The sequence below is a fragment of the Coregonus lavaretus genome (genome assembly GCF_964263955.1).
Source record: "Coregonus lavaretus genome assembly, contig: HAP1_SCAFFOLD_55, whole genome shotgun sequence".
In the NCBI taxonomy this organism is placed as follows: Eukaryota; Metazoa; Chordata; class Actinopteri; order Salmoniformes; family Salmonidae; genus Coregonus; species Coregonus lavaretus.
The window spans coordinates 3,013,025-3,078,884 of NW_028161934.1; the positions used below are offsets into that span (position 1 = coordinate 3,013,025).

The window sequence follows — 65,860 nt, forward strand, 5'->3', positions numbered from 1 at the left end:
CGGGATGTCACGTGTCCTACTTTTACATATACATTCCTAACAACCTAATTCGATCAAATAAGGCAGAAGCCAGATTTTGGGCCCAGTTATCCCTCTCGCTTCGCCTCTTCCTCGCTGTTTGATAGGAAATGACCGGTATAAGAAATATGGTGGAAACTAGCCCATGCCTCCACCAATCCAATGCTCTTAGATTTGTGGGTTGTAGTGAACGATTGAACATTTCAAGTAAAATGAGATATTCGAGGGATGCACCCAAATCAATCCGAGGTTTAGACTAAATTAATAAAATATTTGGTTTAATGTTAATCTATGTAGAATACTTCTTGCCGCCAACAGGACAAATCTAGCCTGTCCCCCTCCACCCTCCCGGAGTCCCCAAGTTGACCGTCTACCGGTACTTTACTGCTGGGTCTAGTCGACTGCAGGAAAACACCGGGGCAGAGTGGAACTGAGAGAGGAGAAGAGGAACATGGATATTTGATTTCATTAAGTATGAAGCATGGTGTGTGGATTAGACTAGAGTCTGCTTCTGTAACAATTCATTGATTCATTATACACTGCTCAAAAAAATAAAGGGAACACTAAAATAACACATCCTAGATCTGAATGAATGAAATAATCTTATGAAATACTTTTTTCTTTACATAGTTGAATGTGCTGACAACAAAATCACACAAAAATTATCAATGGAAATCAAATGTATCAACCCATGGAGGTCTGGATTTGGAGTCACCCTCAAAATTAAAGTGGAAAACCACACTATTGGCTGATCCAACTTTGATGTAATGTCTTTAAAACAAGTCAAAATGAGGCTCAGTAGTGTGTGTGGCCTCCACGTGCCTGTATGACGTCCCTACAACACCTGGGCATGCTCCTGATGAGGTGGCGGATAGTCTCCTGAGGGATCTCCTCCCAGACCTGGACTAAAGCATCCGCCAACTCCTGGACAGTCTGTGGTGCACGTGGCGTTGGTGGATGGAGCGAGACATGATGTCCCAGATGTGCTCAATTGGATTCAGGTCTGGGGAACGGGCGGGCCAGTCCATAGCATCAATGCCTTCCTCTTGCAGGAACTGCTGACACACTCCAGCCACATGAGGTCTAGCATTGTCTTGCATTAGGAGGAACCCAGGGCCAACCGCACCAGCATATGGTCTCACAAGGGGTCTGAGGATCTCATCTCGGTACCTAATGGCAGTCAGGCTACCTCTGGCAAGCACATGGAGGGCTGTGCGGCCCCCCAAAGAAATGCCACCCCACACCATGACTGACCCACCGCCAAACCGGTCATGCTGGAGGATGTTGCAGGCAGCAGAACGTTCTCCACGGCGTCTCCAGACTGTCACGTCTGTCACATGTGCTCAGTGTGAACCTGCTTGTGAAGAGCACAGGGCGCCAGTGGCGAATTTGCCAATCTTGGTGTTCTCTGGCAAATGCCAAACGTCCTGCACGGTGTTGGGCTGTAAGCACAACCCCCACCTGTGGACGTCGGGCCCTCATACCACCCTCATGGAGTCTGTTTCTGACCGTTTGAGCAGACACATGCACATTTGTGGCCTGCTGGAGGTCATTTTGCAGGGCTCTGTTTGTGCTCCTCCTGCTCCTCCTTGCACAAAGGCGGAAGTAGCGGTCCTGCTGCTGGGTTGTTGCCCTCCTACGGCCTCCTCCACGTCTCCTGATGTACTGGCCTGTCTCCTGGTAGCGCCTCCATGCTCTGGACACTACGCTGACAGACACAGCAAACCTTCTTCTTGCCACAGCTCGCATTAATGTGCCATCCTGGATGAGCTGCACTACCTGAGCCACTTGTGTGGGTTGTAGACTCCGTCTCATGCTACCACTAGAGTGAAAGCACCGCCAGCATTCAAAAGTGACCAAAACATCAGCCAGGAAGCATAGGAACTGAGAAGTGGTCTGTGGTCACCACCTGCAAAACCAGTCCTTTATTGGGGGGTGTCTTGCTAATTGCCTATAATTTCCACCTGTTGTCTATTCCATTTGCACAACAGCATGTGAAATGTATTGTCAATCAGTGTTGCTTCCTAAGTGGACAGTTTGATTTCAAAGAAGTGTGATTGACTTGGAGTTACATTGTGTTGTTTAAGTGTTCCCTTTATTTTTTTGAGCAGTATACAGTGGGGAGAACAAGTATTTGATACACTGCCGATTTTGTAGGTTTTCCTACTTACAAAGCATGTAGAGGTCTGTAATTTTTATCATAGGTACGCTTCACAAAAATCCAGAAAATCACATTGTATGATTTTTAAGTAATTAATTTGCATTTTATTGCATGACATAAGTATTTGATACATCAGAAAAGCAGAACTTAATATTTGGTACAGAAACCTTTGTTTGCAATTACAGAGATCATATGTTTCCTGTAGGTCTTGACCAGGTTTGCACACACTGCAGCAGGGATTTTGGCCCACTCCTCCATACAGACCTTCTCCAGATCCTTCAGGTTAAGGGGCTGTCGCTGGGCAATACGGACTTTCAGCTACCTCCAAAGATTTTCTATTGGGTTCAGGTCTGGAGACTGGCTAGGCCACTCCAGGACCTTGAGATGCTTCTTATGGAGCCACTCCTTAGTTGCACTGGCTGTGTATTTCGGGTCGTTGTCATGCTGGAAGACCCCGCCACGACCCATCTTCAATGCTCTTACTGAGGGAAGGAGGTTGTTGGCCAAGATCTCACGATACATGGCCCCATCCATCCTCCCCTCAATACGGTGCAGTTGTCCTGTCCCCTTTGCAGAAAAGCATCCCCAAGAATGATGTTTCCAACTCCATGCTTCACGGTTGGGATGGTGTTCTTGGGGTTGTTCTCATCCTTCTTCTTCCTCCAAACACGGCGAGTGGAGTTTAGACCAAAAAGCTGTATTTTTGTCTCATCAGACCACATGACCTTCTCCCATTCCTCCTCTGGATCATCCAGATGGTCATTGGCAAACTTCAGACGGGCTTGGACATGCGCTGGCTTGAGCAGGGGGACCTTGCGTGTGCTGCAGGATTTTAATCCATGACGGCGTAGTGTGTTACTAATGGTTTTCTTTGAGACTGTGGTCCCAGCTCTCTTCAGGTCATTGACCAGGTCCTGCTGTGTAGTTCTGGGCTGATCCCTCACCTTCCTCATGATCATTGATGCCCCACGAGGTGAGATCTTGCATGGAGCCCCAGACCGAGGGTGATTGACCGTCATCTTGAACTTCTTCCATTTTCTAATAATTGCGCCAAAAGTTGTTGCCTTCTCACCAAGCTGCTTGCCTATTGTCCTGTAGCCCATCCCAGCCTTGTGCAGGTCTACAATTTTATCCCTGATGTCCTTACACAGCTCTCTGGTCTTGGCCATTGTGGAGAGGTTGGAGTCTGTTTGATTGAGTGTGTGGACAGGTGTCTTTTATACAGGTAACGAGTTCAAACAGGTGCAGTTAATACAGGTAATGAGTGGAGAACAGGAGGGCTTCTTATAGAAAAACTAACAGGTCTGTGAGAGCCGGAATTCTTACTGGTTGGTAGGTGATCAAATACTTATGTCATGCAATAAAATGCAAATCAATTACTTAAAAATCATACAATGTGATTTTCCGGATTTTTGTTTTAGATTCCGTCTCTCACAGTTGAAGTGTACCTATGATAAAAATGACAGACCTCTACATTCTTTGTAAGTAGGAAAACCTGCAAAATCGGCAGTGTATCAAATACTTGTTCTCCCCACTGTATATTGATGAACATATCTGGTCGTTCCACCCAATTTTGAGAAGTGTAACTTGGTCATCAACTTTGGATTTCACCTAATTTTAACATTCTGTCATAAAGAGCTCGTGTACAACTTCATTAAAAAATGTTTTCCCATCTCGAGGTTAAATAAAATAGAAATGATATAGTAAGTGCCTATGTGCCAAATAAAGTAACAGGGTTGACCTTAACAGCAGACGACTGAAAACAACAAAACCAGTACATTACATTGGGAAAATAGTCCTTTAAATCAGCCACAAATGTGCTTATGACCGGGGTAATGGAAGCTAGTTTTGTGCAACAAGGACTGGCAATTGAATGCAAGCTTCACAAAAAAATGTAATTGTTAAAAAATGTCTACCATATCAATTTAAGGATAAAAGGGTTTACTTGCTCAGTTTTCCACCACAAAACACCAGAAAATTGGCAAAAAGATTAGAACCAGCTCACCTGCTTTTACTCTATGATTTAACTATTTGATGTTCAATGTTACTTTTGCAAAAAGAATGTAAGGAACAGTTTCACCATATTTAAACAAGGGTTGACCTTAAAATGCCCTCCTGTAGCTCAGTTGGTAGAGCATGGTGCTTGCAATGCCAGGGTTGTGGGTTCGATTCCCACGGGGGGCCAGTATGAAAAATGTATGCACTCACTAACTGTAAGTCGCTCTGGATAAGAGCGTCTGCTAAATGACTAAAATGTAATGTAAAATGAGGGACAGACGTAAATGAATCACATAAAATAAATAATCTTCAGAAATGACTGTCAAAGTAACCAAATAACTAGGGCTTTACATGCACACACATAATTTAATATTAAACTGATTATGGCAGTAGGCCGAGTATGGCATTAGTCATGTAAACACCTCACTCTGGTTATCTTAATTGGTGCAAGCTCATAACCAAAGTAAGCATACGCCTTTAAAAACAACTGGTTTTCAGAGCAATGTTTAGAATTATTAGGACATGTAAACGCTTCAATCAGAGTTACAGTGGTGTATTTAATCTGTACATGTGCAACACAAGCAGCCCATGCTAACTTATTTTGCGCAAGTGCAGTGAATTCGGACAAACTGAAAGTATGCAGCTTAGAAATAGTTTTCACATACAAACTTTATTTGTCCGAACTCAGAATTAAATATGCTTCTCAAAAATAACATGGTAGCTGTGGTAGAACGTTTATTTTGATTGCCAATATTCGGCATTTATCAAAGTCCCATCAGGTACTCTGATTTCAGATGTGTCCATGTAAACAGGATTATTAGAGAAATTATTCTTCTTTCAAAGCATGTCAGCGTTTAAATCAAACTCTTATACTAATTGACTATTCATAATAATCATATTATTCTGCGCATGTAACCGTACTCAATGATGGTAAAACTTTGAGAAATTATTGTATTAGGTGGGTTAAAATCTTTCTAAAAGTTACACAGGGTTGACGGAGGGACTTGTCAAAATGCAGAATTATTTTTCAATTTAGCAAGTCTTTATTCATATAAAAATCGGATCAATCGAATTCTCCATGTGTTCTGTTTTAATGGGCACTTTATTTAATATAACAGAGATTTTATAATAATAATAATAATAATAATAATAATAATATGCCATTTAGCAGACGCTTTTATCCAAAGCGACTTACAGTCATGTGTGCATACATTTTTACGTATGGGTGGTCCCGGGGATCGAACCCACTACCCTGGCGTTACAAGCGCCATGCTCTACCAATTGAGCTACAGAGGACCACATTTAAAATGTTACATTGGTGCACAATTTCTACTGAACAAATATAAAAGGGACGTAAAAGACATTCATTTCATGGAACGACCCATCTGTTTATGGGCCCATGTTTGCAAAACCTAACAATTCAATGTCTTTGATTCACAGGGGACAGCCCTAATCATTGCTCTCTCAGTGGGAGGAGCTTATCATCTGGGAAGCCTCAACAACATCATGATGCTCACAAGACAGAGAAAAGTCTATCCGGATCAGAACACCTCAAGAAACACCAGCAGAGAGGTATAGGAAAGAAACTTCATCATTGCTGCTCTCAGTGTGGGAATAGTTTCAATGCATCCAAAACCTTAAAATCTCATCAGAGAATTCATACGGGGAGAGGCCTTACCCCTTCTTTGATTGTGGGAAATGCTTCAATCAATCAGGAACCCTGACTACACACCAGCACATACACACAGAAGAGAAGCCTTATAGCTGTGATCAGTGTGGGAAGAGCTTTAATAATTCAGGAGCCCTGATTAGACACCAACGCATACACACAGGAGAGAAGCTTTATAGCTGTGATCAATGTGGGAAGAGCTTCAGTCAATCAGGATCCCTGATTATACACCAACGCATACACACAGGAGAGAAGCCTTACAGCTGTGATCAGTGTGGGAAGAGTTAGTTTTGCTCAAGATTTCACCCTGACTACACACCAGCTCAAACACACTGGAGAGAAACCTTACTCCTGTCTATGTGGAAAGAGCTTTGCTCATTCAGGGTCACTGATAAAACACCAGAAAGAACAAACATGTCATCCTTTATCTCCCTCCTCTCCGGCACCGGTTCCAGATCCCTAAATAATGTTTCAATAGAAAACATTGTGAAGAGTCATCCATCTCCCATTCTCTAACAGTATACTAAGTCTGAATACCATGATAACCTGTGTAGCATAATGTCAAGCTCTGGATCCATATCGATCATTCGTCTCGGAGTAGGAGTGCTGTGTGTGTTGTGGGGTGGGGGTGTTCAGAGCTGTAGCTTATTTCATTAACTCCTGTTATCCATTAATTACTTGTATCATGTATAATAATGTTTCAACAGTACGAGTTGTGTATTCTTGTATTCAATAGATCAATAAATTAGATCCATTATCTGCTTAACAACGTCTGCTTATCACATTACAGTGGCTTGCGAAAGTATTCACCCCCCTTGGCATGCTTCCTATTTTGTTGCCTTACAACCTCGTATTAAAATTGATTTTTGGGGTGTTTGTATCATTTGATTTACACAACATGCCAACCACTTTGAAGATGCAAAATATGTTTTATTGTGAAACAAACAAGACAAACTGAAAACTTGAGTTTTCATAACTATTCACCCCCCAATGTCAATACTTTGTATAGCCACCTTTTGCAGCAATTACAGCTGCAAGTATCTTTGGGTATGTCTCTATAAGCTTGGCACATCTAGCCACTGGGATTTTTGCCCATTCTTCAAGGCAAAACTGCTCCAGCTCCTTCAAGTTGGATGGGTTCCGCTGGTGTACAGAAATCTTTAAGTCATACCACAGATTCTCAATTGGATTGAGGTCTAGGCCATTCCAAGACATTTAAATGTTTCTCCTTAAACCACTCAAGTGTTGCTTTAGCAGTATGCTTAGGGTCATTGTCCTGCTGGAAGGTGAACCTCTGTTCAGTCTCAAATCTCTGGAAGACTGAAACGTGCTTCTTGGGGTAATAAGAGCTGTTGGGTTTGCGCCAGACATAGCGTTTTCCTTCATAGCCAAATAGCTCAATTTTAGTCTCATCTGACCAGAGTACCTTCTTCCATATGTTTGGGGAGTCTCTCACATGCCTTTTGGCGAACACCAAACTTGTTTGCTTATTCTTTCTTTAAGCAATGGCTTTTTTTTGGCCACTCTTCCGTAAAGCCCAGCTCTGTGGAGTGTACGGCTTAAAGTGGTCCTATGAACAGATACTCCAATCTCCGCTGTGGAGCTTTGCAGCTCCTTCAGGGTTATCTTTGGTCTCTTTGTTGCCTCTCTAATTAATGCCCTCCTTGCCTGGTCCGTGAGTTTTGGTGGGCGGCCCTCTCTTGGCAGGTTTGTTGTGGTGCCATATTCTTTCCATTTCTTAATAATGTATTTAATGGTGCTCCGTGGGATGTTCAAAGTTTCAGATCTTTTTTTTATAACCCAACCCTGATCTGTACTTCTCCACAACTTTGTCCCTGACTTGTTTGGAGAGCTCCTTGGTCTTCATGTTGCTGCTTGCTTGGTGGTGCCCCTTGCTTATTGGTGTTGCAGACTCTGAGGCCTTTCAGAACAGGTGTATATATGGTATATATACAGTATATATACTGAGATCATGTGACAGATCATGTGACGCTTAGATTGCACACACGTGGTCCTCTGTAGCTCAATTGGTAGAGCATGGCGCTTGTAACGCCAGGGTAGTGGGTTTGATCCCCGGGACCACCCAGACGTAAAAATGTATTGCACACATGACTGTAAGTCGCTTTGGATAAAAGCATCTGCTAAATGGCATATTATTATTATTATTATTATTATTATTATTATTATTATTATTTAACTAATTATGTGACTTCTGAAGGTAATTGGTTGCACCAGATCTTATTTAGGGGCGTGAATACATATGCACGCACCACTTTTTCGTTATTTATTTATTATAATTTTTTGTAACATTGTTTTTTTTAAATTTCATTTCACCAATTTGGACTATTTTGTGTATGTCCATTACATGAAATCCAAATAAAAATCTATTTAAATTGCAGGTTGTAATGCAACAAAATAGGAAAAACGCCAAGGGGGATGAATTATTTTGCAAGGCACTGTACTTTGTGTACAGTCGTAGTCAAAAGTTTTGAGAATGACACAAATATTAATCTTCACAAAGTCTGCTGCCTCAGTTTTTATGATGGAAATGTGCATATACTCCAGAATGTTATGAAGAGTGATCAGATGAATTGCAATGAATTGCAAAGTCCCTCTTTGCCATGAAAATGTACTTAATCCCCCCAAAACATTTCCACTGCATTTCAGCCCTGCCACAAAAGGACCAGCTGACATGTCACTGATTCTCTCGTTAACACAGGTGAGAGTGTTGACGAGGACAAGGCTGGAGATCACTCTGTCATGCTGATTGAGTTAGAATAACAGACTGGAAGCTTTAAAAGGAGGGTGGTGCTTGAAATCATTGTTCTTCCTCTGTTAACCATGGTTACCTGCAAGGAAACACGTGCCGTCATCATTGCTTTGCAGAAAACGGGCTTCACAGGCAAGGATATTGCTGCTAGTAAGATTGCTCATAAATCAACCATTTATCGGCTCATCAAGAACTTCAAGGAGAGAGGTTCAATTGTTGTGAAGAAGGCTTCAGGGCGCCCAAGAAAGTCCAGCAAGCGCCAGGACCGTCTCCTAACGTTGATTCAGCTGCGGGATCGGGTTACCACCAGTGCAGAGCCTGCTCAGGAATGGCAGCAGGCAGGTGTGAGTACATCTGCACGCACAGTGAGGCGAAGACTATTGGAGGATGGCCTGGTGTCAAGAAGGGCAGCGAGGAAGCAACTTTTCTCCAGGAAAAACATCAGGGACAGACTGATATTCTGCAAAAGGTACAGGGATTGGACTGCTGAGGACTGGGGTAAAGTCATTTTCTCTGAATCTCCTTTCCGATTGTTTGGGGCATCCGGAAAAAGGCTTGTCCGGAGAAGACAAGGTGAGCGCTACCATCAGTCCTGTGTCATGCCAACAGTAAAGCATCCTGAGACCATTCATGTGTGGGGTTGCTTCTCAGCCAAGGGAGTGGGCTCACCTAAGAACACAGCCATGAATAAAGAATGGACCAACACATCCTCCGAGAGCAACTTCTCCCAACCATCCAAGAACAGTTTGGTGACGAACAATGCCTTTTCCAGCATGATGGAGCACCTTGCCATAAGGGAAAAGTGATAACTAAGTGGCTCGGGGAACAAAACATCGACATTTTGGGTCCATGGTCAGGAAACTCCCCAGACCTTAATCCCATTGAGAAGTTGTGGTCAATCCTCAAGAGGCAGTTGGACAAACAAAAACCCACAAATTCTGACAAACTCCAAGCATTGATTATGTAAGAATGGGCTGCCATCAGTCAGAATGTGGCCCAGAAGTTAATTGACAGCATGCCAGGGCGGATTGCAGAGGTCTTGAAAAAGAAGGGTCAACACTGCAAATATTGCCTCTTTGCATAAACTTAGTATAATTGTCAATAAAAGCCTTTGACACTTATGGAATGCTTGAAATTATACTTCAGTATACCATAGTAACATCTGACAAAAAGATCCCAAAACACTGAAGCAGCAAACTTTGTGAAGACCAATACCTGTGTCATTCTCAAAACTTTTGACCACGACTGTACACTTTTCTGTCATCCTCAACACCAGATGCTCCAAAGAAGCCCTCATCGTCAGTCAGTCCTTCTGGTGAAATAGTAGAGGGCAGTTTAGTTTTGTGTAAGTGCTGCATGATGTCATATCCATTTTTATAGTTCTGTAAAATGACTGATTTGACAGAAGTATTTTCTAACATGTATTAATGATCCTGCAGCAGTGTTTCCCTGGGTTCCTGTGGTGGGGGCTGTTCTGACTGCTGGAGCTCTTCTAATCACCATCTACTGCACACTGAAGAGGTAAGTCTTCCACTAGTGGTCACTAGAGAGCAGAACTCACTCTGTCCCTCTTTACAGGAGATCTACAGGAGGGAGTGATGCCACAGCAGACACAGGTGATTCTATGACCACCTCCACACTGCTGACATCACAATACTGCATCACGACAGTCTCTTTCCTACTAGTTGTAAAAAAGTATTATTATTACTTTGTAATCTCTCTCTACAGAGTGTCCCCCCTGATCCTGAAATTGAAACGTACACAGCTCTGAACATGAGGACCAGATCCCCTGACTACTACACTCTGGCAGTCAGTCTCTTATAATGTATTCATTTGTGTGCTAATTAATTTGTGTGTGTGTGTGTGTGTGTGTGTGTGTGTGCGCAAGTCATGGGTAACTGCATACGTGGAGTGTGCATGAAAGTGGCCGTTGCAAAGTAATTGGGTGGATCAACACCAGTGGGTGTGTCGAAACATAACAGCTAATTGATGGCAGATAGTTACCACTCAAGACTGTTTTGCGTGGCTGCTTCCTGCTTCATTGTAGCGTTTTAGCTAAGCCAGTTAGGCAGGTTAGGATCATTAACGTGGAAGGTAATGAGAACCAACATAGCAGGTTAGGAGAATAAATGTAGCAGGTTAGGAGAATAAATGTAGCAGGTTAGGAGAATAAATGTAGCAGGTTAGGAGAATAAATGTAGCAGGTTAGGAGAATAAATGTAGCAGGTTAGGATAATCAATGTAGCAGGTTAGGAGAATAAATGTAGCAGGTTAGGAGAATTAACGTGGCAGGTTAGGATAACTAACTTAGCAGTTTAGTATAATGAGGTTGAGGTTAGGAAAAGGGCTTAGCTAAAATGCTACAAGGAAGCAGCAAGCAGCCACGCAAAACGGTCTTGGGTGGCAACCAATCTGCCAAATTAGCTGTTAGGTTTCAATACACCACTTGGGTTGAGCCTCCCACTTGTTTCGCAACGCCCACTTCCAGACACACTCCACGTATGCAGTTACCCATGACTCTGTGTGTCTCTCTCCAACAGAGAGTCCACCCGATCCTAACAGTGACACGTACACAGCTCTGAACATGAGGACCAGGTCACCATAGTATGACACTCTGGCAGTAAGTCCATTGTGATGTAGTGAGTGAGTGAGTGAGTGAATGAATGAGTGAGGGACAGAGGAATCTGACACTGGCCTGTAGCACCAAAGACTCTAGGAAACTTGAACATTGTGAGAATTTTGTGCACCTACATCTGGTACAAGAATGGAAAACGTCTTACCGACCCAAAGACTCTACCTGATAACTACCTGTACGATAACTACCTGTACCTAGACCCAGTCAGCAGTGAGGATGCAGGCAGCTACTCCTGTGCTGTAGAAGGACCTGAATATCTCCACTCTCCTAGACAGGTGAGTCTACTGGAATCAGTTGACTGAGAACTGCAGTGGTCTGTGTAGAGATGGACTCAATGACTGTGGTATTACTTTATTTGACTCTCCCATTAGGGAGACTCGAGTCCTGGGTATGATATCTGTGTAGAGATGGACTCAATGACTGTGGTATTACTTTATTTGACTCTCCCATTAGGGAGACTTGAGTCCTGTGTATGACAACATCTGTGTAGCCTGGTGAAAGTAAACCCAGCACAGGACACAAAACTAATTTGGGGTTGTTTATTCTGTCAAAGCTTACATTTAAAAAAGGATGATGTAAGGTGGAAATCACCACAAGGTGAAGTCACCATGAAGTAAAGTTCAGTCTAAATCACCATCAAGTGAAATAAATCTGTTAGTAAAGTGCATAAAAACAATCTGAGTACAGATTAAATAAGTACAAAGTGAAATGCATAAACGGTAGTGGCTGTGCTTTCTACAACGAAAATACAAGAAAATACAAAGACCACAATGTTCACAGTTAGAATAGACTTTCCAATGTTTCAAATGTCTGAGTACAAGATGTCCATCAACAAAATGACGTTGTGCATGAAAAACTAAAATCCATTCTGTCATCAAATACAATATGAATATTTACAAACACACTGTCCACGTGATACCCTAAACCCACATGCAACAGTAGATCCTCATCTCACCCAGACCCCCATCTCTCCACAACGTGGTTCTGAGAGCACTGGTATTCAGCTAGCAAGAAGCTAACATCCTCATGTCAATCTGAAATTATCAACAGGATAACATGACCATCTGGCATAAATATTACAAAACAAACTCTTATACATTGCAGATGATGCAAAATATGATATATTTCAGTACAACAGTAAGATTTAAAAAAAGTATTATTTACCTAAAGTAATACATCTAAAGTAACATTTGACCCATAATGGATTACAACAGCTCTTTAATGTAATTGCTTGCTCTCACTCTTACACAATGTGCAGGCTCAATCCCATAACACCTTCTACACATTATTTACTGATCTCTTAAATGGATATCTAGTGGATAGAAATGAATACAGCAATGTGCATTTACCACCTGGCTACATCAGGCCAGGACCCCTACTGCAGCAAAGAGAGTGGACACAGGCGGACAGGATGATGTTCACTACACCGGCATCCACCACAGAAACCAGGAAGTGCCTGTCTGTTGCAAAATAGACTGTTTTTGAGTCACATTGATGGTTGTTGTGTTGTTGAGATGCCAGTAGAGAGCGCTGTAGTACAGTACACTGGAAACACCAGGTTTTAGTGTAGCTGGTGAGACATACAGAACTACAGAGAAACCATAAGCCTATTGTTACAGTCCAATTATGTTGTTGCATTTATTTTAAAGGATTTTAATATGGATATTTTCCAACTTTCATTCTAGTATAGTACGTGTGCTCCAAAAAGATTGTTTATAAGCACTTCAGTGACGTGTTGTTTGTCAGGAAAAGGCATCATGGGTGCAGGAAGCCAGATCTGCTTCACCTTCTTAGACCCTCAGTACATCTAGTTGGTGTCAACCACAGAACTCACTCTTCTGTTTCACACAGTATAATGTATCCAACCAAACTCCTCTCTTCACTCTGGAAGTACCTTTTACATTACCATTCTACCTTCTCTTGGTGATTTGTTCTGCAGAATGAACACCTTCCTAATATTGAGCTGCACCCCCCCATTTGCCCTCAGAACAGCCTCAATTCATCGGGGCATGGACTCTACAAGGTGTCGAAAGCGTTCCACAGGGATGCTGGTCCATGTTTACTCCAATGCTTACCACAGTTGTGTCAAGTTGGCTAGATGTCCTTTGGGTGGTTGACCATTATTGATACACAAGGGAAACTGTTGAGCGTGAAAAACCTAGTAGCGTTGCAGTTCTTGACACAAACCGGTGCGCCTGACACCTACTACCATACCCCTTTCAAAGGCGCTTAATAGGTATTTTGTCTTGCCCATTCACCCCCTCTGAATGGCACACATACACAGTCCATGTCTCAATGCTTAAACATTCTTCTTTAACCTGTCTCCTCCCCTTCATCTACATTGATTTGAAGTGGATTTAACAAGTGACATCAATAAGGGATCGTAGCTTTCACCTGGTCACCTGAGCAGGTGTTCCTAATGTTTTGTATACTCAGTGTAGACTAATGTCTTAAAGAGGAAGTATAGTTCTGTATCAGCTACTTGTGTCCTGACCAATGTTCCCTCTAATGTTTTGGGGCACTAAGCAAATTTTAGGTCTTGTGAGCGGAAACTTGAACATTGTAAGAATTTTGTGCAACTCCCGGTACTCGTTTACAGTGAACACTGAGGCTTTACCCTTACAGTTTTAGACAGTAGCCAGTAGTGGCTATTTGAGCATAATGTAGGCCTAACAACAAAACCAATGGAGCCAATCCCATAACATTTTTACATGGAAATAGCTTTTGATTTCTATGATATAGCCTACAGTATCCTATATGTGGTGTTCAATGCAGGCCTACATTGCATGAGAATTTAAAAAACGTTTTTACCTTAAAGGCTTGACATTAATTAATGATTTTTTACTTGGTCTGTAACACCATGGGCTAAATAGGTGACTGTAAATTGCATTGTGTTGCATGATGCAAGAAACCACTATACAAAATAAAATGAAGTATTATTACCATACAGAGAATTAGACAACGTAGGCTACCCCTCTGCCTATTGGCGTATTTGCATAGTCAAGCCTGTCTCAATACATTACATTTACATTTTAGTCATTTAGCAGACGCTCTTATCCAGAGCGACTTACAGTTAGCACATACATTATTTTATCGAACCCACAACCCTGGCGTTGCAAACGCCATGCTCTACCAATTGAGCTACATCCCCTGCCGGCCATTCCCTCCCCTACCCTGGACGACGCTGGGCCAATTGTGCGCCGCCCCATGGGTCTCCCGGTCGCGGCCGGCTACGACAGAGCCTGGATTCGAACCAGGATCTCTAGTGGCACAGCTAGCACTGCGATGCAGTGCCTTAGACCACTGCGCCATTCGGGAGACAACACTGCCCCTTTAATTAAGACATAGGCTTTTTACCTAGCTGGCTTTTTAAAGACCTCTTGAAATGTAGCCTACATGTTTTGTGTTCTTGTAGGAAGCAGTAAAATTGCTGACCTACAGTGGGGAGAACAAGTATTTGATACACTGACGATTTTGCAGGTTTTCCTACTTACAAAGCATGTAGAGGTCTGTAATTTTTATCATCGGTACACTTCAACTGTGAGAGACGGAATCTAAAACAAAAATCCAGAAAATCACATTTGTATGATTTTTAAGTAATGAATTTGCATTTTATTGCATGACATAAGTATTTGATCACCTACCAACCAGTAAGAATTCCGGCTCTCACAGACCTGTTAGTTTTTCTTTAAGAAGCCCTCCTGTTCTCCACTCATTACCTGTATTAACTGCACCTGTTTGAACTCGTTACCTGTATAAAAGACACCTGTCCACACACTCAATCAAACAGACTCCAACCTCTCCACAATGGCCAAGACCAGAGAGCTGTGTAAGGACATCAGGGATATAATTGTAGACCTACACAAGGCTGGGATGGGCTACAGGACAATAGGCAAGCAGCTTGGTGAGAAGGCAACAACTGTTGGCGCAATTATTAGAAAATGGAAGAAGTTCAAGATGACGGTCAATCACCCTCGGTCTGGGGCTCCATGCAAGATCTCACCTCGTGGGGCATCAATGATCATGAGGAAGGTGAGGGATCAGCCCAGAACTACACGGCAGGACCTGGTCAATGACCTGAAGAGAACTGGGACCACAGTCTCAAAGAAAACCATTAGTAACACACTACGCCGTCATGGATTAAAATCCTGCAGCGCACACGCAAGGTCCCCCTGCTCAAGCCAGCGCATGTCCAGGCCCGTCTGAAGTTTGCCAATGACCATCTGGATTATCCAGAAGGGGAATGGGAGAAGGGCATGTGGTCTGATGAGACAAAAATAGAGCTTTTTGGTCTAAACTCCACACGCCGTGTTTGGAGGAAGAAGGAGGATGAGTACAACCCCAAGAACACCATCCCAACCGTGAAGCATGGAGGTGGAAACATCATTCTTTGGGGATGCTTTTCTGCAAAGGGGACAGGACGACTGCAACGTATTGAGGGGAGGATGGATGGGGCCATGTATCGTGAGATCTTGGCCAACAACCTCCTTCCCTCAGTAAGAGCATTGAAGATGGGTCGTGGCTGGGTCTTCCAGCATGACAATGACCCGAAACACACAGCCAGGGCAACTAAGGAGTGGCTCCGTAAGAAGCATCTCAAGGTCCTGGAGTGGCCTAGCCAGTCTCCAGACCTGAACCCAATAGAAAATCTTTGGAGGGAGCTGAAAGTCTGTATTGCCCAGCGACAGCCCCGAAACCTGAAGGATCTGGAGAAGGTCTGTATGGAGGAGTGGGCCAAAATCCCTGCTGCAGTGTGTGCAAACCTGGTCAAGACCTACAGGAAACGTATGATCTCTGTAATTGAAAACAAAGGTTTCTGTACCAAATATTAAGTTCTGCTTTTCTGATGTATCAAATACTTATGTCATGCAATAAAATGCAAATTAATGACTTAAAAATGATAATGTGATTTTCTGGATTTTTGTTTTAGATTCCGTCTCTCACAGTTGAAGTGTACCTATGATAAAAATTACAGACCTCTACATGCTTTGTAAGTAGGAAAACCTGCAAAATCGTCAGTCCACCTCTCCACTTCACTTCATAATATAGTGTTTGATAGTATGTTTTTGTCATGAACCATGTTCTTCTGGGTAATGATATTGATAGGGACCCTTGTATCAAAGCTATAGTCAGGGTTGTAATATTAAAACAGATTTGAAGCAATACATGAATCATTATGTGTATACAGTGCTACAGACAGGTCTGTTCAATAAGTGACTGTTGTTCACCCCTTAATTGATGTGTAGGGTGTAGTAATTCACCAGCTATAGAGTGAGTTGTTGTTTATGTTTCTAAGACTGTAGGGTGGGAGATGCAACAATGGCCTTGAGAACAGCAGGAAGTGTGTTTGTGGTCTTTCTCTGGTCTGTGGAAGGTATGGGCTCATTCATCTTACACTCTTTCTCTAGATTGTTTGATGAACATACAATTCTAAAATGTCATAAAACAATTCAGAAAAACATGCTTAAAGGGATAGTTCACCTAAATTACATATTGGTTTTCTTACCCTTTAAGCAGTATATGGACAAGGAATGACAGCAATCCATGCTTTCGTTTTGTTTACCTGGCCACTGTTTCCAGAAAAGTTTTAGCATTTGTGGGAAAAATCCAATGCTATTCAATAGTACCAATATTATCATACTTCGCTTTTCATGTCCAAATCATCCTAAAGTATTTAGAAATGATTATGTAGCTTATGGAAGTTATTTGTAGATGAGGAAACCAATATGTCATTTTGTAATTTAGTTGAAATATCCCTTTAAGTATGAATGCCATAGACTCCGCTTCATTATAAATAGTTGTCTCTCACACTTCACTGAGTGATGCTCATCAAAGGTTTCCATTCACATGCAACTCAGCAACTACGGCAACAAAGTGTGAAGAAAAAAGCCAAGTTATGGTGTCTCCCACCAACGCAGAGAAGGGACAGGAGGTGACACTGACCTGTAGCACCACCAGTGACAACCCCAACCCCACCTACATCTGGTACAGGAACGGACAACGTCTAGATGAAGCCACCTCCCAACAACACTCTGTCAAGATTTACTATTCAGACAGCTACTCCTGTGCTGTCAAAGGCTGTGAGGCTCTCTGCTCTCCTGCAGTGTGTAAGTCTGAATACAACTACCGTTTTTTTAAACGTTTGCAAAGATTATGGCGATTATTACTAAAATTTTATTTTTCAGTCCTGAATCAGCTGATTTAACAATAATTGAATACATTTATTGAAAAAATTAATGAATGGGCCTCCGCTGTTTTAGGTGTTCTGGGTCAGAACTGTTTCAACGTGACTTACACCCTTCAGAGTATCTGTGCTATGAAGGGCTCAACAGTGGAACTGCCCTGCACATATCAACATCCAAGTAGTCATATAGTCTCAGAAGCGAACTGGTATATCCAAGAGAAACGTGATGAAGGGCTTAAAATCCTGACCTCAGAGTGTGCAGATCCTGTGGTGTTTGGTGTGGACAAAGAGAAAGATTGTACCCTGAGATTCAAAGACATGAGAGAGAGTGATTCAGCTGAGTACAAGTTCAGATTTATAACACAGTTTTCAGAATGGGGGTACAGCTTCCCTGGAACAACTCTGACTGTCACAGGTAATATATCATATCTACTACTTCTATAACTACTAACACAGGTAATATTACACCAACAGTTTACGATATGGAGTCTTGGTCTATGGCACAGAGTACTGACAAAGTGATGTTTCTACACCTAATTTCAGGTCTGCAGGTGAAGGTGACTCCTGCCACAGAGAAAGGGATTCTGACACTGACCTGTAGCACCACCTGTACTCTGACTGACAACCCCAACCCCACCTACATCTGGTACAAGAACGGACAACGTCTCACCAACTCAAAGACTCAAGATAACTACCTCTCCCTAGACCCAGTCAGCAGTGAGGATGCAGGCAGCTACTCCTGGACTATAGAAGGCTACAAGAATCTCCACTCTCCTGTATTGTCTGTGGGGGAACAATCGTCTTTGAAGGAAGCAGCTGTAGGAATCATAGTGGTTGTTCTGATTCTCATCCTCTGTCTCTCTGGCTTCATGTGGTTCAGGTGAGTGAGAGGAATTTACCCTTTTTCACATTTAGTTTTTTATCATTGATCTAAATATTTAACATTATTTTAATTTATTTATTAATTCATCCGTTCATTTGTTTATTAATTCCTTCATTCACAAAAACAGGAAGAAGGCCTCCATATCCACCTCTGACATAAGAGACAGAAGAGACACAGCAGAGCATGGACAGGTGAGTCTGTTGGAATCAGCTGACTGAGAATGGTATGTGTGCATCACCCTTAGCAGCGTTTCTATTTGTCAGGGATAGAGTATTTTGAACCTAACTTTCCTTTCCCCTGAACAACAGAAGTGGGCACTTTCTCTGCCAATGACTGTGGTATTCATTTATTTTTCAATCCTCATGTTGTCTGTCCTTTCTCTCCATCAGAGAGACTCTAGTCCAGTGTATGACAACGTCTCAGGCATGGCCATGGCTCCTACTGCAGCACAGAGAGCGGACACAGGCGAGCATGATGACGTTCACTACGCCAGTGTCCACCACAAAAAACAGGAAGTGCCTCTGCACTCCACCGTTCAACTGCCTCAGCCACAGAAACAGGACGAGGATGTCCAGTATGCTGCTGTGAAATTCAACCGCCCCAGTGCTACTCAATAGACTGTCTTTGTCATATTGATGGTTGTTGTGTTGAGATGCCAGTAGAAAGCACTGTAGTACAGTACACTGGAAACACCAGGTTTTAGTGTAGCTGGTGAGACATACAGAATACACAGAGAAACCATAAGCCTATTGTTATGGGCACAAAAATGCATTTCTTGTAAAGACCTTCACTGACGTGTTGTTAGGAAGAGGCATCATGAAGACAAGACGCCAGCTCTGCATCCCCATTTTAGCCCCTCAGTACATCTAGTTGGTGTCAACCACAGACATCACATTATTCTGTTTTCACAAAGCCAGTAATGTCTCCTACCAAACCTCTCTCTCTTCACCCTGTAACTTGATAACAGCTTATACTGAACCTTACCATTCTAATTAATTTGATTTTTTTGCAATATGAATGCTTGCATGTGAATAATATAGTAAAATGATGGAGTGTGGTTTCATATATTTTGTTTTGTTTAGCATTGCTGATTCCATATAAATGTTTTAATAAAGACTGTATTTCAAATATATATAATTGACTATGTAGAGGAGACCAGGATATGTTGTTGGCCTGGGTCCCAACACTCAATGTTATAGTCATGGTCCTTAGAATAAAACAGGTTTAAATCAATCGACAGAAACATGTGTCTTACAGTGCTACACATCTGTTATAATAAGTGCTTTTTCCTGCTTAATTGAAGTATCAGTTGTAGTTTTTCACCAGTTATAAAGTGTGTTTGTTGTCTATCTTTATGTTTCTAAGACTGCAGGGTGGGAGATGCAACAAAAGGCTTGAGAACAGAAGGAAGTGTGTTGGTGGTCTTTCTCTGGTCTGTGTCAGGTATCGTAGCGGGTGATTTTGGAAGGAGTCAGGCGCAGGAGGGTAAATCACAGAATTTATGGTTTATTCAGGAACACAGTGGTACGCAGCAATGCGTAAAACACTCCAGTGCGGTAAATACGGCGCACTGGAGAAAACAAGGCACACGGGTGAATATCCCGGCGATACAAAGTAGCTCCACCACAATAACTAAACACACACAAAGACAGGGGGGGGGGGGGGGGGGGGCAGAGGGAATACTTATACAGGTACTAATGAGGGGATATGAACCAGGTGTGTGTAATAAACAAGACAAAACAAATGGAATGATGAGATGAGGAGAGGCAGTGTCTAGAAGGCCGGTGACGACGAACGCCGAAGCCTGCCCGAACAAGGAGAGGAGGCAGCTTCGGAGGAAGTCGTGACAGTACCCCCCTCCCCTTGACGCGCAGCTCAAGCAGCGCGCCGATACCGGCCTCGGGGACGGCCAGGAGGACGCGGAGAGGGGCGATTCAGATGGTGACGGTGGAAATCCCACAACAGGGAGGGATTGAGGACATCCCTCACCGGGACCCAGCACCGCTCCTCCGGACCGTACCCCTCCCACTCCACGAGGTACTAAAGGCCCCCCACCCGACACCTCAAATCCAGGATGGAATGGACGGAGTACGCCGGGGCCCCCTCGATGTCCAGAGGGGGCGGAGGGACCACCCACACCTCAGACTCCTGGAGTGGACCAGCCACCACCGGCCTGAGGAGAGACACATGAAACGAGGGGTTAATACGGTAATCAGGAGGGAGTAGTAACCTATACTTAACCTCGTTTATTCTCCTCAGGACTTTGAACGGCCCCACAAACCGCGGGCTCAGCTTCCGGTAGGGCAGGCGGAGGGGCAGGTTCCGGGTCGAGAGCCAGACCCGATCACCCGGTACAAAGACCGGGGCCTCACTGCGGTGGCGATAAGCATTGGCCTTCTGGCGACGCACGGCACGCTGGAGGTGGACGTGGGCAGTGTTCCACGTCTCCTCCGCGTGCCGAAACCAGTCATCCACCGCAGGAGTTTCGGTCTGGCTCTGATGCCACGGTGCCAGGACCGGCTGATAACCTAAAACACATTGAAAGGGAGATTGGTTAGTGGAGGAGAGCGGAGAGAGTTCTGGGCATATTCGTCCCATGGCAAGAACCACCGACCACTCCCCCGGCTGGTCCTGGAAGTAGGACTGCAGGAGCCTACCCACATCTTGATTCACCCGTTCCACCTGCCCTTTAGCCTCGGGGTGGAACCCAGAGGTCAGGCTGACCGAGACCCCCAGACGTTCCATGAACGCCTTCCAGACTCTGGACGTAAACTGGGGACCCCGGTCAGACACTATGCCCTCTGGCACCCCGTAGTGCCGGAAGACGTGAGTAAACAGGGCTTCTGCTGTTTGCAGGGCCGTGGGGAGACCGGGCAGAGGAAGGAGGCGGCAGGCTTTAGAAAAGCGGTCCACAACGACCAGGATGGTGGTATTACCCTGAGAGAGGGGAAGATCAGTGAGGAAGTCAATTGACAAGTGGGACCATGGCCGTTGTGGAACTGGCAAGGGATGTTACTTACCCACTGGGAGGTGCCTTGGTGCCTTACTCTGGGCGCACACCGAGAAGGAGGAGACATATACCCTCACGTCCTTAGCCAAGGTAGGCCACCAGTACTTCCCGGTCAGGCAGCGCACTGTACGACCGATACCTGGTTGACCAGAGGAGAGGGACGTGTGTGCCCAATAGATAAGACGATCACGGACAAGAGACGGCACGTACCGCAGCCCAGCTGAGCACTGAGGTGGAGATGGCTCTGTGCGTAACGCCCGCTCTATGCCCAATTCCATTCCATTGCCCACACTACCGGCGCCACAATGCAGGAGGTTGGGGGTGTTGTCTATGGGCCTCTCCTCTGTGTCATACAGCCGTGACAGTGCGTCTGCCTTCACGTTCTTTGTGCCTGGTATGTATGACAGCGTGAAATCAAACCGGCTGAAGAACAAGGCCCACCTGGCCTGGCGAGGGTTTAGTCTCCTCGCTGCCCGGATGTACTCCAGGTTACAGTGGTCCGTCCAGACAAGGAAAGGGTGTTTCGCCCACTCGAGCCAGTGCCTCCACGCGGTCAGGGCTCTGACAACAGCCAACAGCTCCCGATCACCAACGTCGTAGTTCTGCTCCGCCGGGCTGAGCTTCTTCAAGAAGAAGGCACAGGGGCGGAGCTTGGGTGGCGTGCTCGAGTGTTGGGAAAGGACAGCGCCTATCCCTACCTCGGACACATCTACCTCCACTACGAACAGTAATGATGGATTGGGATGGGCCAGTACCGGGACTGAGGTGAACAGAGCCCTCAGGTTACTGAAAGCCCTGTCAGCCTCAGCAGACCAGCGGAGCCGGGACGGCCCACCCTTCAACAGGGAGGTGAAAGGAGCTGCGACCTTGCCAAAGCCCCGGATAAAACTCAGATAGTAGTTGGCAAAGCCAATAAAGCGCTGCACCTCCTTTACTGGGGTTGGAGTCTGCCAATTACACACGGCTGAAATGCGGTCTCCCTCCATCTCCACACCTGAGGTGGTGATGTGGTATCCGAGGAAGGAGAGGGACTGTTGGAAGAACAGACACTTTTCTGCCTTGGCATATAGGTAATTCTCCAACAGTCGGCCCAGCACTTTGCGATAACAGGGACACATGCTCGGCGCGCGTAGCGGAATACACCAGAATGTCATCAATGTAGACCACCACACCGTGACCCAGCATGTCCCGAAACACCTCGTTCACAAAGGACTGGAAGACTGAGGGAGCATTCATCCACCCGTACGGCATCACCAGGTATTCATAATGCCCCGAGGTTGTGCTGAATGCTGTCTTTCACTCCTCCCCTTCCCGAACACGCACCAGGTTGTACGCACTCCGGAGATCTAATTTCATGAAGAAGCGCGCTCCATGCATTGATTCGATAACAGAGGAGATGAGGGGTAGAGGATAACTATAGCGAATGGTTGTTTGATTAAGTGCCCGGTAATCAATGCAAGGGTGCAGACCTCCGTCTTTCTTCTTCATGAAAAATAAACTCGATGAGGCGGGCGAAGCGGAGGGATGGATGAACCCCTGGCGCAGGGACTCGGAGACGTATGTCTCCATAGCCTCCGCTTCAGCCTGCGACAAGGGATATACATGACTCCTGGGAGGCACAGCGTCTACCCGGAGGTTTATCGCGCAATTTGGAGAACGCGTGCGCCAAATCGAGGTATTCGGGGGGAATGCGCACGGTGGAGGTAGTGTCTGGTCTCCACCGTGCGCATTCGGAAACAGCTAGACACCTAACCTGACACTCTCATGACCACCCGGTGAGAACCCTCTGCGGCCATGAAAAGGTGGGGTCGCGTAGTGTGAGCCAGGGAAGACCCAACACAACAGGGAACTCAATAATATAGAAGGTGACTTGCTCCCTATGGGTCTCCTGCATAATCATTGTGACTGGTGCTGTAACTTCCCTAACAAACCCTGATCCTAATGGTCGACTGTCAAGTGCTTTGATGGGCAATGGAATGAGTAGGGGAACCAATGTAATATAGAGACTATTAGCTAAAGATCTGTCCATAAAGTTCCCAGCTGCGCCTGAATCGACCAGTGCCTTACACTGGGGAACTACCGGGTAATCAGGGAAGTTGACGTGTATGGTGTAGTGCACAGCAGAGGGCTCTGAACGAGTGTGGGTTTGCACTACCTGGGGGAGAATGAGTGCCCTGCCTGCCACCTCCAGACCCGGAAGAACCCTGACGACAGCATAGAGCAGAATGTCCTCTCTTGCCACAAGAGTGACACTGGCACTGTCGTCCTCAGTTCTCCCGGATCGCTGCACCACCCAGCTCCATCGGAACGTAATCGGGGTTGAGGGGGGGTGAAACAGGCAGGCCTCTTCCAGGACATCCTTTTGAAGTTAGCAGGTTGTCCAACCGGATGGCCATGTCCACCAGCAGTTCTAAACTCCAGGGCAAAGTCCTGCGCGGTCCTCGTCCCCTGCCTCAGTTGGACCAGCCGCTCGCACGCCTCTCTTCCTTCGGGGGGGTGATCGAATACTGCCCGGAAGAGACGAGCAAACGCCCCGTAGTTGTCCAACGCGTCTCCTCCTTCACTCCAGACCGCGTTGGCCCACTCCAGGGCTTTCCCCGAGAGGCAGGAGACGAGGGCGGACACCTTCTCCCGATCCGATGGAGCAGGGCTGATGGTCGAAAAATAGAGGTCCAGCTGCAGGAGGAAACCCTGGCAACGGGCCGCTGTCCTGTCGTACTCCCTCGGTCGTGATAGGTGAATAGCTCTGGTCGCTGGGGTGTGGGTGGCTGGATCCGGTCGCTCAGCTGGTCCCGAAGGGTCGGGTCCTCTCCTCTCCAGGCGTTGGACGACCTGGAAAACCCGATCCATCGCTTCTCCCAAGCTGGCTAACATGTTGGAATGCTCCCGGACCCGCTCCACAACTCCAGGCATGTTCTCTGCTCCTGCTGACTCAACGATTCAGGTGTGTGATTCTGTAGCGGGTGATTTTGGATGGAGTCAGGGGCAGGAGGGTAAATCACAGAATATATGGTTTATTCAGGAACACAGCGGTACGCAGCAATGCATAAAACACTCCAGTGCGGTAAATACGGAGCACTGGAGAAAACTAGGCACACGGGTGAATATCCCGGCGATACAAAATACAAAGTAGCTCCACCACAATAACTAGAGGGAATACTTATACAGGTACTAATGAGGGGATATGAACCATGTGTGTGTAATAAACAAGACAAAACAAATGGAATGATGAGCTGAGGAGCGGCAGTGTCTAGATACCGGTGACGACGAACGCCGAATCCTGCCCGAACAAGGAGAGGAGGCAGCTTCGGCGGAGGTCGTGACCCGTATGGCCATATTCATAATCTTTCAGTAACCATTTTTCTCCTATTCTTTGCTATTCAATCTATATACTTTTTTAATTGTTACCAAAAAAATGACTGAATGTTTTTCTAGTGTGCATTGTTAATTTCTTTGTTCATATTTAGGAGCTGTTCTTCACACATGCACTTGTGATTTACATAACTCTCTGTGAAACAAACTGCGTCAGAGGGATCAGAGGGAGACTTGTCTGTGGTTGCTCTTCTCACTCAACTCCGCAACTACGCTAAACAAGTGTGGACAAACTCTACTGTCAGCGTGAGCCAACAGGTTTGGGCTTAATTTAATGTCATTGTGATGTGTGACTGTGTTGCAGTGGTACTGGGTGTGACTTACCCCACTCAGAGTATCTGTACCTTGAAGGGGTCAACAATGGACCTGTCCTGCTCTTACACATATCCCAGAGGTCATACAGTCATAAAAGCATCATGGTCCTATAGATGGTCCGGTGTGAAACCTGAGATGGTGGTCATTCAGAGTACAGTCGTGGTCAAAAGTTTTGAGAATGACACAAATACTAATTTTCACAAAGTCTGCTGCCTCAGTTTTGATGATGGCAATTTGCATATACTCCAGAATGTCATGAAGAGTGATCAGATGAATTGCAAAGTCCCTCTTTGCCATGAAAATGAACTTAATCCCAAAAAAACATTTCCACTGCATTTCAGCCCTGCCACAAAAGGACCAGCTGCCATCATGTCAGTGATTATCTCGTTAACACAGGTGAGATTGTTGATGAGGACAAGGCTGGAGATCACTCTGTCATGCTGATTGAGTTAGAATAACAGACTGGAAGCTTTAAAAGGGTGGTGCTTGAAATCCTTGTTCTTCCTCTGTTAACCATGGTTACCTGCAAGGAAACACGTGCCGTCATCATTGCTTTGCACAAAAAGGGCTTCACAGGCAAGGATATTGCTGCTAGTAAGATTGCACCTAAATCAACCATTTATCGGATCATCAAGAACTTCAAGGAGAGAGGTTCAATTGTTGTGAAGAAGGCGTCAGGGCGCCCAAGAAAGTCCAGCAAGCGCCAGGACCGTCTCCTAAAGTTGATTCAGCTGCGGGATCGGGGCACCACCAGTGGAGAGCTTGCTCAGGAATGGCAGCAGGCAGGTGTGAGTGTATCTGCACGCACAGTGAGGCGAAGACTTTTGGAGGATGGCCTGGTGTCAAGAAGGGCAGCAAAGAAGCCACTTCTCTCCAGGACAAACATCAGGGACAGACTGATATTCTGCAAAAGGTACAGGGATTGGACTGCTGAGGACTGGGGTAAAGTCATTTTCTCTGATGAATCCACTTTCCGATTGTTTGGGGCATCCGGAAAACACTTTGTCCGGAGAAGACAAGGTGAGCGCTAACATCAGTCCTGTGTCATGCCAACAGTAAAGCATCTTGAGACCATTCATGTGTGGGGTTGCTTCTCAGCCAAGGGAGTGGGCTCACTCACAATTTTGCCTAAGAACACAGCCATGAATAAAGAATGGTACCAACACATCCTCCGAGAGCAACTTCTCCCAGCCATCCAAGAACAGTTTGGTGACGACCAATGCCTTTTCCAGCATGATGGAGAACCTTGCCATAAGGCAAAAGTGATAACTAAGTGGCTCGGGGAACAGAACATCGACATTTTGAGTCCATGGCCAGGAAACTCCCCAGACCTTAATCCCATTGGGAACATGTGGTCGATCCTCAAGAGGAGGATGGACAAACAAAAACCCACAAATTCTGACAAACTCCAAGCATTGATTATGCAAGAATGGGCTGCCATCAATCAGGATGTGGCCCAGAATTTAATTGACAGCATGCCAGGGCGGATTGCAGAGGTCTTGAAAAAGAAGGGTCAACACTGCAAATATTGACTCTTTGCATAACTTAATGTAATTGTCAATAAAAGCCTTTGACACTTATGGAATGCTTGTAATTATACTTCAGTATACCATAGTAACATCTGACAAAAATATCTTATAACACTGAAGCAGCAAACTTTGTGAAGACCAATATTTGTGTCATTCTCAAAACATTTGACCACGGCTGTACTATGGGGACAGAGTGAGTCACTCCACCCTGATAATCACAGACCTGAGAGAAATGTGAGATTCAAATACAAGGATTTTTAATTTCAAGCTACACTATATGATAACATGTGTCCTCAAACCATCCACCTTTTGTTTAACCTTTAGGGAAACACACCGCCCGGGCAACGAAGGAGTGGCTTCGTAAGAAGCATTTCAAGGTCCTGGAGTGGCCTAGCCAGTCTCCAGATCTCAACCCCATAGAAAATCTTTGGAGGGAGTTGAAAGTCCGTGTTGCCCAGCAACAGCCCCAAAACATCACTGCTCTAGAGGAGATCTGCATGGAGGAATGGGCCAAAATACCAGCAACAGTGTTTGAAAACCTTGTGAAGACTTACAGAAAACGTTTGACCTGTGTCATTGCCAACAAAGGGTATATAACAAAGTTATTGACCAAATACTTATTTTCCACCATAATTTGCAAATAAAATTCATTAAAAATCCTACAATGTGATTTTCTGGATTTTTTTTTCTCATTTTGTCTGTCATAGTTGACGTGTACCTATGATGAAAATTACAGGCCTCTCTCATCTTTTTAAATGAGAGAACTTGCACAATTGGTGGCTGACTAAATACTTTTTTCCCCCACTGTATAGTGTGTAAAGTATTCATTCCGTGTGTCTTCTTTCAGAGTGTGAGGGACTCCCGCAGCGACACAGCCACTCAGAGACGCTCAGCCCTCCCATTATGAGAACTGGAGAAAACCACCACAGAACCTGGACTAAAGAAAACCACCACTGAACCTGGACTGAAGAGAACCCCCACAGAACATGGACTGAAGAGAACCACCACAGAACATGGACTGAAGAGCTATGGCACCAAAACCTAAGCTAGGCCTTACACCTCTGTTCTCTTAACAATCATATTGCTACCACATCTAGAAGTTTTCCAGACCATGAACTTCAACTTTTGAGTGAATGCTGCATTTGAATGATATGTCCTTGTTATGATAGTAATCTACAGTATATTGACAGTATATATCAAGATTTTACTTCTGCTCTTTATGGGCCCCGTGTAGCTCAGTTGGTAGAGCATGGCGCTTGCAACGCCACGGTTGTGGGTTCGTTTCCCACGGGGGGCCAGTATGAAAAATGTATGCACTCACTAACGGTAAGTCGCTCTGGATAAGAGTGTCTGCTAAATGACTAAAGATGTAAAATGTAAAATCATTGGGATTTTGCATTTCTATATTTTTGATTACACAAAAACTTCTCAGCGACTAACATCGATAATATTGATAACACCGTATAATATTTTTTGCTCTAGGACCGAGTGCTCCTGATATGTTTAATGATTTACTTTGTATTGCTATCAGTCATTATTGCGCAATTGCCTTTTATGAAAATGTTATATTACGCAATACCATATTGTTCAGTGTAATAATATTCTATGTTTGATTATCAAATTATTCTTTACTACCTTTTTTAGACACATTGTGGTTCAGGATCAATAAACTACAGTGAGTGTACAAAACATTAGGAACACCTGCTCTGTCCATGTCATAGACTGACCAGGTGAAAGCAATGATCCCTTATTGATGTCACTTGTTAAATCCACTTCAGTCAATGTAGATGAAGGGGAGGAAACAGGTTAAAGAAGGATTTTTAAGCCTTGAGATAATTGAGAATGTGTGCCATTCAGAGGGTGAACGTGTAAGACAAAATATTTAAGTGCCTTTGAACGGGGTATGGTAGTAGGTGCCAGGTGCACCGGTTTGTGTCAAGAACTGCAACACTGCTGGGTTTTTCATGTTCAACAGTTTCCTGTGTGTATAAAGAATGGTCCACCACCCAAAGGACATCCAGCCAACTTGACACAACTGTGGTAATCATTGGAGTCAACATGGGCCAGCATCGCTGTGGAACACTTTCGACACCTTGTAGAGTCCATGCCCTGACGAATTAATGCTGATACAAGGATCCTATATTAGGTACTACTACAGTGCTAGCTAGCTACATATGGTTTTACAGTACTAATCATATTTCATGAATGTACAAAGTCCACTTTGACCCAAGAGAACAAGTCAGACTAAGAATAGACTAAAGATCATTATGAATACTAGTATTATATGGACATAGTTGACCTGATCCTAGATCAGCACTCCCAGGCAACTTTCAGGCATTTTGGTGCCACAACAGCCCTTCCATGGGAGAGCATCCTCACCTGGCGGACAGTGGCCCGTTTCTAAAAGACAGGAAGAGGTCTGCTGGAGCTGCTGGAGTTAACCACACACAGCAATGGTGTTGGTCAGGTGACCCACTCCCTTCTCATGGTCTCCTGAGGGTTAGAAAACAAAATAGATTAGTTGAAAGCCACACTGTCAGGTCAGGATTAGATGAACCCCGAACTAATATAGAAAATAATGTATTCCAAACTTCTAAACATGCAACAGCCCCCTTACAATGTCTGGCACTGTCCCCTGAGGGAATATAATCATTCTCTATTGCAAGTATTCTGACCATGATAACATTTAATTTAATTGAGAAAGGTCAAGTCAAATGTGAGTGTGCGTGTCTGCCTGCCTCTCAGTCAGTCAGTTGTTACTCAAAGCATAGTCTACCTCGATCAGTAGAGCGTTGCATGGTGATGAACTTGGCAGACTTCTTCCTGGCCTCAGCGATGGTCAGAAGACTGCACTGAGGGGTGAAGGACAGCAGGGGGATCTGATAGGTGCTCACCTCTCCTGTAATAGATTGAGGGTGTCGTAGAAATATTTGACTCAAAAAGTAGTCAACTTAAAAATATTTCTCAAGAGACTGGAACTTGTGAATTTAGACTTTTATTATTTGCATAACAAAGCCGAGCTTGCTCCATGGAGCAACTGCTTGCCCTGAACCGGAGCGCTCCTTTTATACAGACACATGCATAGTCACACTGATACAACTCCTCCCTATGTGAATGAATAACATATTTCAGTATCACATGTTGGCTACTCACGAGGGCTACTTGCGCTTCTCTAAGTGGGGCCACTGTTTCTTATTAGTGGCATGACTCAAAAAAGTATGTACATACGTACGTTAAAGAACAATCACACTCTGTTTTGACTATATTCACTATCCAGGCATGCATCTGGAGTACAAAGTATCAATCATGTTCATTCTGTTTTACCTTTATCATTTCATAACACATTATAAAACATATCAATTAATCCTTAAACATGGTTTAAACATGTCATCCATAACCACATACATTTAAGCATTTATCATTTACCATCCTCCCTGGCCCTTGAGATTATGTGCATGTGGCTATGTGTCAGGTCATAAGGACATAAGCACAAACAAATGATAACACTAGTTCCATTGTTACTCCAATCTCCACACAGCCATCACGAGGAGTTGTATCTCCATCACATGTCATTGACATACCCAGACCAGCTGCAGGGAGTTTATGAAAAACACATAAATGTCTCTGCTCTGTATTAACGCTTCAACTGGTTCTCAATCCATAAACATTTTAAGGCATATAGGTGTTTAATTCTACAACATATGTACTTGAAAATCATCTATAAGGGGAGACCACAATAGAAGTGTTGAATGCAGAATAAAGCATCTCTCATGGTGATTGGATGTCAAATAAATCCTTGCCAACAGCTGAGAAGAGTTGCTGTTTTTATGCTAGTCCCAGATCTGTATGTCCACTCACCCACATCTACTAATCATAGACCAGGGGGTCAATCTGAAATTATAGAAAGGATGATCAGAGAGAGAGAATTCGCCATCAGAGTAGGAGTGCTGATCTAGGATCAGGTCGACTCTGTCCATGTAATACTAGTATTCATTATGATCTGACCTTTGGTACATTCTTAGTCTGGATTGTTGTCTTGGGTCAAAATGGACCCTGTACATTCATGAAATATGATTAGTAAAGGAGGGCTCTCCTGCTAGCACTGTAGTAGTACCTAATACATATAGAATACTTGTATCGGCTGTTATAGATTCATTTTATGAAGATGAGCTCCTACATTTGCTCCAGTATTAAAGTTGCCTTCCAGTGGCCACCACCACTCCTCCAGCCACATCTGGAACTCCAAGAGACAGACAGAGAGAGAGAGAGAGACAGTCTGAGAGCTGGGAAAATAGACAAATGTAAAACAAATGTTGCTTATTCATAGGTTGCACCTCAGTCAGTGTGTCGCGTCATGTCATTGTTATGAATATTCTCCAAGCCTCCCTCTGCCGTCGGCGCATAGACATGCACAAAAGTCAGGATGGATGGAGGCTAATGAGTCAAAGTAACACTATAGCGGCCTGGAAATATGATGACATTGCTAAAGTAGACAAACGTTTAGTATGAAACAACTTTGACATCATTATCATGTCGTCAAATGGATGGCAATGTTGTCATTAGCTAACAAGTTCATCAAAAATAGCTAGCAATGCTACGGCAACTAGCAAAAATGTGGTGGTATCCCCTCAATTGTAGCTAGCTAACATTATGCTGCACATCAAAAGTCAATCTGGCGACATCAAAATGATGACAAACGGTTTAACTAATTAGTTGCCTCCTTTTGCAATGTCATTGTATTTCCAAACCACTGTAATTAACTTTTTGAAGAAATCAGCACTCATTGACGACGCATTGAGTAGAATGCTCGATCAATCGGACATGCTTCTCAGACAGGGGCTTGCTTGTTCGTTCTTGTCTGAGAATAGCCATAGCTAGCTACCACAGTGATCCCCTTGAGAGTAGCTAATTTCAGTGCATCATTCATAAGGCTAGCTAGCTAGTGTAGGAGCTCCCTAGGTGAGTCCTCTTTACCTTTACTGGACTCAGGCTGAGATATGCTGTCCATGTTCACTTCATGGATCTCCTTTCTTGCCACAGTGTGACTGAAAAAAAATACAAAAACATCTAAATACATGTACATACAACTTTTACCAATTGTGAGAAGACTGTATTAGCAAAAGGACATGTATATTTACATTGCCCTTGGCTGGAACATGTATGACAAGGCAAAAATCAAGACATATTTCACACAAAATAGGATGGATGCACACAATTCTTGGTGATAGCCAAGTTAATTTAAATAATGTATGAATTAAGAATCTCAAATAGAGTTTGGTTTGAGAGCCAAACGGAGAGGCTGTCCTGTTAAGGTGAGGTTTTGCTCACCTGCAAACAGAAGGTATTCAGCTCAAGGCGTTATTGGCCCCGGCAGCACAGTCTCCTCTGTCTGAGCATTGATCTTGGCATCTGCAGAACAGAGACAACAGAGGAAGTATTCAAGATTGTTTTTCTGGGAACGCACTTTTAAAGGAGTACTAATCTACTTCCACTGTTGGCTATTGACCCCAGAATTTTATTTTGGAGAATCCAGCATCGTATTATTAAACATACTTTCCAAACGTTGGTCTGTTGTATACCCACTTCCTTCCTGCTTACATCATGTCAAAATAAAAGTCCCCCACAATTATTATTTTTTGTCCACATATGGTGCATGTGCATGACTTATTTTAGATTTTGTTCCAAATTCCCCCCTTCGTAATGACCAACCTTCCTGCCCACTGACACATTACGTTTAAATTGAATTTTATTTAACTTCTGGCATCCCGCAAATTTTTTCCATCAACTCCCATGTTCTGCCCGAGCTCTTATCCCTGTAACACAAACCCTTGTGACACCATCAAGGTCCGCATGGTGTTGGTCCAGATGACGACATCCGACCCTAACTCTCAGCCGTTCATGCCTTCACTCAACCCAAGTTCTGCCCGAGTCCTCGTCCCAGCTGGGCAAGATATTGGATGCCAACCACAATTAAAGCCCACTGAAGAAGAAGAAGAAGAAGAAGGAGACGAATTTGTCATTGTAAATCTTTACCGATATGTGATATATTTTACTTATTCTCTGTAATATCGAATAGCTTTGGAATCGTGACATTAACTAGTGTGGAGGAAAATATGCAGGTTTCTGGACTCATACCCTGACTTTGAGAAGGGATTGCGTGACCCAACATGACAAGGTGAACGTGAATGTCCGACAGTCTGCTGGGTGAGCCGTTATACGTTCCTCCATTCATTGCCGAATGGGATTCCTAGATCCTCCTTTCTCTAAATCTCTGCCATGAGCTCTTAAATCGAGATAGCTGTGTATTTTGCTACTGCATGGCCAGTGTGAACCGGAAAGTCTGATGAAGAAACGCTGAAGAAAATTTGGCTTCCCCAATGGATCCGGTAAGTCTGCTTTCCTTTTAACAGTATAGGCATGCTGTATAAAATGTATATGCCAAGTTTTTATAATATTTGATCCTCCACATTCCTCTTCCGTGTTTAATGGCTGGAGAGAAAAAAAGACTAAAACTTGTTGGGATTTGTTTTCCTTAAGCAAGGTAACCTACTACTTTATCATGTGTAAGAATCTGTGTCTAGTACTTAATGATCTCTCCTTCCTCCCAAAGTGTGCACTTGTTCACCTCCACTGATTTGAAAATCTGCTTATCCATTATATGACCAGATACTCGGAAGTGGCCACTCACAATGAAAATACGTCTTCTTCTGTGGGGTTTATCCGCGGTTGTCATCCAAAGTTACGGTACATTTTGACACCTACTGTAATGGAGTGTGAGCCAGCGACAGCGGTCGAGGAACTAAATCCTATATGACAGCCTTGTTTCTCTTAAAAAATATAAATATTTGAGACTGTATCTAACGATGTTCTACTTAGTATGCTTATCAAACTCAATTCCTGTACCCCAATATCCCTCATACAGTTTCAGTCTCTCTCTTTCCCTATCATACTGCCCACACTGTATCAGTACATGCTCCACTGTCTCTGTTTCCTGGCAGTAATCACACCTTCCTGTTGGATGATTTCCTATCACATTTAATGACTTATTCAGCTGGCTGTGTCCCACCCTTAGCCTTGTAAGGATGGCCTCCTCTCTTCTGTCCATTCCTACCATCCTCCCCTACTTTACTCTGTACCTGGAATAGGGGCGGCAGGTAGCCTAGTGGTTTAGAGCGTTGGGCCAGTAACCCGAGCCGACAAGGTGAAAAATCTGTTAATGTGCCATTGGGCAACTTAACCCTAATTTCTCCTGTAAGTCGCTCTAGATAACATTGCCTGCTAAATGACTAAAATGTAAACAATGAATAGATGCCTGCCCTTAGTGCCACTGTTTCACTGTTCCTGCCATCTCTGCACCACCACTGCCCATTTCATTCCCTTAGTCTCTGTCTTGCTCATTGGCACCTCTACCTCCTGTCTCCTAAGGGCCTGTTTAGCTAGCACATCTACTTCCTCATTCCCTTCCACCCCCACATGGGCCAGGACCTAAGCAAAGCTTGTAATGACACCCAGCTGTCTCATCCGGGCATGAATTTGATTTCCCTCATATAGCAGGCCTTGTCTGCTATGTTAGCTAAATGATTGCAGGATTATCAACACAGCACATGAGTCAGAACATATAACTACTCTGTCTGACTTGACTTCCTCTACCAACTGCAAGGCCAACAGTATGGCCATCAGCTCTTCCTTGTTCAAAGCCAGGTGGAATGTAATACGTCTCCTGACAGCCAACCCACTTTCCTGTTTAACAAAGGCTGATCCATTCCGACCTGTCCATGGGTCTTTTGATCCATCTGTATATATGTCCAAAAAATACAGATTTACCGTTTCCAGTCGCTTTTTAAAGAACTCACATGGATCAACCCCCTCCCTGTCTTTCCGTACTCTCTCCAACACTTGTAAATCAACTACTGGAGGTGGGAGTAGCCATGGTGGACTCACAGGGATAGGTACCGTGGGGCTAAAGTCCCTACCATACAATCCCATCTGCCTCGCCTGGTTATCACCCACCCATCCAAAGGTTTTATTCTGTCCATGTTCATGCTCCCAACTTTTCTGTAGAACCCTTTTTGTGGGGTGACACACCCCATGTTCCTGTAAGTTAACCCAACAATTCATTGCCAGCAATTGCCTACTAATATGTAATGGCAATTAAAATAAATGTCTAAAAAATGGAAGGCAGTCGTAACCACAAAGTCAAAACATAAATGTGATTTTTTTATGTTACGGTTAGGGTCAGGCATAAGATTAGCAGTGTGGTCATTGTGGAGTAAAAAGTACAAAAATAATTAATAATTCAACAGTGACTCGCTCCTGCAGGTTTTTGCTCAACAACATCCGTAGAGTACTGATATAACGACTTTTGATACAGGATTTCTTAATGTCTGTAAAATCATGAGCGGAGGACAAGGACACGCCATGTGTTGTGTCCGTCACGGATGGGGGGCCAGAAGGTCGGTGTGCCAAGATAGATTGGTGGCCACTGTTGCTAATCTTAGGAGGAGTACGTGATGGAATGGCCTGGCTAGGGTGCCACATGATACCATGTAGGGGGATCCTATTGTAGTAGGACACTCAATAATGGTTGGCAACTGTTGGACAGAAGTAGATTGGAGAGCATCATAAACTGAGGGATTTTCTATGGAAGTCATTCAGATGACAAGAGGCTACGCCCGTAACGCTTGTCATTGAATCCAGTACTGTAACAATCAAATAAACATGAATCAACTCTCCATCTAAAGTGTTAAACTATTCTCTTACATCCTGAAGTACTCGATACCAGAGAAACTCGTCATAACAAGTACGATCCAACTTCACACAGGAAGCGGAGCAGATCCTAATCCAGGCGTTTCTCATCTCCCGTCTGGACTTCTGCAACTCAGTATCATGTTATTAACATTAAAAAATATATATTAAATGTTCTTATTACATGCTAGAACAAAACAAATATAGTGTTGAGTTTTTGCTCTCATCTGATTGGCAGGTAATCCATCAATCAACTACAAAGTAGCAGTAGGTGGGATCTCCACTCATAACAATAGTAACAATGCAAAACAAAACGTTTTACAATAAGATTCACATGGATACATTAATTCATATCAAATCCTGGTCTCTTCTACATAATACAACTAATGAATATGTAATCAGCAATGTAAAACAAAACAAGAAACCACATTCCAGATGTATGTTTTACAATGACATTTACATGCAAGCATTTGTTCCTTCTAACAAATCACCAATAAAAAGTAGAATGGTAAGGTATAAGATATTATCAAGTGTATTTCCAGAGTGAAGAGAGAGAAGTTTGGTAGGAGACCTTAGTAGTCGTGAGAAAACAGAAGAGTGTGAGGTCTGTGGTTGACATTACCTATAAGTACTGATGGGCAGAGCTTGCTTCCTGCCCCCATGATGCCTCTTCCTAACAACCAACACATCCTTCGCTTCACAATAAAAATGTGTGAACATCTTGTTGGAGCACAGTTAATACACAATAAGGAAAGTTGTAAGATATCCCTATTAAAATCCTTTAAAATAAATGCAACATAATTTGACCACACTAATAGTCCTATGGCTTCTGTACTTCCGTATGTCCCATCAGCTACACTAAAACCTGGTGAAGGGATTTACAAGAAATATGTGAACATCTTTTAGGACCAAACTAATTATACAAGAGGCCTATGCTCTCTTCCCACAGTCAAAGCAGCAGTGGTGAGGTTTCTTCCCTATATGTCTCTGCTGGTGTTTCTTGAGGTGTTCTGATCTGGAGAGACTCTTCTCTGTCTTGTCAGCATCATGTTTTTGTTGAGGCTTCCCAGATGATAAGCCCCTCCCACTGAGAGAGCAACAGTTAGGGCTGTCCCCTGTGAAACAAAGATGTTGAATAGCATGGACATCTGAAATCAGGCTACCTGATGGGACTTTGATAAATGCAGAAAATTGACAATCAAAATAAACATACTACCGCAGGGACCATGTTATTTTTGAGAAGCATATTTAATTCAGAATTCGGACATATACAGTTTGTATGTGAGAACTATTTCTAAGCTGCATACTTTCAGTTTTTCTGAACTCACTGCACACAATCAAAATAAGTTAGCTTGCGCTGCTTGTGCTAGCACATGCACAGATTAAATACACTGCTATAACTCTGATTAAAGTGTTTACATGTCCTAATAATTCTAAAGATTGCTCAGGATACCAGGTGTTTTTAACTGCGTTACATGGATTGTCACCTTAAGCCAATTAAGATAAGCAGAGTAAGGTGTTTACATGACTAATGCCATACTCGGCCTACTGCCATAACTAGTTTAATGTCCAATTATGAGTGGTGGTTTTAAGGGATTCAGGATGCACTAATATAACTAAACACTTAGATGGAGATTTGATACAAGGTATTTAATAATACGGTACCGGATTCAACACAACACGATACAAGTAAGTTGCCTCTTGTTATCCGAATGATAGACCCAGAGATCTCTCAGTTTATATACTTGAGTGTAAACAAGTTCTAACCAACAGTTGCCAACCATCATTGTGTGTCACTCCCAACCCCGGTGGTATCAGTTTGCACCCCAGTCAGGACATTCCATCACATACTCATTCTAAGATTAACAGCAGTAGCCCCCCAGAATTCCTGGCACCCAGACTTTCTGGCACCTATCAGTGACATAAATACATTTCACCACCCACAGCGCTATAACCTTTTTCTTCAAGTACACCATGTTCACGGTTGTTCAAAACAAAGCCTAACAACTGTAACCCATCATATGGATGTAGATTGTAGAGTTTTTAAAATCGCTTTAAATGGTTCCACGTCTTCATACCCACGTCTTGTGGATGCTTCAAAGTCTTTGACCATTCATCCAAGTTTTGGAGATGCTGATTTATTTGTGATTACTGTCACGGGGGTTTGTCTTTACTCCCTTTAACAGCCTGTGTTCTGATTGGCCTAAGACATCGCTTGTCACCGCTGTCAGAATCTGTTGACTCAAAGCCAGGCAGTGCTGACCAGATGCTTGAAACCCGATCTGCCTTGCACAACTCAGCATGAGGGTAGAACAGAGAGCCCACAGGAGGGGGCCAAGTCTTCCTTTAGCACACATGCCTCCTGCAATTGTTGAATTTCCTCTTTTAATGTTTTTATCTGTTCACCAAGAGCCCTCAAACTCTCTTTATCTCTCTGCAATGTCCTATCATGAGTATCACAAAGGACTTTCTGATCTCATTGTCTGACTTCGGCTAATACAGTTAAAGACTAACTGAAGACGTGGAACCATTTTCCCCCTTCTGATAACCAGGTGGCGAATCGCATATCTGCATGTCTGGCCGACATATCAGTATGGATGACGGATCACCACCTCAAGCTGAACCCTGGCAAGACGGAGCTGCTCTTCCTCCCGGGGAAGGACTGCCCGTTCCATGATCTCGCCATCACGGTTGACAACTCCGTTGTGTCCTCCTCCCAGAGTGCGAAGAGCCTTGGCGTGACCCTGGACAACACCCTGTCGTTCTCCGCTAACATCAAGGCGGTGACCCGATCCTGCAGGTTCATGCTCTACAACATTCGGAGAGTACGACCCTGCCTTACACAGGAAGCGGCACAGGTCCTAATCCAGGCACTTGTCATCTCCCGTCTGGATTACTGCAACTCGCTGTTGGCTGGGCTCCCTGCCTGTGCCATTAAACCCCTACAACTCATCCAGAATGCCGCAGCCCGTCTGGTGTTCAACCTTCCCAAGTTCTCTCACGTCACCCCCCTCCTCCGCACACTCCACTGGCTTCCAGTTGAAGCTCGCATCCGTTACAAGACCATGGTGCTTGCCTATGGAGCAGTGAGGGGAACGGCACCTCCGTACCTTCAGGCTCTGATCAGTCCCTACACCCAAACGAGGGCATTGCGTTCATCCACCTCTGGCCTGCTGGCTCCCCTTCCTCTGCGGAAGCATAGTTCCCGCTCAGCCCAGTCAAAACTGTTCGCTGCTCTGGCACCCCAATGGTGGAACAAGCTCCCTCACGACGCCAGGACAGCGGAGTCACTCACCACCTTCCGGAGACATTTGAAACCCCACCTCTTTAAGGAACACCTGGGATAGGATAAAGTAATCCTTCTACCCCCCCCCCCCCCAAAAAAAAAAAAAAAAGTATAATTGTAAAGTGGTTATCCAACTGGCTATAGGGTGAATGCACCAATTTGTAGTCGCTCTGGATAAGAGCGTCTGCTAAATGACGTAAATGTGCCCTTGAGCAAGGCACTTAACCCTAATTGCTCCTGTAAGTCGCTCTGGATAAGAGCGTCTGCTAAATGACTAAAATGTAAATGTATGTCTTTGTCAATGAGTTAGACATTCTCTGTATTTTTCCCCAAGCTTTTTGTATATCAGACAGATTTCATCAACAATGACAGAATATTTATTTATTATCTCCTGCCTACACTTCTCTACTTTGAAATGGTTCTTCATATCATTAGAAAGTTAATTTAATATATTTTTCATGTTCACATCCGGAGCAGCTGTCCCGCCCTTTTCCGGAGTGGTTCTCTCACTTAACAATGGCATTATATTAACTTCAAAAGTTGTTATATATATATATATATATATATATATATATATATATATATATATATATATATATATATATATATATATATATATATATATATATATATATATATACAGTGGGGAGAACAAGTATTTGATACACTGCCGATTTTGCAGGTTTTCCTACTTACAAAGCATGTAGAGGTCTGTAATTTTTATCATAGGTACACTTCAACTGTGAGAGACGGAATCTAAAACAAAAATCCAGAAAATCACATTGTATGATTTTTAAGTAATTCATTCATTTGCATTTTATTGCATGACATAAGTATTTGATCACGTACCAACCAGTAAGAATTCCGGCTCTCACAGACCTGTTAATTTTTCTTTAAGAAGCCCTCCTGTTCTCCACTCATTACCTGTATTAACTGCACCTGTTTGAACTCGTTACCTGTATAAAAGACACCTGTCCACACACTCAATCAAACAGACTCCAACCTCTCCACAATGGCCAAGACCAGAGACCAAAGCTTTAATTCTGTCCACGTTCATGCTCCCAACTTTTGGAACATGAGACAACCCATGTTCCAATAATTAATTGCCTTCTAATATGTAACGGCAATGAAAGATATATCTTAAAAAATGAAAGGCAGTCGGGAGGAGGCAAGATCAGGTGGGACCATTCTAGCCAATGAGAGGGCAGATACGCATGTGAACAACAGGCACAATGGTTTCCACTAGTTACCACAAACACAAAGTCCAAAATGTATATCGTAGAAATTCATAAAAACAAAAATTTGCATTTTTTATTTTAAGTTAGGGTCAGGCATAAGGTTAGAAGTGTGGTTAAGGTTAGGTTTCAAATTACATTTTTTTTTTTGGGGGGGGGGAGTTTCCAGCATGTCACGTGACCTACTTTTATTATTAAACTCGTAACAACCTAATCGTTATGAAACGTATATTCGATCAAATAAGCCAGAAGTCGCCGCTTCCTCTCTGTTTTGAAAGGAAATGACTGGTATAAGAAATATGGTGGAAACTCTGACTAGCCCATGCCTCCACCAACCCAATGCTATTAGATTTGTGGGAAGTAGTGAATGATTGAACATTTGAGGAACAATTAGATATTCTAGGGATGCATCCAAATCAATCAGAGGTGTAGACAAAATTAATCAAATATTTGGTTTAATGATAAACTGTGTTTAATATTTATTGTGGCCAACAGGACAAAGCTAGCCCGTTCCCCTCCAACCTCCAGGAGTCCCCAGGTCAAACACCTCCCGGTACCGCTTTACTGCTGGGTCTGGTCGACTGCAGGAAAACACCGGGGCAGAGTGGAACTGAGAGAGGAGGAGGAGAAGAGAAGGAAGATGGAGATTTGATTTCATTAAGTAAGAACCATGGTGTGTAGATTACACTACAGTCTGCTTCTGTAACAATAGTGGAGGTGCATAAAGATGGCGGCTCGCATGTACTTACCACAAATTCCTCGTTTTGCTAAATTCACTGTATTGTACATTGCTCTCCTTTACTGTTTTTTGGGTATTGACATTAGCATTGTAAACATGATCCCAATTTTAGCTTCAAGATGCCAGCAATTTGAAAAAACAAAAGTAGATTGTGTTGATTTATTGGAATATTGGACAATGTCGCACACCGTAGATTGAAAACTCAGTGGATAGTGCTTAAACAATGATGTCATATCAGAATTCTAACATCTTTATGCACTTTAGTCATTAATTGATTCATTATATATTGATGAAGTGATCTGGGTCATTCCACCCATTTCTAAAAGTGTAACTTGGTCCCAAAAATAATCACGTAATTGTAACATTCTGTAATAAAGAGCACATCTTCAACTTCATAAAAAAAACATGTTTTCCCATCTCAAGACATTTAATAAAAATAGTACTACACTAAGTGCCTATGTGCCAAATAAAGTAACAGTGTTGACCGTAACAGGGGACTACTGAAAACAACAAAACCACCAGATTACATGGGTAGAATAGTCCTTTAAATCAGCCATAAAACCGCTTGTGACGGGGGGAAAAGAAGGTTGTTTTATGAAACCTAGTGGCAATTGAATGCAATCTTCACAAATTTTTTTAACTTAAAACATTTATAGCATGTCTATGAATGGGTAAAAAGGGTTGACTTGCTCAGTTTTCCACCACAAAACAGCAGTAAATTGACAAAAAGAGAGTAAAAGCAGGTGAGCTGGTTCTACTATGATTTAACTATTAGATGTTCAATGTTTCTTTTGAAAACATATATTTTTTTAAAGGAATAGTTTCACCATATTAAAACGGGAGTTCAGTTCATGTAACAGGGTTGACCTTAAAATGAGGGACAGACCTAAATGAATTACTAATCACATTCATAATAATCTTCAGAAATGACTTTGTCAAAGCAACAAAATAACTAGTGCTTTACAATGAGTATGTTTACATGTGTTAGGATCTAAATAAAACTCACAGACAACTAGAAAAAGCTCAAACTAAGTTTATTCACCTATACAGCTGCAAAGACATGATTACACAAGCACGAATAATTATGCCCTCCTACTAGCACGAGCAGCACAAGCTTACTTCTTTGCGGGAGTGCAGTGAGTTTGGGAAAAACTGAAAGTATGCATCTTATAAATAGTTTTCACTTAAACTTTATGTCTGAATTCGGGAATCAAATATGCTTCTCAAAAATAACATGGTCGCTGTGGTAGTACGTTTATTTTGATTGGCAATTTGTCATTCATCAAAGTCCCATCAGGTAGCCTGATTTCAGATGTCCATGCTATTCAATATCTTTGTTTCACAGGGGACAGCCCTAACCGTTGCGCTCTTGGTGGGAGGGGCTTATCATCTGGGGAGCCTCAACAACAACATGATGCTGACAAGACGTCTCTCCAGAAGAGTCTCTCCAGATCAGAACGTCTCAAACACCAGCAGACATGTATAGGGAAGAAACCTCACCACTGCTGCTTTGACTGTGGGGAGGGTTTTGCTAAACAGAAGGAATTTATCATTTACCATCGGATTCACACTGGAGAGAAACAGTACCGCTGCTCTCAGTGTGGGAAGGGTTTTGCTGCATCTAAAACCTTAAAATCTCATCAGAGAATTCATACAGGGGAGAGGCCTTACCCCTGCTTTGATTGTGGGAAGACCTTCAGTCAATCAGGACACCTGACTACACACCAACGCATACACACAGGAGAGAAGCCTAATAGCTGTGATCAGTGTGGGATGAGCTTCCGGAAGTCAGGATACCTGACCATACACCAACGCATACATACAGGAGAGAAGACTTATAGCTGTGATCAGTGTGGGAAGAGCTTCAATCATTCAGGACTTTTGACTAGACACCAGCGCATACACAAAGGAGAGAAGCCTTATAGCTGTGATCAGTGTGGGAAGAGCTTTGCTCGAGATTCCACCCTGACTGCACACCAACGCATACACACAGGAGAGAAGCCTTATACCTGTGATCAGTGTGGGAAGAGCTTCAATCATTCAGGATCCCTGATTACACACCAACGCATACACACAGGAGAGAAGCCTTACAGCTGTGATCAGTGTGGAAAGAGCTTCAGTCATTCAGGATACCTGACTACACACCAACGCATACACACAGGAGAGAAGCCTTATAGCTGTGATCAGTGTGGGAAGAGCTTCAATTATTCAGGATCCCTGATTACACACCAACGCATACACACAGGAGAGAAGCCGTACAGCTGTGATCAGTGTGGGAAGAGCTTCAATCAATCAGCACACCTGATTACACACCTACGCATACACACAGGAGAGAAGCCTTATAGCTGTGATCAGTGTGGGAAGAGCTTCAATTATTCAGGATCCCTGATTACACACCAACGCATACACACAGGAGAGAAGCCTTACAGCTGTGATCAGTGTGGAAAGAGCTTCAGTCATTCAGGATACCTGACTACACACCAACGCATACACACAGGAGAGAAGCCTTATAGCTGTGATCAGTGTGGGAAGAGCTTCAGTCAATCAGCACAACTGATTACACACCAACGCATACACACAGGAGAGAAGCCTTATAGCTGTGATCAGTGTGGGAAGAGCTTCAATTATTCAGGATCCCTGATTACACACCAACGCATACACACAGGAGAGAAGCCGTACAGCTGTGATCAGTGTGGGAAGAGCTTCAATCATCCAGGAACCCTGATTACACACCAACGCATACACACAGGAGAGAAGCCTTATAGCTGTGATCAGTGTGCGAAGAGCTTCAATCAATCAGGAGAACTGACTACACACCAACGCATACACACAGGAGAGAAGCCTTATAGCTGTGATCAGTGTGGGAAGAGCTTCATGGTGTCAGGAAATCTGACTAGACACCAGCTCACACACACTGGAGAGAAACCTTACTCCTGTCTATGTGGAAAGATCTTTGCTCATTCATGGTCACTGGAAAATCACCATAAAGCACAAACATGTCGTCTTTTATCTCCCTCCTCTCCTGCACCGTTTCCAGATCCCTAAATAAAGTTTAAATAGAAAACATCTTGTGAAGAGTCATCCATCTCCCATTCTCTAACAGTATACTAAGTCTGAATACCATGATAAGCTTTGTAGCATAATGTCAAGCTCTGGATCCATATCGATCATTCGTCTCGGAGTAGGATTGTTGTGGGGTGGGGGATGTTGAGGTGGGTTTTCATAGCTGCATCTTATTTCATTAACTCCCATTATCCATTAAATACTTGTATCATGTATAATAATGTTTCAACAATACGAGGTGTATATTCTTGTTTTCAATAGATCAATAAATGTAATCCAATATCTGCTTAACAACATCTGCTTATCACATTGTTTTTTAAATCTATAATAATAATCTTTTTTTATAAGGATCATAGGCCTCTTGTATAATTAGTTTGGTCCTAAAAGATGTTCACATATTTCTTGTAAATCCCTTCACCAGGTTTTAGTGTAGCTGATGGGACATACAGAAGTACAGAAGCCATAGGCCTATTAGTGTGGTCAAATTATGTTGTTGCATTTATTTTAAAGAATTTTAATAGGGATATCTTTCAACTTTCCTTATTGTATATTAAGTGTGCTCCAACAAGATTTAAACACATTTTCATTGTGAAGCGAATGATGTGTTGGCTGTTAGGAAGAGGCATCATGGGGGCAGGAAGCCAGCTCTGCCCATCAGTACTTATAGGTCATGTCAACCACAGACATCACACTCTTCAGTTTTCTCACGGCCAGTAAGGTCTCCTACCAAACTTCTCTCTCTTCACTCTGGAAATACACTTGATAATATCTTATACCTACCATTCTACTTTTTATTGGGGATTTGTTAGAAGGAACGAATGCTTGCATGTAAATGTCATTGTAAAACATACATCTGGAATGTGGTTTCATGTTTTCTTGTTTTGTTTTACATTGCTGATTGCATATTCATTTATTAAAATATGTATTTTTTAAAATGTTTAATTGTATTATGTAGAAGAGACCAGGATATGTTGTTGCCCTGTGTCTCAACACTCAATGTTATAGTCATGGTCCTGAGAATAAAACCGGTTTAAAAACAATCAACAGAGAAACACGTGTCTTACTGGACTCAAATAGAACTCTGTTCCAAGTTGCTGTCAGGTAAAAATAGACGACAGCAGACAACAGGATTCTTAGTGAAAGGGGTGTTGTTGAACGTTTTCTTGACTTTACTCGACTTTTATAGATCGGGGAACTTTCTGAAGTAAGATTAATTGAGTTTTGATATTTAAATAGATGTTTGATTGCTCTGGTCTAGGGGTGCATCAGTTGCAGCCTTGAGACTGGAATTATCTCCCGCTAACCCCCTAATCCTTATCTGAGCACTGTGACAACATAGTAACTGTACTGTAGCCTACACATTTCTTGTCTTAGTAAGAAACGCTGAAGAAACAATAGTTTCCACGATGGATCCAGTAAGTCTGGTTTCCTTTTAACAGTATAGGCCTTGCTGTGCTGTATAAAATGTCTAGGCCTAGTTTTCATCATCCTCCACATTCCTACAACTATATCATGTTTAGCAATATGTCATATTACTTAATTATCTCTCCTTCCTCCCAAAGTGTGCACTTGTTCACCTCCGCTCTAACAATAATAATAAAAATAAAATCTGTGGTTTATGGTTGACATCCAACGTTATGGTGCATTACCCCACCTTCTGTATTGGTGTGTGGGCCAGCGACAGGGATTGAGGAACTAAGTCTTTATCCTCCAGCCCCGTTTCTCTTTAAAAATATAAATATGTGTGACTGTATCTAACAATGTTGTACTCAATACGCTTATCAAACTCAATTCCTGTACCCCCTTCTCCCTCATACTGTATCAGTCTTTATCATTCCCTATCATACTGCCCACACTGTCTCTGTTTCCTGGCAGTAATCACACCTTCCTGTTGAATGATTTCCCATCGCATCTAATGACTTATTCAGCTGGCTGTGTCCCACCCTTACCCTTGTAAGGATGGCCTCCTCTCTTCTGTCCATTCCTACCATCCTCCCCTACTTTACTCTGTACCTGGAATAGGGGCAGCATGTAGCCTAGCGGTTTAGAGCGTTGGACCAGTAACCCGATCCGATTAGGGCCTGTCTAGCTAGCACATCTACTTCCTCATTCCCTTCCACCCCTACATGGGCCGGGACCCAAGCAAAGCTTATATGGACACCCAGCTGTCTCATTCGGGCATGAATTTTAATTCCCTCATATGGCAGGCCTTGTCTGCTATGTTAGCTAAATGATTGCAGGCTTATCAACACAGCACATGAGTCAGAACATATAACTACTCTGTCTGGCTTGACTTTCTCCACCCACAGCAAGGCCAACAGTACAGCCATCAGCTCTGCCGTATACACAGCCAGGTGGTCTGTAATACGTCTCCTGACAGCCACCCCACTTTCCTGTTGAACAAAGGCTGATCCAGTCCTACCTGTCCATGGGTCTTTTGATCGATCTGTATACATGTCCAAAAAATACTAATTTACAATTTCCAGTCGCCTTTTAAAGAACTCGCATGGATCAACCCCCTCCCTGTCTTTCCGTACTCTCTCCAACACTTGTAAATCAACTACTGGAGGTGGGAGTAGCCATGGTGGACTCACAGGGATAGGTATCATGGGGCTAAAGTCCCTGCCATACAATCCCATCTGCCTCGCCTGCTTATCACCCACCCATCCAAAGGTTTTATTCTGTCTACGTTCATGCTCCCAACTTTTCTGTAGCACCCCTTTTGTGCTGTGAGACACCACATGTTCCTGTAAGTTAACCCAATAATTAATTGCCAGCGATTGCCTTCTAACATGTAACGGCAATGAAAATAAATGTCTTAAAAATGGAAGGCAGTCGGGAGGAGGCAAAATCAGGTGGGACCATTCTAGCCAATGAGAGGGCATATACGCATGTGAACAACAGACAACTATTTCCACTAGTTACCTCAGCCACAAAGTAAAACATGCTTTCTTGATTTTAAGGTTATGGTCAGACATGATTTTAGCAGTGTGGTTAAGGTTAGGTTTAAAATTACATTTTAAATAGAGAAATTGTAGAAGTGGGCATGGTTTATGACTTTGTGGCTGTGGTAACTTGTGACGACCTGGCACAACTCCGATATAAAAAACATATTTTTCTCAAAGTGGCCGGCATGTCACGTGACCTACTTTTATCAGTACACTAGTAATAACCTAATCATTATGATACGTACACAGTACCGGTCAAAAGTTTTAGAAGATAGCCCTATTTGGTAAAAGACCAAGTCCATATTATGGCAAGAACTGCTCAAATAAGCAAAGAGAAACAATAGTCCATCATTACTTTAAGACATGAAGGTCAGTCAATACGGAACATTTCAAGAACTTTGAAAGTTTCTTCAAGTGCAGTCGCAAAAACAGTCAAGCACTATGGTGATAGTGGCTCTCATGAGGACTGCCACAGGAATGGAAGACCCAGAGTTACCTCTGCTGCAGAGGATAAGTTAATTAGAGTTACCAGCCTCAGAAATTGCAGCCCAAATAAATGCTTCACAGAGTTCAAGTAACAGACACATTTCAACATCAACTGTTCAGAGGAGACTGTGTGAATCAGGCCTTCATGGTCGAATTGCTGCAAAGAAACCACTACTGAAGGACACCAATAAGAAGAAGATACTTGCTTGGGCCAAGTAACACGAGCAATGGACATTAGACCGGTGGAAATGTGTCCTTTGGTCTGGAGTCCAAATTGGAGATGTTTGGTTCCAACCATCGTGTCTTTGTGAGACGCGGTGTGGGTGAACGGAATTATCTCCGCATTTGTATTTCCCACCGTAAAGCATGGAGGAGGAGGTGTTATGGGGTGGGATTGCTTTGCTGGTGACACTGTCTGTGATTTATTTAGAATTCAAGGCACACTTAACCATCATGGCTACCACAGCATTCTGCAGCGATACACCATCCCATCTGGTTTGGGCTTAGTGGGACTATCATTTGTTTTTCAACAGGACAATGACCCAACACACCTCCAGGCTATGTAAGGGCTATTTTACCAAGAAGGAGAGTGATGGACTGCTGCATCAGATGACCTGGCCTCCACAATCCCCCGACCTCAACCAAATTGAGATGGTTTGGGATGAGTTGGACCAAAGAGTGAAGGAAAAGCAGCCAACAAGTGCTCAGCATATGTGGGAACTCCTTCAAGACTGTTGGAAAAGCATTCCAGGTGAAACTGGTTGAGAGAATGCCAAGAGTGTGCAAAGCTGTCATCAAGGCAAAGGGTGGCTATTTGAAGAATCTCAAATATAAAATGTATTTTGATTTGATTAACACTTTTTGGGCTACTACATGATTCCATGTGTTATTTCATAGTTTTGATGTCTTCACTATTATTCTACAATGTAGAAAATAGTAAAAAATAAAAATAAACCTTGAATGAGTAGGTGTTCTAAAACCTTTGACTGGTAGTGTACAGTGCCTTGCAAAAGTATTCATCTCCCTTGGCGTTTTTCCTATTTTGTTGCATTACAACCTGTAATTTAAATTGATTTTTATTTGGATTTCATGTAATGGACATTAACAAAATACTCCAAATTGGTGAAGTGAAATGAAAAGAATAACTTTTTCAAAAAAGTCTAAAACATTAATAATGGAAAAGTGGTGCTGCATATGTATTCACCCCCTTTGCTATGAAGCCCCTAAATAAGATCTGGTGCAACCAATTACCTTCAGAAGTCAGATAATTAGTTAAATAAAGTCCACCTGTGTGCAATCGAAGTGTCACATGATTTGTCACATGATCTCAGTATATATACACCTGTTCTGAAAGGCCCTAGAGCAGGGGTGTCAAAGTCAAATGGACGGAGGGCCAAATAAAAAATTTAGCTACAAGCCGAGGGCCGGACTGTTCGAATGTTCATTGAAAATTTTTTAAATGACGCATATAGTCTAGTGAACCTAATTGAACCTACTGAAAACCTAACAAATATATTCCAATATGATCAGATAAATAAAGCAATATTTTCTTATGGCTCTGTCAGTAATCTTTAATTTTCAACAGACACAAAAGACAAATTTCCTTTATATAAAAATCCCCATAACATGAACATTAAATGAAAGAAACCGGTATTCAAGGCACCATCAGTAGCCTATATTTTCTATTTTAGCAAAAGTGGGCTAAATTTACTTCAAAGAAAAAAACAATAATAGCAATTTTCTATCATCCACTCAACTGAAATATTTTTAAAATATAATTGGATTGAAATACAATAAAATAAAGTGCAAAAATCTATTAATCAAAAACAACACTTTGTTTAAGGAGAAGTAACATGCAGTGAAAACAAATATTAAACTTTAACTTTTAAACTTGAACTGAGTAAAAACTCTAAATATGTGATTGCACAGTAATGTTCACTTGTTTGAGGTTGAGGGTGATACTTGGTGGTGTCCCATCTTTTCCACAAGTTCATCAATGTTCGGGGTAAGGCTCTGAGCTGAGGAAATCCTCAGAATTGAGTGGAGGTGTTCAGCAGTAAGTCGACTTCTGTGTGATGTTTTGTTCAGGTTCATCAAAGAAAACAGTTGTTCACACAGGTATGTGCTGCCAAACATAGACAACGTTTGAGCAGCCTGCATGCGCAGCTGGGGCATTGTGTCGGGGAGGAAACGGGCGAACTCCGCAGCACCCACTGCCGCATATTTTGCCCTCAGTGCATCATTGCATTGGAGGTCAATCAACTCCATTTGGAGGTTTGGTGGTGAGCTTTCCACGTCAACAGCAAATGGGTTACCGAGCAGTTCCAACCTGCTTTTTTGTGCTTCAAAGTCAGCAAATCGGCGTCGAAAGTCAGCGGCAAGCATACCTATTTTATCAGCCAACTGTGCGCTCGGGAACGCACTGGTAGAGAGCTTCTCTTTCATGGTCTGGCAGCTGGGAAAGTGGCTCAAATTTTCTTTCCGCATCTGCGTCTCCCACAGAGTCAGTTTGGTTTTAAATGCCTTCACTGTACTGTACATATCAGAGATGACATGATCCCGACCCTGCAGCTGCAAGTTCATTGCATTCAGATGACTCGTAATGTCACACAGAAAAGCCATTTCACACAGAAACATTTCGTCTCGGAGTTGTGTTGTGTCTTTCCCTTTGCTGTCCAAGAACAGACAAATCTCCTCACGAAGCTCGAAACATCTTTGAAGCACCTTTCCCTGGCTTAGCCATCGCACCTCTGTGTGATAAGGCAAATCACCATGCTCCGTTTCTAACTCCGTCAGAAATGCCTTGAACTGGCGGTGATTCAAACCTTTGGCTCTGATAAAGTTAACTGTGCGCGTGATGATGCTCATTACATGCTCCATTTTCAAGGCTTTACCGCACAACGCTTCCTGGTGTATGATACAATGATAAGCTGTCAGCTCACCTGTCGCGTTTTCCTCTTGCATCTTTTCCCGTATCTTCGCCACCAGTCCGCTCCTGTGTCCACACATCGCAGGTGCTCCGTCGGTTGTCAAACCCACGAGTTTTTCCCAAGGCAGCTCCATCTCATTTACACATCTTGACACCTCTTCATACAAATCATGCCCCGTAGTTGTGCCATGCATAGGACGTAAAGCCAAAAACTCCTCTGTCACGCTTAGGCTGGAGTCCACTCCGCGGATGAAAATTGACAACTGGGCAATGTCAGAAATGTCGGTGCTCTCATCCACAGCCAAGGAATATGCAATGAAATCTTTTCCCTTTTTCACAAGCTGCTCTTTTAGATTGATGGACAACTGGTCTACTCTCTCGGCAATGGTGTTTCTGCTCAGACTCACATTTAAAAAGAGTTGCCTTTTTTCTGGGCAAACTTCGTCACAAACTTTAATCATGCAGTTTTTGATGAAATCCCCCTCCGTAAATGGCCGGGCTGATTTAGCGATCTCTTCTGCCAAAATAAAACTGGCCTTGACAGCAGCCTGGCCTTGTGATTTGGCTTTTTTGAACAGAGCCTGTCGAGATTTGAGGCCTCGTTTTAATTCCTCTGCCTTTTGTAGCCTTTGTTCCATGTCCATATTCTTGTTTTTGTCCGCGTGTTTCGTTTCATAATGTCGTCTCAGATTATACTCTTTCAGTACCGCCACACTTTCTCCACACAGAAGACACACAGGTTTTCCAGCTACCTCCGTGAACATATACTCCGACTCCCACCTTGTTTGAAACCCCCGGTTCTCAGTGTCCACCTTCCGTTTTGCCATTTTTGATGGGTATCTGAAAGTTAATTTTACTGTGATGCTGACGACTGCTGTGCCAATAAATATTGAAATGAAGCAGCCTACTGCTCGGTGCGTCATCGTTGCATTGTGGGAAATGTAGTATTGGTGCGTGTAAAAGATCTGCGGGCTGCCGGCTTGCTGCGGTCTGCGGGCCGGTTCTAATAATAAATCAAGATCATCCCAGGGGCCGTAAAAAACCTTCTCGCGGGCCGGATGTGGCCCGCGGGCCTTGACTCTGACATATGTGCCCTAGAGTCTGCAACACCACTAAACAAGGGGCACCACCACGCAAGCGGCACCATGAAGACCAAGGAGCTCTCCAAACAGGTCAGGGACAAAGTTGTGGAGAAGTACAGATCAGGGTTGGTTTACAAAAAAATATCAGAAACTTTGAACATCCCACAGAGCACCATTAAATCCATTATTAAGAAATGGAAAGAATATGGCACTACAACAAACCTGCCAAGAGAGGGCCGCCCACCAAAACTCACGGACCAGGCAAGGAGGGCATTAATCAGAGAGTCAACAAAGAGACCAAAGATAACCCTGAAGGAGCTGCAAAGCTCCACAGCAGAGATTGGAGTATCTGTCCATAGGACCACTTTAAGCCGTACACTTCTCAGAGCTGGGCTTTACGGAAGAGTGGCCAGAAAAAGCCATTGCTTAAAGAAAAAAATAAGCAAACACGTTTGGTGTTCGCCAAAAGCCATGTGGGAGACTCCCCACACATATGGAAGAAGGTACTCTGGTCAGATGAGACTAAAATTGAGCTTTTTGGCCATTAAGGAAAATGTATGGCGCAAACCCAACACCTCTCCATCACCCCGAGAACACCATCCCCACAGTGAAGCATGGTGGTGGCAGCATCGTGCTGTGGGGATGTTTTTCATTGGCAGGGACTGAGAAACTTGTCAGAATTGAAGGAATGATGGATGGCGCTAAATACGGGGAGATTCTTCAGGGAAACCTGTTTCAGTCTTCCAGAGATTTGAAACTGGGACGGAGGTTCACCTTCCAGCAGGACAATGTCCCTAACCATACTGCTAAAGCAACACTCGTGGTTTAAGGGGAAACATTTAAATGTCTTGGAATGGCCTAGTCAAAGCACAGACCTCAATCCAGTTGAGAATCTGTGGTATGACTTACAGTGGGGAAAAAAAGTATTTAGTCAGCCACCAATTGTGCAAGTTCTCCCACTTAAAAAAATTAGAGAGGCCTGTAATTTTCATCATAGGTACACGTCAACTATGACAGACAAAATGAGGAAAAAAAATCCAGAAAATCACATTGTAGGATTTTTAATGATTTTATTTGCAAATTATGGTGGAAAATAAGTATTTGGTCAATAACAAAAGTTTCTCAATACTTTGTTATATACCCTTTGTTGGCAATGACACAGGTCAAACGTTTTCTGTAAGTCTTCACAAGGTTTTCACACACTGTTGCTGGTATTTTGGCCTATTCCTCCATGCAGATCTCCTCTAGAGCAGTAATGTTTTGGGGCTGTCGCTGGGCAACACGGACTTTCAACTCCCTCCAAAGATTTTCTATGGGGTTGAGATCTGGAGACTGGCTAGGCCCCTCCAGGACCTTGAAATGCTTCTTACGAAGCCACTCCTTCGTTGCCCGGGCGGTGTGTTTGGGATCATTGTCATGCTGAAAGACCCAGCCACGTTTCGTCTTCAATGCCCTTGCTGATGGAAGGAGGGTTTCACTCAAAATCTCACGATACATGGCCCCATTCATTCTTTCCTTTACACGGATCAGTCGTCCTGGTCCCTTTGCAGAAAAACAGCCCCAAAGCATGATGTTTCCACCCCCATACTTCACAGTAGGTATGGTGTTCTTTGGATGCAACTCAGCATTCTTTGTCCTCCAAACACGCCGAGTTGAGTTTTTACCAAAAGGTTCTATTTTGGTTTCATCTGACCATATGACATTCTCCCAATCCTCTTCTGGATCATCCAAATGCACTCTAGCAAACTTCAGACAGGCCTGGACATGTACTGGCTTAAGCAGGGGGACACGTCTGGCACTGCAGGATTTCAGTCCCTGGCGGCGTAGTGTGTTACTGATGGTAGGCTTTGTTACTTTGGTCCCAGCTCTCTGCAGGTCATTCACTAGGTCCCCCCGTGTGGTTCTGGGATTTTTGCTCACCGTTCTTGTGATAATTTTGACCCCACGGGGTGAGATCTTGCGTGGAGCCCCAGATCGAGGGAGATTATCAGTGGTCTTGTATGTCTTCACACGATAATTTATATTCCAATGGTTGAACTCAACTATTACTCAAGCTTTGACCAATTCCCAGAGGTTGTAAGGCTCTGGTTAATAAAGAATTAGAAGTCTCAGGCTCTCAGTCTTTTATTCAGAGAGCTCTGCCCCTCTGGGCCTGAGCTAGTTCTTTTATACACACATAAATGAACTCTCATCAACAGAAAGCTCCACCCCGCTTTAGGCGGGCTGTATTTTTCCATAGTACACATACATTGTTTATCACACTCCTGCAACATACTCTTTCTGCAAGCCTAGACGTTTCTAACAGTTGCTCCCCTCCCTAGGATGGGGAGGCCTCTTTCCTGTTATCAGTTCCTGTCACGTTCGTTTAATGACGGGTCAGACCAAGGCGCAGCGTGATATACGTACATGTTTATTAACTTATAAACACAATGACAAAACAACAAACGAAACGAAACGTGAAGTCCAAGGTAGGACACACAACATACCTTCCACAGAACAAGATCCCACAACACACTAGTGCCAATAGGCTGCCTAAGTATGATCCCCAATCAGAGACAACGAGCGACAGCTGCCTCTGATTGGGAACCACACCGGCCAATCATAGATATACACATACTAGAATAACACCATATAGAATATACACACCAAAGAATATATACACCCTGACTCAACATATACGAGTCCCCTGAGTCAGGGCGTGACAGTACTCCGCCCCCCCCCCCCCAAAGGTGCGGACTCCGACCGCACAACCTTCACATACCAGGGTAGGGGCCGGGTGGGCATTCCGCCTCGGAGGCGGATCCGGCTCCGGGCGTGACGACCACTTACTCTCCGCCTCCCTGTTGCGCCTCTGGTCTGGTCTGGACCTCGGCGCGCTGCTTCCCCACTCCTTCCTCCCACGATACTCCAGACCCTGTCTGGACCCTGGTGTGAGAGACCCCGAACCTGGAGAGGGGCTGACGTCAGGCAGCTGACCGGAGCTGGATCAGGTACCGGTGGAGCGGACTGCTCTGGCTCCAGAGTTGAGCAGCTGACCGGAGCTGGATCAGGCACCGGTGGAGCGGACTGCTCTGGCTCCGGAGTGGAGCCGCTGACCAGGCACCGGTGGAACGGGCACGGGCCGTGCCGGACTGGACACACGCACCACTGGTCTGGTGCGAGGAGCAGGCACGGGCCGGACCGGACTAGGAACACGCACCACTGGCTTAGTGCGAGGAGCAGGAACAGGCAGGGCCAGACTGGCGACGCGCAGGAACTGGCCGGGCCGGATTGGCGACGCGCACCACTGGCTTGGTGCGAGGAGCATGAACAGGCCGGGCCGGACTGGCGACGCGCACCACTGACTTGGTGCGAGGAGCAGGAACGGGCCGGGCCGGACTGGCGACGCGCACCACTGGCTTGGTGCGAGGAGCAGGAACGGGCCGGGCCGGACTGGCGACGCGCACCACTGGCTTGGTGCGAGGAGCAGGAACGGGCCGGGCCGGATTGGCGACGCGCACCACTGGCTTGGTGCGAGGAGCAGGAACGGGCCGGGCCGGACTGGCGACGCGCACCACTGGCTTGGTGCGAGGAGCAGGAACGGGCCGGGCCGGACTGGCGACGCGCACCACTGGCTTGGTGCGAGAAGCAGGAACAGACCGGGCCGGGCTGGCGACGCGCACCACAGGCTTGGTGCGAGGGGCAGGAACAGGCCGGGCCGGGCTGGCGACGCGCATCACAGGCTTGGTGCGAGGGACAGGAACAGGCCGGACCATACTGGGAACACACAACCCAGGCTTGGTGCGAGGGGCAGGAACAGGCCGGGCCGGGCTGGCGACGCGCACCACAGGCTTGGTGCGAGGGGCAGGAACAGGCCGGGCCGGGCTGGCGACGCGCACCACAGGCTTGGTGCGAGGGGCAGGAACAGGCCGGCCGGCTGGCGACGCGCATCACAGGCTTGGTGCGAGGGACAGGAACAGGCCGGACCGTACTGGGAACACACACCACTGGCCTTGTGCGGGGATCAGGAACGGGCCGGACCAGACTGGTAACACACCCCAGTACCTCTCGCCGTGCCTCTACACTCTCCTTCCCTCTAATGACCAATGGCCCCCGTAACCTGGGGGCCTTCTCTCCTAGTCCACAATCTCGCCCTGTAGCTGCCTCCAGCAGCCCCGTCGTCCATGCCGTGTGCCCCCCCAAAATGTTTTATTGGGGTTGCCTCTCGCCTGTCCGACGACGGCCCGGTTGGCGCCGCTTCTCCTCTCCTGCCTGGGTCTCCCCTTCATCGCCCTCCGGTAACGGACGGCCTCCTCCTCCGTTATCGTCCCCCAACCGAGGAGGACATCTACCAACGTTACCTCCGGCGTTTGCTCCTGGAAACGCTGCTTGGTCCTGTTTTGGTGGGATCTTCTGTCACGATCGTCGTAACGAGTGGACCAAGGCGCAGCGTGAAATGCGTACATCTTTTATTGAGTACTATTAACAATAACAAAACAACAAAACGGAACGTGAAGTCCTCGGTCATAAACACAAACCTACACGGAACAAGATCCCACAAATGACAAGTGCACAACAGGCTGCCTAAGTATGGTTCCCAATCAGAGACAACAAGACACAGCTGCCTCCGATTGGGAACCACCCCGGCCAACACAGAAATACACGATCTAGAAAAGAACACATAGAAAACAAAACATAGACACTACACATAGAAACTAACACCCTGGCTCAACATATAAGAGTCCCCAGAGCCAGGGCGTGACAGTACCCCCCCCCCAAAGGCGCGGACTGCGACCGCGCCAACTAAACTCAACAGGGGAGGGGCCAGGTGGGCATTCCGCCTCGGAGGCGGATCCGGCTCCGGGCGTGACCACCACCCTCTAACTAACCCCCCGTAGCGCCCCTGGTCTGGTCCCGCTGGCTGGAGCTGGACTGGACATCGGTGGAGCGGATTGCTTAGGCTCCGGTGTGGAGCAGCTGACCGGTACCTGACCAGGCACCGGTGAAACAGGCACGGGCTGTGCCAGACTGACGACGCGCACCACAGGCTTGGTGCGGGGAGCAGGAATGGGCCGGACCGGGCTGACGACACACACCACTGGCTTGGTGCGGGGAGCAGGAACGGGCCGGACCGGGCTGACGACGCGCACCACTGGCTTGGTGCGGGGAGCACGAACGGGCCGGACTGGGCTGGCGGCGCGCACCACTGGCTTGGTGCGGGGAGCAGGAACGGGCCGGACCGGGCTGACGACGCGCACCACTGGCTTGGTGCGGGGAGCAGGAACAGGCCGGACCGGGCTGGCGACGCGCACCACTGGCTTGGTGCGGGGAGCAGGAACAGGCCGGACCGGGCTGGCGACGCGCACCACTGGCTTGGTGCGGGGAGCAGGAACAGGCCGGACCGGGCTGGCGACGCGCACCACTGGCTTGGTGCGGGGAGCAGGAACAGGCCGGACCGGGCTGGCGACGCGCACCACAGGCTTGGTGCGAGGGACAGGAACAGACCGGGCCGGGCTGGCGACGCGCACCACAGGCTTGGTGCGAGGGGCAGGAACAGGCCGGGCCGGGCTGGCGACGCGCACCCCAGGCTTGGTGCGAGGGGCAGGAACAGGCCGGGCCGGGCTGGCGACGCGCACCACAGGCTTGGTGCGAGGGGCAGGAACAGGCCGGGCCGGGCTGGCGACGCGCACCACAGGCTTGGTGCGAGGGGCAGGAACAGGCCGGGCCGGGCTGGCGACGCGCATCACAGGCTTGGTGCGAGGGACAGGAACAGGCCGGACCGTACTGGGAACACACAACCCAGGCTTGGTGCGAGGGGCAGGAACAGGCCGGGCCGGGCTGGCGACGCGCACCACAGGCTTGGTGCGAGGGGCAGGAACAGGCCGGGCCGGGCTGGCGACGCGCACCACAGGCTTGGTGCGAGGGGCAGGAACAGGCCGGGCCGGCTGGCGACGCGCATCACAGGCTTGGTGCGAGGGACAGGAACAGGCCGGACCGTACTGGGAACACACACCACTGGCCTTGTGCGGGGATCAGTAACGGGCCGGACCAGACTGGTAACACACCCCAGTACCTCTCGCCGTGCCTCTGCACTCTCCTTCCCTCTAATGACCAATGGCCCCCGTAACCTGGGGGCCTTCTCTCCTAGTCCACAATCTCGCCCTGTAGCTGCCTCCAGCAGCCCCGTCGTCCATGCCGTGTGCCCCCCCAAAATGTTTTATTGGGGTTGCCTCTCGCCTGTCCGACGACGGCCCGGTTGGCGCCGCTTCTCCTCTCCTGCCTGGGTCTCCCCTTCATCGCCCTCCGGTAACGGACGGCCTCCTCCTCCGTTATCGTCCCCCAACCGAGGAGGACATCTACCAACGTTACCTCCGGCGTTTGCTCCTGGAAACGCTGCTTGGTCCTGTTTTGGTGGGATCTTCTGTCACGATCGTCGTAACGAGTGGACCAAGGCGCAGCGTGAAATGCGTACATCTTTTATTGAGTACTATTAACAATAACAAAACAACAAAACGGAACGTGAAGTCCTCGGTCATAAACACAAACCTACACGGAACAAGATCCCAAGTGGGATCTTCCCAAGGGACAAGTGCACAACAGGCTGCCTAAGTATGGTTCCCAATCAGAGACAACAAGACACAGCTGCCTCCGATTGGGAACCACCCCGGCCAACACAGAAATACACGATCTAGAAAAGAACACATAGAAAACAAAACATAGACACTACACATAGAAACTAACACCCTGGCTCAACATATAAGAGTCCCCAGAGCCAGGGCGTGACACCAATGACTGTGGCGTTACTATATTTTTCAACCCTCTTGTTATCTGTCCTCTTTCCCCATCAGCGAGACTCTAGTCCAATTGATGACAACTTCTCAGGCTTTGGTACAAGTGCTCCCTTCATCAACCTCTATAATTTGCGTCAGATTGATGGCTGTTGTGTTGAGATGCCAGTAGAGAGGCCTATTGGTATGGTCAAATTATATTCTAGGATTTGAATAGGGATGTTTTACAACTTTCCTTCTTGTGTAATAGCTTGACTGGCTTAAACCCTTGGCTTCTATAAGGAAGGTAGGCCTCTTGTATAAGTGCTCCAAAAATATGTTAATACATTTGTTGTAAAGCTCGTTACTGACGTGTTGGTTGTCAAGAAGAGGCATGACAGGAAGCCAGCTGTGCATCCCCATTTTAGCCTCTCAGTACATCTAGTTAGTGTCAACCACAGACATCACACTCTGTTTCACACAGCCAATAAGGTCCTCTATCAAACCTCTCGCTCTCTCTTCACTCTGTAAGTCCACGTGATAATATCTTATACCTTACCATTCTACTTTTAATCAGTGATTTCTTACGCGGAACGAATGTTTGCATGTAAACCTAATTGTAAAATACACATCTGTGGTGTGGTTTCATATATTTCATTTTATTTAGTTTAATTATGTTTAGTTGAAATATGTAGAAGAGTCAAGGATATGTTGTGTCCCTTGGTTACAAAACAACAATGCTATAGTCATGATAAGGAGAATAAAATAGGTTTGAAACAATTTATGGAAAAACAGTGCTACACATCTGTTAGAATAAGTGACCCCCTGCCCCTCCACCGCTGAGTTGCAGTATGAGGTGTAATCTACATAATATTAACCATCTACTCTATTAACGAGGGAACTGATCTGTAGGCCTATGTGACGTCATTAGTTGTCCTGCATCAACAAGACAGTGTCATGCATGTTCATGTCTTACTAATATGTGTAAAAAAAGATATATACAGTGGGGGAAAAAAGTATTTAGTCAGCCACCAATTGTGCAAGTTCTCCCACTTAAAAAGATGAGAGAGGCCTGTCATTTTCATCATAGGTACACGTCAACTATGACAGACAAATTGAGAAATGTTTTTCCAGAAAATCACTTTGTAGGATTTGTAATGAATTTATTTGCAAATTATGGTGGAAAATAAGTATTTGGTCACCTACAAACAAGCAAGATTTCTGGCTCTCACAGACCTGTAACTTCTTCTTTAAGAGGCTCCTCTGTCCTCCACTCGTTACCTGTATTAATGGCACCTGTTTGAACTTGTTATCAGTATAAAAGACACCTGTCCACAACCTCAAACAGTCACACTCCAAACTCCACTATGGCCAAGACCAAAGAGCTGTCAAAGGACACCAGAAACAAAATTGTAGACCTGCACCAGGCTGGGAAGACTGCATCTGCAATAGGTAAGCAGCTTGGTTTGAAGAAATCAACTGTGGGAGCAATTATTAGGAAATGGAAGACATACAAGACCACTGATAATCTCCCTCGATCTGGGGCTCCACGCAAGATCTCACCCCGTGGGGTCAAAATGATCGAACGGTGAGCAAAAATCCCAGAACCACACGGGGGGACCTAGTGAATGACCTGCAGAGAGCTGGGACCAAAGTAACAAAGCCTACCATCAGTAACACACTACGCCGCCAGGGACTCAAATCCTGCAGTGCCAGACGTGTCCCCCTGCTTAAGCCAGTACATGTCCAGGCCCGTCTGAAGTTTGCTAGAGTGCATTTGGATGATCCAGAAGAGGATTGGGAGAATGTCATATGGTCAGATGAAACCAAAATAGAACTTTTTGGTAAAAACTCAACTCGTCGTGTTTGGAGGACAAAGAATGCTGAGTTGCATCCAAAGAACACCACACCTACTGTGAAGCATGGGGGTGGAAACATCATGCTTTGGGGCTGTTTTTCTGCAAAGGGACCAGGACGACTGATCCGTGTAAAGGAAAGAATGAATGGGGCCATGTATCGTGAGATTTTGAGTGAAAATCTCCTTCCATCAGCAAGGGCATTGAAGATTAAACGTGGCTGGGTCTTTCAGCATGACAATGATCCCAAACACACCGCCCGGGCAACGAAGGAGTGGCTTCGTAAGAAGCATTTCAAGGTCCTGGAGTGGCCTAGCCAGTCTCCAGATCTCAACCCCATAGAAAATCTTTGGATGGAGTTGAAAGTCCGTGTTGCCCAGCGACAGCCCCAAAACATCACTGCTCTAGAGGAGATCTGCATGGAGGAATGGGCCAAAATACTAGCAACAGTGTGTGAAAACCTTGTGAAGACTTACAGAAAATGTTTGACCTGTGTCATTGCCAACAAAGGGTATATAACAAAGTATTGAGAAACTTTTGTAATTGACCAAATACTTATTTTCCACCATAATTTGCAAATAAATTCATTAAAAATCCTACAATGTGATTTTCTGGATTTTTTTTCTAATTTTGTCTGTCATAGTTGACGTGTACCTATGATGAAAATTACAGGCCTCTCTCATCTTTTTAAGTGGGAGAACTTGCACAATTGGTGGCTGACTAAATACTTTTTTCCCCCACTGTAGTTCCCTGTCTTAGAGAGAGGGGCACTGATCTGTAGGCCTATGTGACATCATTAGTTGTCCTGCATCAAAAAGACTGTGTCATGTATGTTCATATCTTACTAATATGTGTAAAATATATATATTTCCTGAGCTCTCTTATATCTCCTAGATATAGGACAGCCACTTCTAAACCTTATTCGTTATGATGTCTTTTTTGACTGTCTTTTTTGCCATTTATGAATGTGTTATTCAATGAGTTTCCATGGGATTTGGTACTAAAGGCCAAATTCAATATTTTATCAAATTAAATTAAATAAAGATACCTAAAGCAGTCTTAAAATTCTGAATCAAAAAGCTAAATTATCTATGATATGACCATCTTAAAATAATTCCATATGTCAGCTTATAACTATATCAGCTACTTGAGCCCTGACTACTTAAATACTTTAAGAACTCACACTTCCTGTTTCTATGCACTGACAGTAAGTTGACTTACAGTACAAGACCTCCCCCCTTCACTTCACTCTGTAAGTACGCTTGACTTGTATATCTTGTAATATTGTGCTTGATAGATTTAGTGATAAACCATATATTCTGATAAAGACAGGGACCCAGGTATCAATGCTATAGTCAGGATTATGAGAATATAACAGATCTGAAGCAATTAATGAATAATGTCTACAGTGTAAACAGTGCTACAGACAGATCTATTCAATAAGTCAGTGTTTCCCTGTGTGGTCCTCTGTAGCTCAGCTGGTAGAGCACGGCGCTTGTAACGCCAAGGTAGTGGGTTGGAACCACCCATACACAAAAATGTATGCACGCATGACTGTAAGTCGCTTTGGATAAAAGCGTCTGCTAAATGGCATATTATATTATATTATATTATATTATTATATTATATTATATTATATATTTATATTATATTATATTTCCCAACCCTGGTCCCAACAGTACACATTTTCATTGTAGGACAAACACACCTCATTCAACTCATTGAGGGCTTGATGTTGACTCAGGTGTGTTTGTCCAGGGTTACAATGTAAATGTGTACTGTTGGGGGTACTGGAAGACCAGGGTTGGGAAACACTGCAATGTGTGATTGTTCACCTCTCATTTGATGTATAAGGTGTATTTATTCTCCAGCTATAGTTAGTTATGTTGCTAAGACTACAGGATGAGAGATGGTTTGAGTCACATTGATGGCTGTTGTGTTGTTGAGATGCCAGTAGAGAGTGCTGTGGTACAATACACTGGAAACACCAGGTTTTACTGCAGCTGGTGGGACCTTTGTGATTCTAAGACTGCAGGGTTGGAGACAAACAATGGCCTTGAGAACAGCAGGAAGTGTGTTGATGGTCTGTCTCTGGTCTGTGGCAGGTATGGGCTCATTCATTGGTTACCTTCTTTCTCTGTATTGTTCAATCTACATACAGTGCCTTCAGAAAGTATCCACACCCCTTGACTTGTTTTCACATTTTGTTGTGTCACAGCCTGAATTTAAAATGGATTACATTGAGATTGTGTGTCACTGGCCTACACACAATACCCCATAATTTCAAAGTGGAATTATGTTTTTAGAAAGTTTTACAAATTAATAAAACATGAAAAGCTGAAATGTCTTGAGTCAATAAGTATTCAACCCCTTTGTTATGGCAAGCATAAATAAGTTCAGGAGTAAAAATGTACTTAACAAGTCACACAATAAGTTGCATGGACTCACTCTGTGTGCAATAATAGTGTTTAACATTATTTTTAAATGACTACCTCATCTCTGTACCCCACACATACAATTATCTGTTAGGTCCCTCAGTTACTGACACATCAGAAAAGAGCAGTGAGTTGATGTGATTTAGTTATATAAGATTCCAGTGGAAGTAATTGAACTTTCTGTTTATGTCCTGAAAGAAGAGGCCATCTAAAGTTGTGGACTTTTCATTTAGGCCTAATTAGCCATTCAAAGGAGAAGAATGTTACCGTGACAACGTTGTAGACTACTTCTATTATTTTTGTCCCTGCCAGCCCTCATACAGACTCCATGAACACAGTAACGGCTGTCATTCTTTATTTTGGTTTGTTTGTTTGTTATTGTGATATCGGAGATAAATGCTGTAAGACTGCTAGGTTGTATTGCTATGTTTTCATTGGTTGTCTTCAAGCTAGACTACACGTGCACGTGAGGTAGGTTACAGTAGGCTATTCTGTGAACTGTGAAATTGTGCCTGTTGTGTTGTTGCTTTGTCACGATCGTTGAGAGACGGGTCAGACCAAGGTGCAGCGTGGTATGCGTACATATTTATTAATGAAGATAAACACTTGACAAAACAACAAACGCAACGTAACGTAACGTCACGTCCTATGGGCTATACTCACAACAAGCCAAACCGGAACACAAAACAAGATCCCACAACAAAGGTAGGCAACCAGGCTACTTAAGTATGATCCCCAATCAGAGACAACGAGCGACAGCTGCCTCTGATTGGGAATCACACCCGGCCAAACATAGAAATACAAATACTAGATCCTAAACATAGAATCTAATAACATAGATCTCAACAGAAACTCACACCCTGACCCAACCAACAAGAGTTCTCTCGATCAGGGCGTGACATGCCTAAAACTGCCTATATATTTTCATTATTTTAAAGCAGAACTGTCTTTTCATTACAACTGCCTTGGGGTAGGGGGCCTAACCTGGGATGTATTGCAGGTGGATGCTCCATGATATTAACCACATAATCTGAGGGGCTGTATACAGTGAGTTATTTAACTTTTTACCCTATACCATTAGGAAAGGTGCAACTACTACTAAGTACTGTGGTGAGGTTAAATGTGTTCGGCAACAGGGACACAGCTCTGTTAGTTGCTAAACCTCCCAAGGCTGATCTAAGAAAAACCCTACAAAAACAGCTATTTCCTACCTGTTACACACTCTTAATATTTTTCAAGCCCATATGGAAAAATGTATGCGCACATGACTGTAAGTCGCTTTGGATAAAAGCGTCTGCTAAATGGCATATTATTGTTTTATTATTATAAGCATGGTGGTGGCTGCATCACGTTATGGGTATGCTTGTCAAAGGCAAGGTCTTGGCAGTTTTTTAGGATAAAAATAAACGGAATAAAGCTAAGCACAGGCAATATCCTAGAGGAAAACCTGGTTCAGTCTGCTTTCCAACAGACACTTCGAGACAAATCCACCTTTCAGCAGGACAGTAACTTAAAACACAAGGCTGGAGTTAATCACTAAGACAACATTGAATGTGCCTGAGTGGCCTAGATACAGTTTTGAATTAAATCGGCTTGAAAATCTATGCATTATTTGGAATATGGCTGTCTAGCAATGATCAACAACCAACTTGACAGAGCTTGAAGAATTACAAAAATTATAATGTGCAAATATTGTACAATCCAGGTGTTCTAAGCTCTTAGATGTAATTGTTGGCAAAGGTTCTTCTACAAAGTATTGACTCAGGGGTGTGAATACTTATGTAAATGAGATATTTCTGTATTTCATTTTCAATAAATGTGTAAACATTTCTAAAAACATGTTTTCACTTTGTCATTATGGGGTATTGTGTGTATTTGTATTTGTATTTATTATAGATCCCCATTAGCTGCTGCCAAGGCAGCAGAGACTCTTCCTGGGGTCCAGCAAAATTAAGGCAGTTATATATTTTTAAAACATTCCAATACATTCCTAACAGATTTCACAACATATTAAGTGTGTGCCCTCAGGCCTCTACTATACTACCACATATATATAACACAAAATCCATGTGTACATGTGTGTATAGTGCATATGTTATTGTGTGTTTGTATGCATGTGTCTATGTTTGTGTTGCTTCACAGTCCCCGCTGTTCCATAAGGTGTGTTTTTTTTCTGTTTTTTAAATATAATTTTACTGCTGGCATGAGTTACCTAATGTGGAATAGAGTTCCATGTAGTCATGGCTCTATATAGTACTGTGCGCCTCCCATAGTCTGTTCTGGACTTGGCACTGTGAAGAGACCTCTGGTGGCATGTAGATGGGTGAGAGAAAAAATGTATGTAATCCATTTAGAATTTAGGCTGTAACACAACAAAAATGTGGAATAAGTCAAGGGGTATGAATACTTTCTGAAGGTACTGTATATATTATATGTCTACCTATAGTACACTAGAATAACCAAGGTAAGCTAGCTTTACAATAGGCCCACATACATAAACAATTCAGGACAAGAATCCAAAGTAGCAGTCTTTCACACCTCACTGAGTGACACTTCTCTATGGATTCCATTGAAACTCAACTCAGCAACTACAGCAACAAAGTGTGGCCAAAAAAGCCAAGTTATGGTGTCTCCTACCAACACAATGTGGGGACAGAGGGCAACACTGACCTGTAACACCACCTGTACTCTGAGTGACAACCCCAACCCCACCTACATCTGGTACAAGAACGGCCAACGTCTAGATGAACCCGCCTTCCAACAATACTCTGTTATCAGTTATTTTACAAACAGTTACTCCTGTGCTGTAAAAGGCCACGAGGATCTCCTCTCTCCTGCAGTGTGTGTCTAAATACAATTACAGTATTTTTTGCAAAAGATTATTCATATTTTTTAAGTTTGCAAAGTTTGAATCTTACTACGATTATTACTATCACTAAAGTTGTATTGTTCAGTCCTGAATGAACTGATTTGAAAGATAATTGACTAATTTCTTAAACTCATTGATGGGTTACTTTTGTCTTTTAGGTGTTCTGGGTAAGACCTGTTTCAACGTGACTTACCTCCATCAGAGTATCTGTGCCTTGAAGGGGTCAACAGTGGAACTGCCCTGCACATATCAACATCCAAGTAATCATACAGTCTCAGAATCAAACTGGTACATCCAAGAGAAACTTGATGAGGAGCCTAAAACTCTGAGCTCGGTGCCAGAGTATGCAGGTCGTGCGGAGTTCGGTGGGGATAAGAAGAAAGACTGCACCCTGAGAATCACAGACCTGAGAGAGAGTGACTCAGCTGAGTACTGGTTCACATTCAAGACTCAGACACAACGCTATTGGTATCATTTCCTTCAAAGAGAGACACATGTCAGGCTGTCTGTCACAGGTACACTAGTGTGTGATGCTTTATCAGTTACATTCAAGTATTTCGACCTTAATAGGAATGACAGTCTACAGTGCATTCGGAAAGTATTCAGACCCCTTCCCTTTTTCCACATTTTGTTACGTTACAGCCTTATTCTAAAATGGATTAAATAAAACATTTTCCTCATCAATCTACACACTATACCCCATAATGACAAATGCAAAAACAGGTTTTTAGATTTTGAGCATCGTGTTTCCATTGATCATCCTTGAGATGTTTCTTTAACTTGACTGAAGTCTAAATTTGGTCAATTCTATTGATTGAACATGATTTGAAAAGGCACACACCTGTCTATATAACATGTCTATATAATATGACAGTGCATGTCAGAGCAAAAACCAAG

The 65,860-nt window shown here is 44.3% G+C and overlaps 2 protein-coding genes and 1 long non-coding RNA gene across 6 annotated transcripts; 2 read left to right on the forward strand and 1 right to left on the reverse strand.

The window, feature by feature from the left end:
* The first annotated feature begins 285 nt into the window (after positions 1–285).
* Positions 286–19,509, forward strand: LOC311119932 (uncharacterized protein). The gene is made up of 13 exons (XM_084194578.1): positions 286–502; positions 5,618–5,749; positions 9,893–9,961; positions 10,056–10,232; positions 10,345–10,425; positions 11,157–11,236; positions 11,450–11,526; positions 16,548–16,625; positions 17,110–17,358; positions 17,512–17,850; positions 17,979–18,315; positions 18,446–18,509; positions 18,708–19,509. The coding sequence occupies exons 8-13, from the start codon at positions 16,571–16,573 to the stop codon at positions 18,933–18,935; spliced, it is 1,272 nt and encodes a 423-aa protein (XP_084050704.1). The 5' UTR covers positions 286–502; positions 5,618–5,749; positions 9,893–9,961; positions 10,056–10,232; positions 10,345–10,425; positions 11,157–11,236; positions 11,450–11,526; positions 16,548–16,570; the 3' UTR covers positions 18,936–19,509.
* Positions 19,510–29,522: 10,013 nt separating this feature from the next.
* LOC311119898 lies at positions 29,523–32,162 on the reverse strand. Of its 3 annotated transcripts, XR_014612039.1 has the most exons (6): positions 32,098–32,162; positions 31,873–31,953; positions 31,519–31,589; positions 30,722–30,827; positions 30,550–30,597; positions 29,523–30,435 (listed from the first exon to the last, which is right to left on the reverse strand). It is a non-coding gene; the product is annotated as an uncharacterized lncRNA (long non-coding RNA). The 3 variants fall into 3 exon arrangements; XR_014612038.1 differs by lacking the exon at positions 30,550–30,597; XR_014612040.1 differs by lacking the exons at positions 30,550–30,597; positions 32,098–32,162 and having other exon boundaries at positions 30,722–30,778; positions 31,873–32,082.
* Positions 32,163–32,419: 257 nt separating this feature from the next.
* On the forward strand, positions 32,420–44,638 carry LOC311119896 (uncharacterized protein). Of its 2 annotated transcripts, none has more exons than XM_084194546.1 (3): positions 32,420–32,930; positions 40,306–40,483; positions 41,895–44,638. In XM_084194546.1, exons 1-3 carry the CDS (start codon positions 32,922–32,924, stop codon positions 43,592–43,594), a joined length of 1,887 nt encoding a protein of 628 aa, XP_084050672.1. In that variant the 5' UTR covers positions 32,420–32,921; the 3' UTR covers positions 43,595–44,638. The 2 variants fall into 2 exon arrangements, with proteins under 2 accessions (XP_084050672.1, XP_084050673.1); XM_084194547.1 differs by having other exon boundaries at positions 40,306–40,471.
* Positions 44,639–65,860: the final 21,222 nt, after the last annotated feature.

Bases quoted from the DNA above. Each gene is read 5' to 3' on its own strand.
- LOC311119932 (XM_084194578.1), top strand. From the start codon at position 16,571: ATGGCCTTGAGAACAGCAGGAAGTGTGTTTGTGGTCTTTCTCTGGTCT. The intron at 17,851-17,978 runs GTAATATATCAT...ACCTAATTTCAG, and splicing joins AACAACTCTGACTGTCACAG to GTCTGCAGGTGAAGGTGACT. The intron at 18,510-18,707 runs GTGAGTCTGTTG...TCTCTCCATCAG, and splicing joins ACACAGCAGAGCATGGACAG to AGAGACTCTAGTCCAGTGTA.
- LOC311119896 (XM_084194546.1), top strand. The intron at 40,484-41,894 runs GTGTGTAGATTA...TTTGTTTCACAG, and splicing joins TTCATTAAGTAAGAACCATG to GGGACAGCCCTAACCGTTGC.